General features: G+C 41.6%; 6 protein-coding genes across 6 annotated transcripts in view; 4 read left to right on the forward strand and 2 right to left on the reverse strand.

Annotated features, from left to right (window-relative positions):
- Positions 1 to 6,709, forward strand: part of LOC310941160 (N-acetylneuraminate-9-phosphate synthase-like) — a gene marked incomplete at its 5' end in the record, with an annotated part of 7,724 nt that extends 1,015 nt beyond the window's left edge. The window contains 3 exons of the mRNA XM_083906280.1: positions 1,130 to 1,284; positions 4,201 to 4,467; positions 5,922 to 6,709. Of these exons, the coding sequence (XP_083762406.1) occupies positions 1,130 to 1,284; positions 4,201 to 4,467; positions 5,922 to 6,107 (608 nt within the window). The 3' untranslated portion in view covers positions 6,108 to 6,709. The remainder of the gene's footprint in view (positions 1 to 1,129; positions 1,285 to 4,200; positions 4,468 to 5,921) is intronic.
- A 342-nt stretch (positions 6,710 to 7,051) lies between these two features.
- Positions 7,052 to 11,586, forward strand: LOC310940520 (N-acetylneuraminate-9-phosphate synthase-like). The gene is made up of 6 exons (XM_083905505.1): positions 7,052 to 7,274; positions 8,035 to 8,250; positions 8,818 to 8,917; positions 9,125 to 9,279; positions 9,431 to 9,697; positions 10,681 to 11,586. The coding sequence occupies exons 1-6, from the start codon at positions 7,143 to 7,145 to the stop codon at positions 10,888 to 10,890; spliced, it is 1,080 nt and encodes a 359-aa protein (XP_083761631.1). The 5' UTR covers positions 7,052 to 7,142; the 3' UTR covers positions 10,891 to 11,586.
- Positions 11,587 to 20,463: 8,877 nt separating this feature from the next.
- On the forward strand, positions 20,464 to 33,877 carry LOC310940800 (solute carrier family 24 member 2; the record flags this gene model as incomplete). The annotated part of the gene is made up of 9 exons (XM_083905810.1): positions 20,464 to 21,369; positions 28,338 to 28,373; positions 28,894 to 29,005; positions 29,186 to 29,299; positions 29,737 to 29,816; positions 29,973 to 30,110; positions 30,209 to 30,298; positions 32,006 to 32,172; positions 33,628 to 33,877. The coding sequence occupies 9 exons, from the start codon at positions 20,464 to 20,466 to the stop codon at positions 33,875 to 33,877; spliced, it is 1,893 nt and encodes a 630-aa protein (XP_083761936.1).
- Positions 33,878 to 37,313: 3,436 nt separating this feature from the next.
- xpa (xeroderma pigmentosum, complementation group A) lies at positions 37,314 to 40,532 on the forward strand (the record flags this gene model as incomplete). Its single annotated transcript, XM_083905680.1, has 5 exons — positions 37,314 to 37,590; positions 38,773 to 38,878; positions 39,003 to 39,168; positions 40,181 to 40,298; positions 40,378 to 40,532. 5 exons carry the CDS (start codon positions 37,314 to 37,316, stop codon positions 40,530 to 40,532), a joined length of 822 nt encoding a protein of 273 aa, XP_083761806.1.
- A 1,439-nt stretch (positions 40,533 to 41,971) lies between these two features.
- LOC310940693 (NAD(P)(+)--arginine ADP-ribosyltransferase 1-like) lies at positions 41,972 to 42,970 on the reverse strand (the record flags this gene model as incomplete). Its single annotated transcript, XM_083905682.1, has 2 exons — positions 41,972 to 42,790; positions 42,887 to 42,970. The coding sequence occupies 2 exons, from the start codon at positions 42,968 to 42,970 to the stop codon at positions 41,972 to 41,974; spliced, it is 903 nt and encodes a 300-aa protein (XP_083761808.1).
- A 1,191-nt stretch (positions 42,971 to 44,161) lies between these two features.
- kpna7 (karyopherin alpha 7 (importin alpha 8)) lies at positions 44,162 to 47,150 on the reverse strand (the record flags this gene model as incomplete). Its single annotated transcript, XM_083905740.1, has 12 exons — positions 44,162 to 44,248; positions 44,348 to 44,494; positions 44,576 to 44,758; positions 44,832 to 45,065; positions 45,141 to 45,317; positions 45,405 to 45,491; positions 45,947 to 46,029; positions 46,116 to 46,215; positions 46,286 to 46,454; positions 46,689 to 46,774; positions 46,866 to 47,009; positions 47,085 to 47,150. The coding sequence occupies 12 exons, from the start codon at positions 47,148 to 47,150 to the stop codon at positions 44,162 to 44,164; spliced, it is 1,563 nt and encodes a 520-aa protein (XP_083761866.1).
- Positions 47,151 to 72,089: the final 24,939 nt, after the last annotated feature.

Below are 72,089 nucleotides of genomic sequence, written 5' to 3' on the forward strand. Positions count from 1 at the left end.
TAATATAATAAATCTTTATACCAAGTAACACATAATATTTATATATAACCAAGTAATATTTCTGTTACCATATATTTACTGGGTAAATAGCTAGTAATTGGGGGCTGTAGCTACCTGCTTATTACCAGCTTATAAAACAATAATACACTAAAATTCACCATCTAGAAACCAGGTAAATACTCAGTATTTTTGTTTACGCTTGTTGTTCTGTATCCAGTAATGTCCAATAAACATTTAACAAGCTTAGTACCTCCTGGATTTAAAACTATCAACTGTAATTCACTGCGGGCTGCCAGAAATGTTTCTGCGGGCCGCCATTGGCCCCCGGGCCGCACTTTGAGAACCAATGCTTTAAGCGGAGCTTCGACGCTTGCTGTTTAATTTCGTTTATTTTTTTAAGGACCACACCTATTGAGATTGCTAGGCGTGGTCCGCAAAAACGGATAACAGGTGCCAACAAAAGCACAGTTTTTTCCACAGTGACGACTACTTTCTGCGGTGAACAACACCCTGCAGCGGACCATCGATATCCTAATCTAAAATGAGTCAATCTTGAAATGACTTGAAACTTTCTATAATAATAGTCGGCATCACCCTTAACAATGATCCATTGAAAATATTAGCAAACCTCTTAAGGCATAATTTTAATGAATTTTTTGTAAACTGAGGAAATTATCCATTTGCCCTGATGCACTTTCACAGTGAAGTGACTTTATTTTAAAAACAAAACAAAAACAACTATCTGGAAATGACTTGAAACTTTCTATAAAAATAGTCGGCATCACCCTAAACAAGGATCCATTGAAAATATTAGAAAACCTCTTAAGGTATAATTTTAATGAATTTTGAAAATTGAGGAAATTATCCATTTGTCCTGATGCACTTTCACAGTGAAGTGACTTTATTTAAAAACAAACAAACAAAAAAACAAGTATCTTGAAATGACTTGAAACGTTCTATAATAATAGTCGGCATCACCCTAAACAAGGATCCATTGAAAATATTAGCAATCCTCTTAAGGCATAATTTTAATGAATTTTTGAAATTGAGGAAATAATCCATTTGTCCTGAAAAAAACTGTATACTATGACACATCACATCGTCCCCTTTTACTTTGTCTCTGTCTCAGGGCGTCCCATGGTGGTGTCCACTGGGATGCAGTCCATAGAGACGATCCGGCGAGTCTACAGCACCATGAAGGAGCACAACGAGAACTTCACTCTGCTGCAGTGCACCAGCACCTACCCGCTGGATCCCAAAGACGTCAACCTCAGCGTGATCAAGGTAAGATGAGCAGAACAGGTGTCTCCTCCCATGTGAGCCATCGTGCAAACATTCAATCTTTAAATTGCTCTTTGTGTTAGAGTCGGCAACAACCTGTCGTTCCACTTGGTGCGTTAGAAGTGACACGGTGACTAAAAATCGGTTTGTTGAAATGTGTAAATTGCACTGTGCCATTTCGGGGATTTCTTCTTTTCCCTCCCGCTGCTCGGCGTCAGATGTTGTGTCATCAAACTTGACCGTATTGCAGTTAACTGTAATGTGTTTTTTTTAGAATCTTGTCTCAGAGACGCCTGACTAATCCCTGTTGTTCCTCACATTTGAAAATGATTTAAAACTCTAATGGATAACTTAGTGTTCCCACATGCAGTGACAGATAGAGTAAAGGTGAAACGCCTAGAAGAGGTTAATTTTACTGCTAAAACACCCAAATTTGGCAGATTGACGGCTTAACTGCACTCATAATGTACTGTATGTATACACACGCATGCTCCCTCAGCCAGGTCTGATAGTATTTCTTGACATTGTTTTTCAAACACAAAAATAACAAAACAAAGTTGCACAGTGCAGCTTTAATTTCATTAAGACTTGCGCTGAAAGCAAACCTAGTCCTAGACAAGGTTATAATAGTTTTTAATAATAGGATATATAATATTATAATAGGATTTTTTCATTAGTTTTATTTAGTTTTCACTTTTTTTGCAGGTTTTGCTAGGTTTTATTAGTTTTTATTTTTTGTAAATGCTTAGTTTTAGTTGACTTTTTATTAGCTTTAGTGTAGTTTTTTTGTAATATGGAGTATTTGCCGGGTGCAAGATTTAAAAACTGTTGAGGTTGGATATAGTTTGTGTGCAGTTCGGTAAAAAAAAATAGACTGAAGACGCACGCACAAGCGTAACAACATAAATAATGATAATATATAACCCTTATTAGACACATCACATTGTTTGAGACAAATACAACCTCCTCATATGAACGCAAAAGGATTACGCATATGAAATGATTCGGTTTCCGTGAGTTGTCGCGTTGAAGCTGAGATAACTTTCCACATACCGTGAAATGCATTCGTGCAGAATGTTAAACATCCGTTCCCTGACGTATATATATGTACGAGATTCAGACAACAGTGACCTGTCACATATAAAAAAAAAGCTCTGTAGTTTGATAAGGCTTATTTTGAGATGTACATGTCGTTTCCTTCCCTTCTATCTATTCTATCATCTCTTTCTCTTGAAAATAACAAACAATCGTTGACCTTTGAGTGGCATTAACATGTCAACCGAGTGTGACATTACATTTTTTATATGACTGGAGATTGTCGAGCAGGTTTCAGCTAATGTCTCGTCTTGTTTACATAATGTGTCCAAGTCTTACCCAACAACAACAACAAAGTTCAAGAATTTCTGACAGTACATTCCAGGGATTGAATGTGATGTGATACCACTACTGTCCAACAGATTCCCTATACCAGGACAGGTCGACAGGACAGTGCGGCATTTTAGGACATTTAATCATACTTTGGTATGATGATGAATGTTTATTTTATTCCACTTCAGTTTGGTGAATATCCATGAAGACCAGTTAGACTGGAAACTGCCAACATGCCTCCCTCCCTCCTTCATCAGACACTCAACAAACATTGGAGGAGGAAGAGCATATTTGTATGTTGGGAAATCAAACTATGTCTACTTTCCTTTGTGTGTGTGTGTCTGTGTATGTGTGTGTGTGCGCGCGCGTGTGTGTGTGTGTGTGTGTGTCAGGATTTTTTTTAGCCACTGAGACACCATGTGGGAGTGGTGATTTTATCTTTTGTCATGTTGTCTCTGAGAGGCCCGCAAGGTAAATTTCCCACCCTTCGTCCATGTATCATTCAAACTAATCACTATTAAAACAGCAACACTTACATGACTGATGATTCACATGCACATTTTTAAAGCTCCCATAGACCGAAAGTTCCAATTAACGCTGTTTCTTCGTTGTGCATCTGCGCCATTACCTTGTTTATGAAGCCTTAAAATTATAATTATTTATAATTAAAGGTGCATTATGTAATAAATCTAAAGCAACTGGCCATAAAATGTTCCTAATATGTCAAAGAGACTCAGGAATAATGTTCATATAACATACATGTGGCGCCACCTACGGCCGTCTACAAATCACTGCAGTCAGTAGAGTCTCAGCTGCCGAGCAACCCACGAGTTTCCAGTTACGTCTGAGCTACAATGGCAGAGAAAAACGAAACCTAAAACACCTCGGTATTTTGAATTTGAGTGTAGTACCCGTTTTTGGCCACATTCTTACATGTGGCGCCTTTAAAAATAGTAAATAGTAATGTATTCTCGGGCTCTGCAAGCGGTCCTAAAAAGCCAGGAATTGTGACGTAAGGATCCCGTCTCCTGAACAGCAGATCTTCCGCGCCAGGCAGTAGTCCGGCTACATCCGGTTTCGTACATTGAACCCGCAGAAGAAGAAGAATGTCCGTCGTGGAGGTGTTTCTCTTGCGACAGTGTCTTCTGACTCAAAAGTGCCGTAAAAGGGACTGCGGCGGGGAGTCGTGACGAAGCCATTTTTAAACATTGTTAAAACAATGTTTTGATAATGAGTCGCAGTGCATCCACCATTCCAGAGGGGGGCGCTGCGCTTTCTGAGAGCCGTGCTAATTACGTCACTTCCCGGTACCTGGCCAATCACAACACAGTTCTGTCTTCTGGGGGTGAGATTTCGGTCTAAAAACAGCGCGGCTGATGAGAGCTTCAGTGAGGAGAGATTTTTTGACCATTTGAGACCTCCATACCTCACATATATGTGCGATAGGACCACTCTATGGGAGCTTTAAAAGAAAAGAAGATAACAAACATTATACACGACACACAGTTCAAGTATTAGTGTCAAACTTGTGCCATTTCACTTCTCTTCAAGGAATACCAAAAGGAATTCCCAGATGTTCCTATTGGGTATTCTGGACATGAGCAGGGGATCTATATCTCAGTGGCTGCAGTGGCGATGGGAGCAAAGGTTGTGGAGCGCCATGTGACCCTGGATAAGACCTGGAAGGGGAATGACCACGCTGCATCTCTGGACCCGTCTGAGCTGGCGGAGATGGTCCGAGCCATCCGGCTGGTGGAGATGGCGATGGGAAAGCCTGTAAAGCAGATGATGCCCTGTGAGAAGACAGCCCATGATAAGGTTGGTATGGTTTGAATCAGTGTCAACATTTTCCCCCCAGAAGTTATGGAAGTAATGTCTCTTATGCTTAAAATTGGTATAGTGTTCTGCACTCTTAGAAATAAAAGTGCTAATTAGAACCATATAAGGTTCTTCAGCTTGTCCTCATAGGAGAAACTTTTTTGGCTCCAGGTAGAACCTTTTTGGAGGGTTCCACCAAGAACCCTTTTAAAACCCTTTATTCTGGAAAGGGATTTTAAAGGGTTCTCTGGATCAAAATGGTTCTTACTGGAACCATTAGTGTTACCAAGAACCCTTGAAAAAACCCTTTTTCCGGAAAAGGTTTTTCAGAAGCAAATGGTTCCAGGTAGAACCTCAGCCCTTGTAGAAGGACCCTTTTGGAACCCTTATTTCTAAGAGTATGGTTTGCTCATAGGAGAACCCGGTTCTACCTGGAACCCTTTTGGAGGGTTCCACCAAGAACCCGTTTAAAACCCTTTATTCGGGAAAGGGCTTTTAAAGGGTTCTCTGGATCAAAATGGTTCTTACTGGAACCATTAGTGTTACCAAGAACCCTTGAAAAAACCTTTCTTCGGGGAAAGGATTTTTCAGAAGCAAATGGTTCCAGGTGGAACCTCAGCCCTTGTAGAATGACCCTTTTGGAACCCTTATTTCTAAAAGTGTGGTTTGTTGGGCGAAGTCAATGGTCCTGTTTGGATGGAAATGGAATGTTAAGTATAGCATACACAGAATGATTGACAGCTGGTATCGTCCATAAGGTGCCTGGTTGCAGATGACATCCACATGGTGCTGGCGTTCAGATTGTAAGACTGGTTGTCACTTGATCGCAACGCATGATCATTTCCCGTTGTCAGCTTTGTGTTTTTGCCAAGCGGCAGTTGGTGGTGATGTTAGCTTTAAGAATCCTTAAGAACACCTGCTTCGAAGCCACAAGACTGGGGATTCGCCCAACGCCAATGTCGAAGTTTTACAACCAGAAACTGTCAATCACACTGGTGTCAAGTCAACTGTGCCTTGCTTTATCATCCGTTTTACTCTAACTGGGAACATCATTTCCAAAATTGACCAAAGTAGACCATGAAACTAGCAATTGAGACCATCGATTCATCAGGAAAATGTGCACTGAAGTAAATCAAGTGAGAAATAGACTTATTTTCCCATGAATTTCCATTCAAACATAAGTCTTTTTGCAACTAGCAGAGTCGCCCCCTATAGGCTATTCAAGAAACTATTACTTTTAGGTTGTCTTCATGAGGAAAGCCACAGGCAAAACCAGAAAACCTCCAATGGTTTTTACCTTTCATAGTTTGCTTCTATGCTAAACTCACAAATTCGTTAAGTAATTATCAACTTGCCATGTATCAACTTGCTCCACAAGTTACTGGTTTCGCTGTCTGTCAGTTGTATTAATCCGTCAGTGGTTTTGTTGATGACTTCTCCTCTTTTCTTTCCAGTTGGGCAAGTCGGTGGTGGCCAAAAAGGCCATCGGCAAAGGCGAGGTGCTGAGCCTCGACATGTTCGTGGTGAAGGTTGCCGAGCCCGTGGGAATCGCTCCTGAGAACATGCATCAGCTGGCGGGCAAAAAGCTTAAAGTGGACGTGGAGGGGGACGACAGCATTTTGGCCGACATGATAGAATAACAGATCCTCTAACCGTGATTCGGAGAGACGGGCAGACAGACGGGGGCGGGAAGTAGAAGGACGAAGAATGAGGGAGAAAGAGTGGCAGACAGGTAGAAGAGGAACAGGCAATCTGGCAGTGTTGTCAACAGTAAGAGACAACCGTCGAGAGAAAGCGCCTGTGTGTCTGCGTGACAGACAAAGGGTTTGATAAAGAGAAAGAGAGCAGTTTCAGTGCTGTTAAAGAAAGGCAAAAATGACGTCCATGATGCTGTTTACTATCAGAGGGTGTGTTGGTGGGAAACGATAGTTAAAAGCAGTTTAATTATGGGCTGTCATGTTAAAAGGTCTGTTTCCGACTCATTTTGTGAAAAGTGCGCAAACGCAATTACTCTAACAATGAAAGCCCATATAATCGACTTTTTTCTGTTTGTATCTTCTGCATTCAAAATAATAATCTTAAAGAACTAACTGTTGTAATACACGTTTGGGCAAAATAAAAAAGGTGGCTTGTGATGAGCATGTTTATCAACTGTGCCTCAATATGTACACTGTTTTTTGGGAAATGACTAATACTAATCACTTTTCTGTGTTACTAATTTTGAAAATAAAAAAGTATGACTTGTTCAACAACTCTCTGTTCTAGTTCTACATCATTGTTGCTGTCCTGTGTGAACACTATGCTCAAAAGTTTGCCACAGAATGATGTTGTCTTTAAGATATTAACTTGGTTTTCTTTATGTGCACAATTATGTGTATGTGTTATTAATATGTATGTATATAGCAAAATACGTAAACATAAAAAGCAACCAAAAAGAAATAAATATTGTTTATAATGTAAAATATCAACCAGGAAGACGTCACAATAACTACTTCCGCTTTTACATTGAACTACAGAGGCGGAAGTGTTATCCCACGCACAGCTGTGCAGCGCTCTAACGGTTCCGGTCGCTTTTTCCGCTCCTCAGACGTACAGCTGACTCCCTCTGTCCAGTCGTGTGCTAAATACTTACTTTCTCTGGTCGTTCCTCGTTCTTTATTCATTCCGTCAACAAAATGCCTTTAAAGTTTGAGCTGTGTCCCGGTCGAACGATCGGCGGCAACCATCCGTGCTTCATCATAGCGGAAATTGGGCAAAACCACCAGGGAGACATTGAGATAGCCAAGAAAATGATCAAAATGGCAAAGGTAATACAACCGCGCTGAAAGACGACGTTTAGATGTGCTTATTTGCCTCTTTCAGCTTGTATTTTGTGAACTTCACTTAAAAAAATAGTCACATTTATATTTGAATATGATATAATATGCAGCTACAGTGTCCTGGTGTAGCTTAAAGTTTGGATTTTTATTGTAATGTAATTGTAAATGTACTTTTTGTGTAAATGTATACATGCCACAGAGTAGCCCTACCAGATTGGCGTAATTGTAGTAAAGCTCCTGTATGTGACACGTTTTTGATCATTCCTCCCAACTATGTCTGATTCTTTTCATCTTACTATAACTATTCTTTAAATTAGGGGTGGAAATCACATAGCGAGTACTTCACGATACAATTATAAATGGTCCATTATACCAATAATATATCACAATACGGTACTGTGATAATCAATATATTGCAATACAATCATGTAGCGGTACGCCACGATATCTGATATACATCAACAATAGAAATGATATTACATTTGTAACATAATATCACATTTTAGACTGTTTTTGGTGCCATTCATGTGACATAATATGCTTTTTAAAAATTTAAACCAGCCATTTCCAATTTTATATATATATGTACATATACATATATATATATATATATATATGTATTTTTTTTTTTTAATAAATCACAACTTCATTTTATGCCTGTAAATGACTGCTCTGGACGACCCATTAATCGACCCATAAATTATTTCCAAGCTTCATCTCCACTTACTAAACAGTATATCCACCACAGGACTGCGGCGCCGACTGTGCCAAATTTCAGAAGAGTGAATTGGAGCACAAATTTAACAAGCGAGCCTTGGAGCGACCCTACACTTCCAAACACTCTTGGGGGAAAACGTATGGCGAGCACAAGCGCCACCTGGAGTTCAGCCATGAGCAGTACAGGGAGCTGCAGAAATATGCAGAGGAGGTGGGGATCTTCTTCACAGCCTCGGGGATGGACGAGGTAAGAAAGATGGAGGAGGCTTCATGACGTTTCAGTTTAAAGCTCCAGTGCAGAACCGCTACTTCCCCCTTGTGGACATCTGAATAATTACCAAAACTCACACACAAGACAATAGAGTTTATCCTACAGTACTTTAGTAAGTTATGCGTTGTTTATCTGTCTTTTACCTTAGTGTTACTTGTCCAGACACATGCAGACGTGTCGTCAGTTGACTGGGAGCACTGTTGGTGGAGCACGTATTTTCAATATCAGGAAATCGAAATTGTCTACGAGAAGCTAAAATCATGATTAAAAAAAATACGTTCTGAATGACCCAGTCTATTTTTAGCCGTAGAATCCACACCTGAAACCTTTTTTGTGGCTGCTTCTTAGTGTTTTCAGCCACAGTGCTCCTGTATGAAGCTTTACTCTTGCCGCGTGCTTCTTGTCTTGACATAAAATGCGTCACTGACATCAAAACAAAACAAAACAAAAACTGATTTGACAAAGGTTTGAATGTAGCAAGACATTCCTTTATGTTGAAAAGTTATGAACGACAGCTTTAACCGCAATCTTCTCTGACTTTAGATGGCGGTGGAGTTTCTCCATAAGCTCAATGTGCCTTTCTTCAAAGTGGGATCAGGAGACACCAACAACTTTCCTTACCTGGAGAAGACTGCCAAGAAGGGTGGGCATCCACTCGTCATTATTTTAAACACAGGATGTATTTTATCCATATACTGTATCAAGAAAGTGAGAAGTGAAGCAGTTAGCCATTAACAGGCAACTTTAAGAAAAGTCTGTAAATCTCACTAACAATATTAAACATTTTCCTAAGGGGTAAATGGTTTCAGCTCTTCTTCAGCGGTCAACTTGTTGCCCTTGTGTGTCTCAGGACGTCCCATGGTGGTGTCCAGTGGGATGCAGTCCATGGATACGATGCGCCGAGTCTACAAAACTGTGAAAGAACACAACCAGAACTTTGCGATCCTGCAGTGCACCAGCGCCTACCCACTGGAAGCTGAAGACGTCAACCTCCGAGTGATCACTGTAAACAGAATAGCCTTGGATTTCTCTCTTTTAGAAAAATGTTACAGATATATTTTTTTTCACTTAAAGCCACCCTACGTTATTAACACCACAACACTGACATACAAGCATTATGACACATAACATTTATCACTTTATTTACTCAAAACAGGAATACCAGAAGGAATTTCCTGATATTCCCATTGGTTATTCCGGCCACGAGTCCGGGATTAACATTTCTGTGGCCGCTGTCGCTCTTGGAGCGAAGGTCATCGAGCGCCACATAACCTTGGACAAGACGTGGAAGGGAAGTGACCATGAAGCCTCGCTGGTGCCGTCTGAGCTGACTGAGCTGGTCCGCTCTATCCGGCTCGTGGAGAGGGCGATGGGTAACAGCCTCAAGCAGATGCTACCCTGCGAAAAGCCATGTCACGATAAGGTGACGTATGCTCTTTCTTCAGAATAATTTGTTATTACTTAAATTACTTTAAAAAAAAATTCAAGTATGTAAAATGGCAGCTAGTCGTGTTCTAAATGGGTACTGCTATCCAAATGAGGGTTGCCAGATCATGTTCATGCATATCCAAAACTGTTGCAGCATCTGTTTTGTTTAATAAATAATAGTGCTGGGCACGTTAATGACATCAACATTAACGCATGCCGCGTTTCCATGACGACTGACTGGAAAAAGACGTGCGTGACTTCATGTTTATGTGACTCTCGATTGTTAAAACGAGTTTCTAAAGTAACGCTATGTAAATAGAGAGGCACACATACGCAGTACACAGGTACGCTTTAATTGTATTTAGTAAACAGACCGATCCAGTTCGACTGTAGATGCGCTAACGGCGTAAAGCTAGGTTTATGGTCGCCGCACTGTGCCGGGGCGTGACAAAAACGACGTTATATCCTGTGTCAGACCAGGCGCTTGAGCACCTTTTTTTTTTAATTTTGTAACTTCAGCACAAGTTGAATATTTTGGTTGTACGCCCCCTGCTGTTACAGCGAATACTGCAGCGAACGACGCACTGAGCATGAACGCCTCCATGCACGTAAACATGACCTTGCGAGCGTCTTTTTCTGGTCAGTCGTCACGGAAACGAGGCATGCGTTAATGTACGTTAACGTGCCCAGCACTAATAAATAAGTCTATTGATTAAATTTTCATGTCTGCAACAGGTGTAGCAACCAGCATACCTCTCCACTTTCATCATCTACATCTTGCATCTCCAATGCAGACCCTTATTTAGCCTATTTTGCTAACCCATGGCTAATTCTTCTGGCCGTGCTATGAGCTGAACTCTCTCAAGACATATCGTGGTTATTTTATGACGTTAAATCATACATTTTTACACGGTGCATCTTTAAGTTTGTGCTTTTAGATCAATAACAATGTCGTTTTACCTCTTTCCCCCCCACCAGTTGGGTAAATCAGTGGTAGCCAAAGTGAAGATCCCCAAGGGAACTGTCCTGTCTCTGGACATGTTGACGGTGAAAGTGGCCGAGCCCATGGGCGTCGCAGCTGAGGACATTTTCCAGCTGGTTGGTAAGACTGTGACGGAGGACGTGGGCGAGGACGATAGCGTTGTGCCGGCGGTGGTGGACAGTTACGGAAAAAGGGCTAAATGCTGAGGTCGTTTGAGATGGGTGGGACAAAAAAAAAAAAAATAGGCACTTAATTTGAGAGGCAACGGGGAAAAGTTTCCTCTGAGCATAATTCTAAAGGCTCTGATCATGGCATTCGTGGAACTTTGGTGGTGATTTTATTTTGTTGCCGACATTCCTGACTTTCAGATCATGGACGGACAGTCAGCTAAAGGTGATTTACTGTAATTGGACATTAATTGTATTTAAGTGCAGATATTGCTATGGCTCCTCAAAGTTGCCTCAAATAATACTTAAAACCGTTCGGCAAATACAACCCTGTCGTTATCTTGCAAGTAGCTTATCTTTCAGCTTGTAGATAAGAGCTACTGCTACTGGTCATTTTATCACACGGCTCTGATAACCAAAGTGCCTTTTTGTCCAGAGGTCGGTGTAATTTCCTTTGTATGTACAGAGCTCTTAAGATTGACAGTGACATTTCTGCTACTGAATAAGGCAGGTTTTGTATTCACGCATCTGTTCAAACCTTTTTGTTGTTGTAATTATTAACCCGAATGGTTCTGGTGCCAAAAAAATGTCCACTAACCCATGATTAATCCCCCAAATACCGTCCAATCACGTTTGCGACGTCAGCTTCTCGGTACCGTAATTCCTAAACGGTTGAGTAACTGCCAGATATTTGATTAAAAGTTGAAGTTATCTTGGAGGGGGAAAGGGGGTAGAAGTACTAACTCATTGATCTCATTGATGATCTGAAAAGTTGAAGCCTTCAAATAAAATGTCAGCATTGCCAAAATTTCTGTGCAACTTTGTAGTACACTCATTGTCATGACTGGCTTTTTAAAGTTGATAATTTCTCTCCGTCGGCGTTGTTTATTATACTGCAATTCATGGTCGGGGGTATGACATCAAACATTGCTCTTGGCACCTTAATATGCCTAATAACTGTCGAGTACTACTGGCTGTGCCCTTAATCCAAAATACAATAATCCTAATACAAGTTTGAGTTTGACTCTATCGAGGGAATAGCTGATTTTGATCACTAGATGGAGCTGTTTCTCACCTGTTCTGGGTGACCGGGTTAGGTTTAGGGTAAGGGCACTGAGGAAAAGACAGGTCGTAGAGATGATGTTGAGGTTCTCTTTGGGAGTGACACATTTTCTATTTTACACTTTAAATTTAAGTTACCGTATTTGAAATATAGACACATATTGTTAGTTAAGCAGTAATTCAATGTTTATTCATGCTTAACTAATGCTAATAGTGTGTACTTCACACTACCGACTTCATCACTGTCGCTCTAGTGTGACGGCACCTTTGACTTGAAACTAAACCGTGAGACTTAAACTGAGGCTTGAGAGCGTTCAATGATTATCATCTTTCCTCTGTTCAGGTGTCATACAGGGTGGACCTGTCGTGGACCACCCCCCCCCCCCATTTTATATACGCACAAATGTTACCATGCACACAATTCTGTAAACTTGTGTAACAACACGACTCTAGGCTACTGCAGTCTAAACACACTTCCATTGATCTCACTCATATATTTGTGTAAGTCACACTTTTGCAAATCTTTGACCACAAATTGCATTATTTCTTTCTAAAAGAGTCTATAAAAACAATATATATGTATATATGTGCATGTATATATATGTATATATATATGTGTGCATATATATGTGTATGTATGCATACATGTATACATATATTTGTATATACATATATTTGTGTATAATATGTATACATATATGTGCATATATATGTGTATATATATATATGCACATATAAATACACATATATATGCACATATATACACACATATGTATACATATTATACACAAATATATGTATATACAAATATATGTATATATTTATACATACATACATATATTTGTATATGTATATTTATGTGTATGTATGTATACATATATTTGTATATGTATATATATATATATATACATATACAAATATATGTATATATATGTATGTGTATATATATGTGTATATATATATATATATATATATAGTGTTTTCTTATTTTTATTGTACCGTATCACCACATAATATATAAAATATGTAATATTTGTTTTACCAAAAGGAACAAAGGGAAACGCCTTCATGCATTTGAATATGTAACATGGCAATTGGCACAAAAAAGGATTTGATATGTCAATTTTGGGAAAATTAAGGCCCTTAAAAAGTATTTTAAAAAAAACTCTTAATCATGATTCCATGAGGTATTAATGAGGTATTTTGTCCATAGTTTACTTCAAAAAGTATGCACGAATGTATTTATTTTCCTCCCCGCGTTTGATAAAAAACAACGATGCAAATCGGCTCAGGGACGCGAGCGTACACGTGACAGCGAACGCGCTCCTCCTGGCGCAAAATAATATCTGAAATTGCACGTAATTGTTACGTGTTGTTTATTTTAATGAACCTTGCCTTTAAATTAAGTTATTCTTTCAGTTTGTGTTCAAGGTTTTGAGACAATTGAGCCAAAATTTCCAGATTTGTGCAAAAACATTTGGAGAAAACTGTAAACTGGGTGTGGCTGATAGATGTAAATTGGGGGCGTGTCTTCATGAGTGTACCTGAAGAGGTTGTACTGCGACTCCCAATCGATCGGTTGCCTGGGCTCTCCCTGCTCATAGATGAAGGGTTTCTCTCTAAATCATGTATAACTTAGCAGCTATTTCAGGCAGGAGCTTTAAGTCCATAAGCTGCCGCTGATCTCAGCTTCACAGACCAACGTGAAGCTCTTTCACTTTTCATCGCCAGTAAAAAAAAAACCAAGACACTGAATCATTTAATGAGCTTTTTGAAGTAATTGTATTGTACATCCATGTAAAGTCACCTCTTACTCGAGCATACTGGTATTTATTCCTGTTGCGAGTGGATGATTCTTTGTCTCGATGGCGATCTGTCCAAGGTGTGACTCCGCCTATCGCCCTATGTCAGCTGAGATTGGTACGCTCCTATGTGCAAAATGAAGCGGTAGGAAATGGACGGACTGTAAAGTTAACCTGAAACGGCTACCAAAGGTCGAGTGAGGTTTTCCTCTGCATGCCAAGAGACTTATTTGTATTTCAGGTTCTGCAGGCGATGTTCCTCAGCCTGCCTGAAAGGAGGTTAACTTGGTTGATTGCGTAACAAGTTTAGCCTCGTCAGGACTTTACAGAGCCGTTAATCTAGCAGCGATGGCCTCAAAAGAATCTGTTCTGTGGTCAAACACCTCTGCTCCGAACCAGGCGTGACCTCAAGCTGTGGCCTTGACATGTAACCCTACCAGAGGCGATTCTAGAGTCTGTAGGGGCCCTAAGCAAAAATTCCCAGGGGGCTCTTCCAACCAGTGTTCATCACCGTTATGGTATAGATAATCTGACACCAACGAACAATGTATGAGTTCAAAATGTTTTGTTTTTTTTCGAAATGAATGAAATAACATGGAAAAACCTTGTAATTAAAAAGTATGTGAGAATATAAATGTAAAGAACAATAAAATACTGTGAATAGCTTTTTAAAAAAAAACATATATAAACTTAGTAAAAAAAAAAATATACATTACACTGTAAATAATCCTCTTCATTTTACAACTTTCAGAACGATAACTTCACACAGGTTAACGTGAGGTGGGGCCCCTTTAGGGAGGTTTCCTACTGAGATGTCATTGCAAATCGGCCATTGTTTTTTGACACTCGGAGCGCGGGGGCCCCCTATCGGCTCGGGGGCCCCGAGCAGTTGCCTGCCTTGCCTGTTCCCAAACTGCGCCTCTGAATCCTACTCTGTGACAATATTAAGTTGGGACTCCACAGTCAGGCCCACGGTTGGTGTAGTGGTTAGCGCTCTTGCCTTTGCAGACTTGGGTTCAAGCCCTGGTTGGGACAAGGGCCTTTCTGCAAGGAGTTTGCATGTTCTCCCCCGTGCGTGTCCGGGTTCTCCGGCTTCCTTCCACAGTCCAAAAACATGCAGATTTTTTTAGCGATTAGGTAAATTGGTCACTCTAAATCAGGGGTGCTCACACTTTTTCAGCATGCGAGCTACTTATAAAATGACCAAGTCAAAAATGATCTAGCGACTTCTTTGGTATTGCAATGGTAGACTGGCAAGTCCTCCTCCCATTCTGTATGAAAGTGATACATTTTTGTGTTTTTACTTGGTCCAGCTCCACCTCTCATTTTTCTACCCTTTCTTGAGTTTAAAGGGACACTGTGTAGTATTTTCGAGTTTATATGACCCAAAATTCACTTTTTTATACATATTGGGCCTGATTTACTAAAGCTTTGCGCGTGCAAAAACGTGTGCAAACTGGATTGCACACGCAGATTAGCGTTGATGCTGATCTACTAACAGGGCGCAACGAGGAGCGCATCCCTCAGACGGGCAAAATAGCACTCGCAACCCATTTAGCGTTCTTGCCTTAATGCATATGCAATATGGGGCGTTTACACGCTATTTTGCGTGTGATGGGAGGAGAAAATGTAAATATGTTATTTTAGCACGCGCAAAGTGATTTATCAAACCTAAAACTGATTGCGGTGGTTATTTTTGCGTCTATATTTAGCACGTTTGAAAGGCAGGTCTTAACTGGCACAGCGGTGCGCGCACATGGCTGCGGTTATTTACAGTTATATATATTTGTAAATCAGGAAATTACGCTTTTCCAGAGCATGTTCAACTACTCGTTTACAGATGACGCACATTCATTTCTTATTTGGTATATCTGAATAAATTAAACATAGATATCCAGAGGAGAAATGTGTGTTTGTACTGGTATGGGCTTACCTTGGTCTGCAGTTTGTGGTTCAAGGAGGGGTCGTACCTATGTTCCCCGGTTAAGACCGGAGGAACGGGGAACCCCGCTTTACCTTAACGGGTCCAGCTCTAACCTGGTCTACACGGCGAAGCGCAGGCGGCACAGTGCGCACACGTCACCAAAACCTCACAGGCAGGTTACCCTAACCCTAACCCTTCCAGTTCCAGGCACATTTAAATGCAATAAATAATCACAACAATCACTATTTAATGTAACTATCTGAATCAGCTATAGATATATCATCTATATTGATTGTCCCGTCGCCTCTGACGTCAGATCAAAGGCTGTTGGCACGCGTAATGGAAACTCAGCCTGACTGAATTAACACAGACGAAACCAGGGACAGACTGGGACTAAAAAGCCGTTGTGATGATCCGCTTTATTTATTTATTTACTTATTGACAAGAAAGACACTCATCCATTAGATCCATAAAAACAGCAGAACTCGCTCCCTGGCAGCTGTCAGTGAGCTGCAGGTGAGTCAGGAGGAGAGCGCAGCACCTTCTTTTTTTTTTTACGGCAACATCCATAGTCCATAGTTTTCTTTGTTTGATACGTCAGGTAATGATGGAGCTGTCCAAAATACCGACGCAGGATTATTATAATAATAATAATAATAATATAAAAAGGTCATATGGACCCGGGGAACAATATGTCATATATGCCTCGATCTCAGTTATCTGCTCATCGCAGAACGTCACTTACTGTTTAGTGGCTTCAAATTTAATTCAGCGCCTCCGTTGAGTCTGCTCTTTCTCCATGTTGACTCTTGACTCGCGCAAAATCCTCATTTAAATAGGGCGGTCTTAACCACTTCTGCGCCTGTAGTCAATTGCGGCCGCAATCTTAGTAGTTCACCCGCAAAACGTAATCCAGTAGCGGGCGCAGTCTTTCTGCTCGCGCAAGCAATTTAGCGCTCGCTATTTGGAATCTTAGTAAATCAGGCCCATAATGTGCTCCTGCATTGTCTAGTCGCCGTATAATAGTTTTTGTTTCATTTTCGTAGTGTTTCAAAAAGTCATGTAAAATAACATGGTCGCGGGCCGCGGTTGCATAGCCACTGTTAGCAGCGAGACGCCATGTTTCTACCGAAACCTGTAAGGACAAACGCGAGAGAACAAATCAAGCGTCTCTTTACTTGTAGCGGAAGTCCCGCCTCCACTCTCTCCGCTTCGTCTGCTACGGCCGCAGTAGCTCGTCCTCTCCCTCGCCTCACGAACCTCATCTGCTGACACGGAGAAAGACGACGAGGACGACATACCGTAGCGCTCAGGGAAGGGAGGGGGTGAGCAGAGGAGCAGTTCTTTGTTGTAAATTTCAGCCTCTCCTCTAGATGGCACTATAAACTACTTACTTCACCTTTAAGAGAAAAAAATCAAGGGCTAAAAATTGGAGGTAACTCGCTAACTAGCTTGGTAGTTTTGCCCTATGGTTTTTGCCGCTGCACTTGGCGCCGTTGTTTGCGCATGCGTCTTGACCTAAGTGTCAGAAAAGGTCAAATGTCATCTGACTGGCTGCCCTGTAAATCAATCACGTGACGGGATGGATGATAGGCTGACGTCTAATTTTTTTTACCCACGCTACCTTTGCGATCGACGTATTGTGCGCCCCTGCTCTAAATTGACTGTGTGAGTGAATGGTTGTTTGTCTCTATATGTGGCCCTGAGATGGACTGGCGAACTGTCCAGGGTGTGCCCCGCCTATCGCCCTATGTCAGCTGAGATAGGCACAGCACCTACCGCGACCCTCCGGTAGAGGATAAAGCGGTAGATGATGGATGGACGGATGGACTTTACAGTCCCGGAGGCCGACTTTAACATGCAGCCAGAGAAATCGTGAAACCTGACTTTTATTTGAGTAAGATTGTACTCCTTTGACATTGTCATGGTTTGGTGAGGAAAGAGACAGGCTGTAAACTGGGTTTTTTTTGCATGTGAGCGAAGGTTAGCAGTCCAGTCCATTAAGTATGCCACTGTTTAAATGGACAAGAAGAGTAGGAAGTGAGAAAACGATCTGGTTCCCAGCAGGGAATGTGACACCAGCTGCCAAAGTTTATACAAATACATTTTTGTCTCTGGTCTCTGGGCATTGGATTGCAAAAACCCCTTTAGATGTGTTTTTTGCCTTCTTTCGGTAGTCTCGGTGTCCTGTCTGTGCGAGGGTCCAGATTAGCAAGTGTCAGTAGGCTTTGCTGTTGTGCTATATGTGAAGGATGCAGGATTGTCCCTTAAGAGCAGGTGTTGTGCTCAAAGCCAATTACAGACATGTGGGGCCTTGTCTTGTATGAAGTACCTAAAAAGGGATGCTTGAGTAAAAGTATCTTACCAGAAAATGAGTCTGGTAGAAGTACTGTACTTAAGTATCCAAAGTCATTGTTTGATATAAAATATAAGGATTGTGCCATGGTAGCTCAGTGGTAGGATGAGTTGTCTGTGTAAAGCACTTCATCAAGACTAGAAAAGCTCTACTGTATTACAGCCCACTACCATCTCCTCTTCTTCTGGTTGACAAAGATATACGCGAAAGGTCGATACACATTGTTTTTCACAGAGCCATTAGGTTAGTTTGCAGGAGCTTCATTGCGCGGCTCTATGATCTGATCGCACAACAGGCTTCAGCCTCATCGAGCTCCGTAAGCTCATTTCGGAAGAGAACATTTTCCTGGATGCGGGGTTGGGAGGAAACCATACGCAACACTCATGGAGACGGAGGAGGTGGGGGAGTGTTATAGACGGCACTGATCTTCGTTCTTGGACAGACAGACAGACGGACGGAGGGAGGGAGGGAGGGGAGGATAAGGAAGGAGTCAAATGATGTACCGGAGCTCCACCTCTGCTCAGGGAGGAAAATCTCGCTGAGGATTTGCTGTTGGGACCTTCACACTTAACACAGAGCTCGTCCGTGACATTTTGTTTCCCTTGAGATTCGGTTCAGTGGAATATTCTGGACCTGCTGAAGTCGGGAAACATCCAAGAGAGAGGTATGACAACAATTAATGATGCTTGTGTGTTTTTTTTGTGTGTGTGTGTGTGTGTGTGTGTGTGTGTGTGTGTGTGTGCAGCTGTAGTTGTCTTCATGCTCATGTCTTCATAAGTATTTCTTGAGGAGCTGCTGCTGGAGCTCAGTGGGATAGACCGAATAGTGAAATAAAAGTTTTACAATGGCTGACGTTGGCGTTTGCCAGCATCTGTTCATTGTGAAAATACGGTTCAACATTGCAGTTGGAGCCTAATGATCTGAAAATGAACATCATGTTTTTCATTCAGTTGATTTTTTCTTTTTTTGGTATCATCTTTTTGACTTTGTGCAGTGGCAACAGTGTGCAGAAGCCAGGGCCAAACTAAGTATATCTTCTCAGGGATTAAATAGCTTCCTAATGAGCTTTTCACTAATGTCCAAGCTTCACCTATCTCACTGCAGCTTCTCAGCACAGTTTCAAGAAGGCCACAGTGCTATTAATACTGCTCCTATATAACAAGCTCTCAGCATCTAATACAACATGTTCTGTCCAGCATTTTTTTTTAACAACACTTTAATTAGTATCAGTCTTGTTATTCACATGAATCACAATAAATGTGATTCATGATTTTCTGAATATCCAATACCTTAAATGGAGTAAAACCAATACTAGAAGGTTAAATACTCAAATTCCTCCTTCCACCTTTACTCAAAAATAGAAAAGTAATTAAATAGTAGTACTAAAATAAAAGTTGTCTTGCAGAATTGTCACACTCATTGGCATATAATTATAATAAAACCCGATGCTATGATTTATATTCAGGTTGAGGATGAGCTCATTTATATGCACCATTAAGTGTGTGTGTATGTTAGAAAACCATATTTGTGATTTTTATATGAAAAACCTTCACATATTAGGCAGCTATGAAGAGGTATTAAATGTATTGATTGAAACAGTTGCATATTTTCCACTGACATGTAGCAGGAAAAGTGTCTCTAATGTTTACTTGTGCAAAGTACTCGAGTAAATGTACTCGAGTATCAGGAGTTGAAGAATTTAAAAAAGATGCACTGCACATTTATATCTCATGTAACAAATTTTCCAAATTTCTTCCTTTTCTCCTGACTTACACTACCATTCAAGTTTGGGCTCACTTAGAAATGTCCTTATTTTTGAAAGAAAAGCACTTTTTTTCAATGAATATAACATTAAATGAATCAGAAATACACTCTATACATTGTTAATGTGGTAAACGACTATTCTAGCTGCAAACATCTAGTTTTTAATGGAATATGTACATAGGTGTATAGAGGCCTATTTCCAGCAACCATCTCTCCAGTGTTCTAATGGTACATTGTGTTTGCTAATCGCATTAAAAGGCTATTGGATGATTTGAAAACCTTTGTGCACTGATGTTCTTTGACGAAAGGGCAAAATTATTATTTTGAATAAAAATCATTATTTCTAATCTTGTCAATGTCTTGACTATATTTTATATTCATTTTGCAACTCTTTTGATTAATTAAAATGTGAGTTTTAATGGAAAACACAAAAAAACCTTTGAACGGTAGTGTACATAATTTTTTTTTTTTTCTCCTCCAGTGATTAATATGAGGGAACCTTCGAATGGGCTGGATCCAGGAATCAGACTTCCGGGTCTCCATTGTGTTTAGACCAGGGAGCAGCATGCAAACAAATCGGTGAACGGCGGCGGCCTGTCAAACCCCCCCCCACCCACCCTTTCATCCACCAGCACCACCAACCCAGCTTTGGGGGTTGCGATTCCAGACATTTCCACTCTGCCTGACAACCTACACCAATGGCCATGGGTTTCATGCTACCCACAAGAAGGCAAGATACGGCGGCCTCCTCGAGCTCTGCTCTTCTGGGTCCTCACAGCGGCTGCGCCAGACGCCGCTACCAGCGCTTCAGGAGAAAGCTGCGGCCCGGACGGATTCTGGGCTTCGCCGTCAGCCTGGTGGTGGTCTGCACAGTCTGTTCATGGAGTGCCTTGTCACTGGCCACGGGGCTGGGATCGGGTGCTGAGGATTCAGCAGAGGCCGCAGTGCCCCATAGAACTCTCCTGCAGTACAAGAACCTCTCAGCTGCACCTGAGGACACACCTGTAGCCATGCCGTCCGCCGATGTCCACATGAATCACGGAGATTACCCGATGGACTACTTCACTGTGGAGGAGAGACGTGAGGGCTATGTGATGCTTCATATGTTTGGCATGCTGTACATGTTCATAGCCTTAGCCATCGTCTGCGATGAGTTCTTCGTCCCTGCGCTCACGGTCATCACAGAAAAGCTGGAGATTTCGGATGATGTGGCCGGGGCCACCTTCATGGCAGCTGGTGGCTCTGCCCCAGAGCTCTTCACCTCTGTTATCGGAGTCTTCATCTCTCACAGTAATGTGGGCATTGGTACCATTGTGGGCTCGGCAGTATTCAACATCCTGTTTGTGATTGGGATGTGTGCCCTGTTCTCCAAAGAGGTGTTGAACCTCACCTGGTGGCCTCTGTTTCGAGACGTCTCCTTCTACATCATTGGCTTGCTCATGCTCATCTACTTCTTTCTGGATAATCAAATCGTGATGGGGGAAAGTATCGGCCTGCTGTTGTGCTACACCGCTTATGTGACGTTCATGAAGTTCAATGCCAAAGTAGAACTTTTCATCAAGAGCAGGATAGGCAGCAACCAGGTGAAAGAGCTGGTGACTGCACCAAAGGTGAGCCTCATCCATCCATACATCAACTCGCTCCCTTTACCCAGTGCTGCCACTGTTCACCCATATTTCAACCTCTCTGAAAAAAGAAAATGGTGGCTTCAACTGGTAACCCCTTCATCTAACCTTCTAACGTTAGTTTAAATGAACTTTAATTACCTTTATTTGTTCATTTGCCAACATTTTCTTTTTTCAATGTGGGTCCATCCATCCATCCATCATCTATCCATGCACACGTACATGTAGGTCATTCACTGAAGGCGTCTTCAAGCATACCAAGTAATACTCAAAAAAATATGTCATTATTTTACTTTCATTGACTGAAAACAAAGGGGAACATGTCTCCAGATAATTGATATGTGGAAAAAAGTATTTGTTTTTCTCAATGAATGAGATCTTAGAGATCTGCATCCTATTCTAGAAACCTGACGGTACATGGAGGCAGAGAGGACAGAACTTTGTCAGGCAGCCAAACCATCCTCTGCAGGGATATAAAGATTTGTCTTATCCTGCCACCTGTGTGGCTCATGCAGTGTCAGATGCAGTCTTCATGCTGACTAAGTCGAGGCACGGGTTTCATGTTCGCTCACTACTTTTAGTCCAGACATAAGTGCAGCCAGGCTCTGGATTAAAGTACAAACATAGCTATTGCATTATTCTTCCTTAAATAGTAATTATTTATTTAATCTTTATGTTACAGTGATAATCCTAAAACCTTACAGTACTGTGCAAAAGACTCTTTACGTCTGCGATCACTGACAATTGGACCGGAGTGAAGGATCAAGCGGTCAATGAGTTGAACTTACACAACATGTTTATATAAAGCCCACGCACCTCCTTCACTGCAGATCAAAAGCGAGATAGTCGGACAAACGCAAACTTGCGCTTGGTCCACTCCAGTTTTAAGAGAAACAGGGTCGTACTATTGTTGTTCTGGTGATAAATGGTCGTTATAGCATTGCTGACAACAACAAATCAAACGGTTAGACGTTTGCACAGTACTGTAGGAACCAAAACATCAGCACACTCCATCTCCTTGAGCTCCCCTTGTCTTTGTCATGACATTGGCTGAAGTGGACAGGAGAGTCTCCTGACTCCAGTGTCACCCATTTCGCCTCATCAAACGCAGATCGCACGAGCCTCTGTGCCCGTGATGACATAAACACACGATTGGACGGTCTGGACGGTCCAAAGTGGAACATCGCTTGTTTGTTCTTCTGCGGCGCTCTTGCACAATGTGACTCCTGTTGCCCGGGGTTTACCTGATTGTGACTTACACTTAGAACCCTGCAATCACTTATCCAATCACTCCATGTCAGCTGTCAGGGAGGAGAGGACGGGAGGGTGTGGGGGGGGGCTTTAGAGGACTGACGATGTGAAGGTTGAACGTTTTTCACGTTTGTCTCTCCGTCTGCTGTATGTCCTGTCCGTGTGTGTGCAGTTGGAGTCAGATCTGTTGCTCTCAGATGTTGTAATCTCATACGGCTCTCAGGTGAACAAATGTTAAAACTGCCGTAGGCAGATCTTAGAGCAGTTTGCCCCGTAGCTTAGACCAGCATCACCCAACACCAGTTCTTCAGGGGGGGGGGGGGGGGGGTGTACCAGTGCAGTGCTGCTTTATTTTACCCTAGAGAGTATGAACATTCGTATCATTTTAGGCCTATGAAGAGAGGCCCGTTTCTCAACAAAATCATTCGTTGAGATTAAAGGTGCATTATGTAATAAATCTACAGCAACTCTAAATATGTCACAGAGACTCAGTAATAATGTTCATATAACAAACTGAACTCACCAACAACAACAGTACAGCCAAAATATTTGCATTAAAAAAAAAAAAATTTTGCAGACTGCAAATTATGTTTATGTTTTGAAATCATGTTTTGGCATGTGGCGCCACCTACCGCCATCTACCAATCATTGCAGTCAGTAGAGTCTCAGCTGCAGAGCCACCACGGGTTGCCAGTTACGTCAGAAAACGAAAACCTAAAAGACCTCGAGTATTTTGAATTTGAATGTAGTAACCGTTTTTTGGCCACATTCTTACATATGGCACCTTTAAATTCCTCTGTTTCTATGGAAGTGATTAAGACGACTGTTCAAATCCAAATCCTACATTAAAGCTTTAAACCTGTAACACCTGAGGTGATAATGAATAAACATAGTTTGCTTTTATTTAGAGGTTTAGTTATTTGATTTGCTGTGATTCATCGATTGTATCTTGCTATCACCGATATTTTAATGCAAAACCACAGAATCAATTTCGAATGAACACAAATGAATGTTAAATACAGGCCCTATTGTTGAAAAGGGCTGAATAATTAATGGTGTTTGTGCGTTGTGGGCCTGCTGCTTCACATTTGAAGAGAGAACTTGAGGAATGGTCAGCTTTCCAGGTATCGGACAATCGATTCTTCCAGCAATGCAAATATTCCGTTTAACGTTTACGTTTGAGGTCTCGCACAAGATCGTTCTCTCCGTTACCAACGATTTCGTCCAAGTTTACCCAACAGTGGGGGACACGGCGGACTATGTTGTCCTGTACTTGCTCAAATATCTTTGATCAGCTTCTTCATATGATTTGTATGTTGGTGACATAATAGTTCCTCTCAAGGGTGGAGTGTAGTTTGCATCCACCAATGATATTTGAATGATCACTCGGCCTCTCGCTTACATGTTTTAGTATTTGCCCAAGACTAACACACTCCTGTATCATAGACTGTTCAAGTTTTTAAGTGATATTTTACACCTAGTTCCACCTATGTTGGTCTTTTTTCTGGAGGATGTGGTACTATTCTTGGTCAAAGGTCAGCGTTTGGTATGGTTTTTGTTCCTTCTGATCGACTGGTAACAGCTAATTTAGTACATCCTTGTTTCTGCCACTATGTAGATAGATGCACTTAAAGGTGCATTATGTAATACATCTAAATCAACTGGCCATAAAATCCTCCTAATGTGTCACAGAGACTCAGGAATAATGTTCATATAACAAACTGAACTCACCAACAACAACAGTACAGACAAAATATTTGCATTAAAAACAAATATTTTGCAGACTGCAAATCATGTTTATGTTTTGAAGTCACGTGTTGGCATGTGGCGCCACCTACCGCCATCATTGCAGTCAGTAGAGTCTCAGCTGCCGAGCAATGTCGCGGTATTTAGAATTTGAATGTAGTAACCGTTTTTTGGCCACATTCTTACATATGGCACCTTTAAAGTTAGTTTCCAAAAATCTAGGTGTGTCATCTGAACTGTGTAGTGCTTGTAAATGTCATGTGCTTTCACATTTCCCAGTACATTAGTGTGCTGATCAGTATCAGTACTGTTACTGCAGCAGACGCTCTGGTTGACATTTGTGCCCTTCTGGGAATCAGCGGTTTATTAGCCAGCCTCCGCTGCAAAACCAAGAGCAGCTTTTCCCTCTCAGTCGTCCGGGCACTTGCTGTCCAACCGCCTCGCTCTCATGTGTCGGTCGCTGCTAAATAATCCCCCCAGTTTAATGCTCTCTAATCCCATTAGGGGCCGCTAATAATAGTCAGATGCTCCTTGGAGGAGCAGGAATCAGCAGATCACTAAGAGAAATGACTGACTTCTCCTCTCACAGTCTGCAGTTTTGCTTATAATCTGGTGTAGTTTTTGATGTTTATGCATTATTTAGGAGGTTATATAGATTTATATGTGCTGCATGCAGTCTAGGTAGCGGGGAGAGAGGGAGATGATGGTGGTTTGCTTGCTGATGGCACCAAAGATGCCAATCCTCTCTGATCCCCTTATGGACTGCTTACCTGCAGTGACGACAATAAACACACCGTCCAGCTCACTCTCGACCTCTGCAGACAAAATGTCCGTATTCTTCTTCCCCGATTTGCGATGCAAGCAGTTTATTTAGGTTATTTGGCTACCAAGTGGTAAAAGTGTTAATTTGCCACAATGTGGGACTATGTTCTCTGACTTATTTGACCAAAACCATCTTCCGTTCAACAACAGTGGCACTTTACGTGATACTTTTGATTCTGTCTTGGGCTCAGCATAAATGTTTTTATATTTTAAAATTCTTTAACGTCAGCTGTGATTTCCATGCTCGACCACCAGGATTGCCAATGCTTCTTGAGTTACAGTTTAAGAGTGTTTATACAGGCAAAAACTATCAACAATTGGAGCCCCAGATTGAGCTGGTTGCCCTGCAGACTAAGGCCCTCTGCACCGACCCGGGAGGGTGGAGCGTGGATGGGGTATTTTTTTCTGTGCGTCTACTGCCCCGTTCCCTAAATGTACGAAAAAAAGAAATCATCAATTAAAAGGGTCAGAGACGATAATGTTGAGATCATGTTTTCTTGACAGCACAGTGACCTGTGAAAGTGACTGCTGGACTTCACACGCGGGCTTGAAAATAACCTTCGGCTAAAAGTGGCCATCTTTGTCGATTAATCCTGGCTAAGTCCAACAGCTTGGACAGTCAGGTGGAAGCTAGAGAGACACACAGAGAGAGAGAGGAGGGTTCTGGTCTTTTCTGGTGCACTGTACTGAATGAATTAGGACATGTACAATTACTTCATCCATAATATGTTTGTTAAAGACAGCCAGAACCAGTAATTGTCCATATAAATAACAGTAGGGCTGGTGTTGATTAGTAGACACAGATTTGTTTCTTTACATTTCCTTATTTGTCATAGTCATTTCAAAACTAGTGAAACAGTGTCTTGACCTAATGGTTAATGTAGTTTTAGGGTTAGGGTTAACCATTTAGGGTTAGGGTTGGATTAGGGTTAACGGGTTAGGGTTGGGTTGGGTTAGGGTTAACCGGTTAGGGTTGGGTTGGGTTAGGGTTAACCGGTTAGGGTTGGGTTGGGGTTAGGGTTGGGTTAGGGTTAACCATTTAGGGTTAGGGTTAGGGTTAACCATTTAGGTTGCTGTGGAAACATAGCAATGCAAGTTTGGCCAGCTCTGTAAAGCAAGGTCCTTGACTAAAGTACATATAAAAAACATTCTCTCAGGCTAAGTTTATTTTAAAATTCTACTCTTACAGACTCTGCGAACCACAAGTTGCCTGCATTTGGGAAATAAAGTAATATATCGGGTTAGGTTAAGGTGCAATTAGCTCTTTTAGGTATAATAGGAACTGCCCATTAAGTGCTTAAGAGGAGGAGGATTTTTACAGCCATTTTGGAAGAATGTAATAGAATGTATTGGCTGTGTAACTGGAAGGGAAGTCCCTCTGTGACCCAACAGGAATGAGATGAACAGCCCAAACACGACTCAGCTAAAATGCTTTTTCTGATTTTTGTTTGTGTTTTTACAGTCGATGCATAGTGGAGCGTGCCATAAATAGGACTTACATGAAGTATTGTATTGGATTTTCCATTTGTATCTGTCTGTTATCCGCTAATCCATCCCTGTTTGGGAATATACACTGAAGGAACTGATCGCTTGTCTGGCTAAAAAGGATAGACTCACTTGTGGAGCCCATATATAGACTTTTTTGGGATCGTGATTAATGCAACATTTTCTGTCATTCATTCTGTGACCCTATTTAAACCCTGTTTCGTATATACTTTTGTTTCTTGTGTTGCCAGGTTGGAGGTACAATTGGGAACACACATTCACCATTAACTAGGTGCTTACTAACATATATAAGTAGCATACTAGCCCTTTATTAGTAATTATTAAGCATGTATTAACACCTTATTCCACATAACTTTGTTCTATCTCTATTACAACATGAATTAAGATTATTCCTACATAAGGTGTTAATGTGTGCTTAATATTTACTAATAAAGGGCTAGCATGCTTCTTATATGCACGTTGGTAAGCACCCAGTTAATGATGAATATGTGCTCCCTAATCTAGGAAAAAAAAATATTGTAAAGACTGCAAATCAAGTTTATGTTTTGAAATCATGTATTGGCATGTGGCGCCACCTACCACCGTCTACCAATCATTGCAGTCAGTAGAGTCTGAGCTGCCGAGCAACCACGGGTTGCCAGTAACGTCAAAAAACCAAACCTAAAAGACCTCTGTATTTTGAATTTGTATGTAGTAACCGTTTTTGGCCACATTCTTACATATGGCACCTTTAAAGTCGATGGAAAAAAATGTGTGATCATTTGTTGTCACAAATATGGCAAATTTTGTTTATACACGTCAGACTTTTTAAGTTTTAGCTAAAGTCACAGGTAATCAGTGTCTTGATTCTTTAGGGTAGGACACTATTACTATACCCCATCTATTTGTAAAAATAATTAAAATCTTGTGGTGGTTATGTACATCCACACAACACAACATCTCCGCACAAAACTGTGTAATCCCACCTGTTTGATCTCCAAATCCCTAATTTCCTTCCACATCTCTGTATTTTTTGTCAAACCCACACCTCAGTATTCAGTGTGTGTGTTTGTTTGTTTGTTTGTTTGTTTTTGTGTGTCTGTGCTGTATATGTCCTCTGAAGAAAGAAGATTTGTGTGAGTCCTCTTCTTTACTTTCAGGGACCATTTTTTTTTTATTATTGACAAATGACCAATGAACTGGGGACAACTTGTCAAATTGGGACTTTTTGGGGGGGGTTCAGTGGTAAAGACTTATTCAAGTCATGGTTATGTTTGGGAATAAGCATTTCATTATAATGGTGGTTTTTGAATGCATTATGGTGATTAGTGTCCCCACAATGAGGCGTATTTTTATGCGTTGAAAGTAAATTAACATATAAAAAAACATGTACCAAAAAAGTTATATGGGGAAAAAATGCTGCTTGGTTTTTGTGAGGGGCCTTTTTACATTTAAATGTCAAATATTATGTTTTGAACTGTAGTTAAATGTAGTTTTTTTTCACTTTCCCCCTTTCTCACACTAATAGAGAAGCTGACACTGGTGTTTAAAGAACATTACACATAATTGTTGGCCTAATATTTATATCTGACTGCTATTTTGTGTCACTGAGAGTTACACACTTTTTTTTGCGTGTGTTTTTCCCCAAGATAACTGCACCAGGAGATGATGAGAACAAGCTGATGGTAAGTTTTTCTGCACGTTTTAACCTAACAATGCAAATGATGTGTCTAGCTATATTATGATACTATAGATTGTACTGCATTTGATGAAGAACAAACTTTTTTCAGGATTTTAATTAAAGGTGCATTATGTAATAAATCTAAAGCAACTGGCCATAAAATCCTCCTAATATGTCACAGAGACTCAGGAATAATGTTCATATAACAAACTGAACTCACCAACAACCACAGTACAGACAAAATATTTGCATTAAAAATCTTTTGCAGACTGCAAATCATGTTTATGTTTTGAAATCATGTTTTGGCATGTGGCGCAACCTACCGCCATCTACCAATCATTGCAGTCAGTAGAGTCTCAGCTGCCGAGCAAACCACGGGTTGCCAGTTACGTTAGAAAACGAAACCTAAAAGACCTCGGTATTTTGAATTTGAATGTAGTAAACGTTTTTTTTGGCCACATTCTTACATATGGCACCTTTAACTAGAAAGATAGACCTTATACGAGAGAGTGTTTTTGTCGCAGGCAAAACCCAGACTGCAGCGAGAGGGCAGCTGTGCTTCTTTGCACAACTCTCTGATGAGAAACAGCATCTTCCAGCTCATGATTCACACACTGGACCCGCTCAGCGATGAAGGTAGGGGGCGTAAGAGGAGGAAAACCCATACGCTGAAATGACAATACACTGATCACTGCACCACACATAATTAGTTGTTTTAAAATAGTGTGTTTAAGGTTTGAAGCATGAAACATTGCCCACTGCTACAGATACATTCATTCATATTAATTCACACAAACTTATAAGTACTTGTTTCAGGACATTTCAAAGAAAAGGCCTCAATCCTTCACAAAATGGCCAAGCAGAAGTGTAAAGAAGACGCTGCCGCCGCTGCTGCTGCTGCTGCTGCTGCTGCCACTGCCAACGGTGTAGGTGGGTAACGGTGACAAACTGTTATATGTGGAAGACCAAAAACTGCTCACAGATGAATCCACAGTAGGTTAATCACAAGTGAAAGAATGGACCTTGAATTAGGAGAATAAGGAATGAATAAAGGTAAACTGTGTGTAGTTTTTGATTTGTACACATGAGACCCAGTGGCAGCTCACTGCGACTGGCTAAGAGTGGAAAGTCATTATATTTACTTATATCTACTCATCGTTATTATGAGTAATGTGTTTTTAATTTGTTTGTATTGTGTTTCCCCCCGACACAGGAGTCTCTCAGACGCAACTTTCAAGAAATGCAAACTGTACCAAGTTTCATCTTTTTTTTCTTACTATCAGCACATTCAACCACACTGCTTTTATGAGAGTTATTTAAAATCTTTCCATCCATCTCTCTCTCTCTCTCCTTTTCCTTTCTTCAAGCTGACAAAAACATCCCCAACAGTACAAACGTAGCAGTGGAAGTCACGCCACCCATGAACGGTGTCGTAGGAGGAGACGAGGTACGATCTTTGTCACCGGTGTTGTGTGAAGAAGGTGTCCACACACGCACCAGCTGCTGCTCCTAGAAAAAAAATGTCTTATTTCTATAGGAACTTCAAGTATTTGTACAAGTTTACATGTACAACGTACAGTAAAATATATGGACCTTTCCTCAGGGTGATGACGAAGAGGAGGATGAAGACCAGCCTCTGAGCCTGGCCTGGCCAGACACGAACAGGAAAAGACTCACCTACCTTGTCATCCTGCCCATTGTCTTACCGCTGTGGATCACGCTGCCCGACGTCAGGAGAGAGGTGACCACACACATGCATGTATAATATTGCATGTTCCCATACTTGGGATTTTCTCTCCTTTGACGTTTCATTTTTTGCGTTCATTTCCTCGATTTCAGAGCTCAGCGAGGTTCTTCCCCGTCACTTTTCTTGGCGCCATCTGTTGGATTGCTTTCTTCTCGTACCTGATGGTGTGGTGGGCTCACCAGGTACGTTTATTATTTCTGTTTCTACTGTACATCTGACGCCTCCTCTCACCAGAGTGCAGCAGTCAGGGTGTTGAATGTGTAACCTACGGCAGCTGATCCCGACTAATCTGCCTTGATCCACGGCCAGGTCGACGTGTAACGCTCTATTTTAACAGCGCAAATGCAAGCAGTGGGGTTATGTGTGCAAAGTCGCTGGAGATTTTGGTACGATCTAACTATTGTGTGCTACTGTCACATAAAAAAAAACGCAAAAAATTACCATTAAGGATTATAATCCTGCTTGTGCCAGCAGGGAAATGCTTTCTCATCACGGTTTTGGTTCTGATCACACTGGTGTTTACTTATTTCCCAGGGTGTCCTAAAAAGTATTAAAAGTTGATCAATCAATTTTGGGAAAATTAAGGCCCTTAAAAAGTGTTAAAAAAGTCTTAATCGCGATTTTATGGGGTATTAAATTTTGTCCATAGAGTTTGACTGCACAAGTGACGTTAAGCATATTGCGACAGCGTGAAATAATATCCGAAAATCGCACGAAATAAACTCCAAAATTGTCAGACGTGGGAAAATGTAAGTTTTCTATAGATCTAAAACTGTTTTGTTAGTTAAATATGTGTTGCTGATTCCAGTTTGAAGTGGCGATAAGAGAAGGTATTGAAATTTGGGGTCGGAATCGTTTACCGTCTCACGATTCGATTCAATTCCGATTTTAGATTCAAAACGATTTGATTCATAATGCTTCGATCTATAGGTGTGCAAAGGGTGATCTACTCCGAGATCTGCTTTGCAAGACAGAATGACAAATGGAGACATTAAAGTGTCTTTTTCCAGATTTATTAAGTTTTTAACATTTATCCATGCTTAGGTGGAATTGTTGTAACAGTTGCATAAAAGCAATATCACATATTGCATAAGTAAGAACAATAAAAGTGCCTCTTTATTAAAAAAAAAAAAATAGATTCTGGGACATTTTATATCAATTCTGAAATTAACTTTAGGATTCCTGCATAGCCAAAACATCAATTCCCATGATCCCTCACTGCTTCCTGACATCATTACTCGTTTACACCCCTGGTGTTAGAGACTGTGCTTTTAAGGTTGCAGAGTCATGCTAAAAATAATTTTGTCAAAACAAAATCGTTTTAAGCCTCACGAAGAAAACATTCAGAACTCTGTGAGCCTCATTTGTTGTCGATTATTACATTAATCGTCATCTATTTTGATAATCGGTTTGAAGCTTTTTGCATTATTAAAACAAGATTTCTGATTGTTTTAGCTTCTTAAATGTGAATATTTTCTGGTTTCTTTGCTCCACATAAACAAAGAAACCATTAAAACTGAATCATTTTGTGTGTGGACAAAACAAGACTCAAGAACATCGTCATTTCCAGGTTTGACCAACGTTTTTTTAACGTTTTACAGACCAAACGATTAATCGAGAAAATAATCGTTAGTTGCAGCTCTACTTGAATATAATGTGTGAAGACTCACATGATCACAGACTGACCAAGAACTTTGATATATAATAGCAAAGTTTAAAAAGATAATAGCCTATGTGATATCAATAATATCAAATATTATCTCATTTAATCCAACTTTTCCATGACAAACCAGTAACAAGACAGTATAAGTCTGTAGAAGATAATGGTTTTTCTGAATCTCAATGTGTTTCAAAACTGTGCTGCTGCAACATTCCTTTTTTCCCGCTAGGTGGGAGAAACGTTCTGGATCACAGAGGAAATCATGGGTCTGACCATATTAGCTGCCGGAACCTCGATCCCCGACCTCATCACCAGTGTGATTGTGGCACGAAAAGGCCTCGGCGACATGGCCGTGTCCAGCTCTGTGGGCTCCAACATCTTTGATATCACTGTGGGGTGAGTCCCACTTACGACAAGGAGAAGCTTTTTTCTTTAACTGTTAAAGTTAGATCATCGGGAAGATTGTTTTTTTTTTCCATCACCCCATGTCCTCCCATTCCCAATCATCATCATCATCATCATCATCATCATCATCATCCTTACACCAGACAAAAAATCCAAGGAGTATACACTACCGTTCAAAAGTTTGGGGTCACCTGGACAATTCTTTTGTGTTTTTCCATTAAACGTCACACTTTTATTCATCAAAAGAGTTGCAAAATGAGTAGAAAATCATAGTCAAGACATTGACAAGATTAGAAATAATGATTTTTATTCAAAATAATCATTTTGATCTTTCGTCCACGAACCAGCAAAACTGTCTTCAGCTGTGCTAACATCATTGCACAAGGGTTTTTAAGGGTTTTCTAATCATTCAATAGCCTTTTAACGCGATTAGCAAACACAATGTACCATTAGAACACTGGAGAGATGGTTGCTGGAAATGGGCCTCTATACACCTATGTACATATTCCATTAAAAACCAGACGTTTGCAGCTAGAATAGTCGTTTACCACATTGAGTGTATCTGATTCATTTAAAGCTCACATAGAGTGGTCCTGTTGCACATATATGTCAGTTATGGAGGTCTACTTGCATACATTAACTTGTTTTTATGGTCAAAAACCTCCTAGTTGCTGTAAACGAGCCGATAGTAATCCTCTTTTCTGACGCTGTTCCCCAGCCGCAATATTCGAGACTCAACTCTCTCACCCAGAAGACAGAGTCTTGTGATTGGCCAATATATTCAGCGCACCCGCTCTCATAAGCACAGCGCCCCCCTCTGGAACGGTGGATGCACTGCTCCTCATGATCAAAACATTGTTTTAACAGTGTTTAAAAACAGCTTCTTCACGACTCCCCGCCACAGTCACTTTTATGACTTTGACCCGGAGTCAGAAGACACTGACGCTCGTGAAACACCTCCACAACGGAAGTTATTCTTCTTCTGCGGTTCAATGTACGCAACCGGATGTGCCCGGATTAGTGCCCGGAGCAGGACGATCGGCTGTTCCGGAGAACCGGTGTTTACTTAACCGGACCGGGTTTTTTCAGAGATCTCGCTGAGCCCGAGATTACAATAAAACACAGCGTTCTCAGCAGTGGCTGAACTGTTTGTTTAGAACCTTCAGGGCTTCATAAACAAGGTAATGACGCAGATACACCACATAAAAAAACAGTGTTAATTTGAACCGGTCTAGGTCCGCTTTAATATTATATTCATTGAAAAAAAAACCGAATAAGGACATTTCTTAGTGACCCCAACCTTTTGAACGGTAGTGTATACATACAGGACAGATATGATAGAAAGAATCTTTATAAAAATATATATATACATTAATATTGTCTGTATTAAAAGAGCTCAGAGCAACAACCTATACGTTTTCTGCTTGCACTCTGTCCTCCTCCCAGTCTGCCATTCCCCTGGCTCGTCTACAACATCATCAACGACTTCAAACCGATAGAGGTGAGCAGCAACGGCCTCTTCTGCGCCATCGTCCTCCTCTTCATCATGCTGCTCTTCGTCATCATCTCCATCGCGAGCTGCGGGTGGAAGATGAGCAAGTCCCTGGGCCTACTCATGTTCCTGCTCTACTTCGTGTTCCTCGTCGTCAGCGTCATGCTCGAGGACAAGATCATCTCCTGTCCCATCACCGTCTGAGAGTGAGGGACGTGTGCGACGATCTATAACACTGACCCAAACACACAGATACTCACTGACCTTTAACCTGTAACCCGAAGCAAACTCGGTGCATCACAGCCTTGAAGAAGTTGGCGGACGAGCCAGTGCTTCATTCATGGACTTATGGCGCCCAGTCACAGAAACTCCTCTCACCTTAAACCACGTGATCCACTCCCTACTATTTGCTGAAAGTAATCGGAAAACACCAACCAGGATGGAAACTCCTATTTCTACGAGGCGGTGTAAGACTCGAGGGGTTAAAAAACGACTTTGTTGATCTGGTGAGATCATATTATATCAAAGCTGCTTCTCAGACCTGGAGATTTTAAGAAACGCGCTAGTGTTGTTTTCATGTTCAACATTTGTACTTTCCATGTTATAGATACTGTACGTACTGAAGAAAACATTAGCGACTAGTGTGCACAGATGATAGCATGGACCAAGACTGAAGTGGCTCATTATTTCTGCTTTTATCAATATATTCCAACTGTTTTATTTGAGGTTTTTTTTTCGTGTAAGTAAGTTTGGTTATTTTTTCCTCTTTGGTTCTTTTATCTGTCTGCCTTTACTTGCACCATTTTAGAACAAGAGATTAATTCATTTTACTTGACAAAAAAAACAAAAACTGGACCATTTTCTTGGTGCAGTGAAATGCTCCCAGTGAGGAAAAGAGGTTTCTGTGATGTAACGACTCATGCCAAGTACTGTATCATGCATATACATTGCTGTAGGCCTTTTCGTGTTTTCACATCATGTAGGCCTAATGTGTCCATCATTGTGATGTTCACACAATACTTTTTCATTTTACAACATTCAGTTTGAAATCTAGTTTGTTTTCAGATTTATATCAATATAAATATGGCTATGACCCTTCCCATATATTGTTCTCTATCAAAGTTAGACAATACGTCAGCCATAATTAAAGGTGCATTATGTAATAAATCTAAAGAAACTGGCCGTAAAATCCTCCTAATATGTCACAGAGACTCAGGAATAATGTTCATATAACAAACTGAACTCACCAACAACAACAGTACAGGCAAAATATTTGCATTAAAAAAAATATTTGCAGACTGCAAATCATGTTTATGTTTTGAAATCATGTGGCGCCACCTACCGCCGTCTACCAATCATTGCAGTCAGTAGAGTCTCAGCTGCCGAGCAAACCACGGGTTGCCAGTTACGTCAGAAAACGAAACCTAAAAGACCTCGGTATTTTGAATTGGAAAGGAGTAACCGTTTTTTGGCCACATTCTTACATATGGCGCCTTTAATAGGAAAAATATTAAATACATTTTGGATAAAGTCATAGAACATGTTTCTATGACTTTATCCAGTCCACATATTCCAAAAGATTTTCAAAAAAGGCTACAATAAAGAAGAATGTCCATTTTCTCTCTGTTTTTTTGGGGAATTGAGGATTAACCTTTTCAGGTGTCCCATTATTTTAATACTAATAGGGCTGAAACTATTTTGATAATCGATTGTTTTTTCGAAAGAGTAAAAACAGGTTTTCTGATTTCTCAGCTTCTTAAATGTAATTATTTGCTGAATCAAGATCTTTGAGAGCATCTTTATTTCCATTTTATGGACCAAACCATTACTTGATTAATCGAGAAAATCAATCGATTGTGAAACTACGTTTAATATTAGTTGCAGCCCTACTTACAGATCATGTCAGTGACATTATAGTTGCACTTTTCTTCAGTTATTATCCCAGCCATGTTTAACCTGCTTTCATCTGTCTTGAAAACAATCAATAAAGGTCCCGTAGACTCTGAATGGCATCCTCCTCTGCTTTTGTTGCTTACAGTGGTGCAGGAGGTGGTTAATGTTTCATTGTTAAATTTCCCTTTTCACTTTTCTAATTATCCATAAACATCAGGTATACTCTCACTTTTTTATTTTCACGTTTTTTCCATTTATCACTACATATTTTGTCCAAATGAATATATGTTTGGGTACCCCCCCCCCTTTCCCTCACAGTGATCAAATGTGTATTTTGTATATGTATAAAAGATTTGTAAATGTAACGCGAGGCATGTACATAAGAGCCTGTATGTAATGATAGTCAGAGCTTAGTTTAAAAACCTGAAGACGAAGTTTTTAATGCAAGTCTCCAGCTTCTAATGTTTGCCTGTAAATGCAGCATCATTTCCAAATCTCATCTGAATGTGTGTGTGTGTGTGTGTGTGTCTGTGTCTGTGTGCGTGCACCTGTCTTTCTATGCTTGTGTGGACCGCCCCTTGGGAAAACACCTTTGTCTTGGGGACATTTTTCCATGTGGGGACATAATGCACGGTCCTAACAAGGAAATGTGGTAAAGAAGTGTGTGTGTGCGTGTGTGTGTGTGCGCGCGCAATATCTTCTCATCTTCTCTACTATTTTGAATATCATGACCAGCGGTGAAATGCTTTCGCTTTGGAATCTACTGTGTGTACATTATGCAAGCATGGGATCATATTCGTGTACTATCTGAACTGTGTATTATACTGTATCACTCCACTGTGTGTTATGTGATCAAATAAATCAAAAGTCACATTTTCACAACTGGTGTTTTGAGTTAAAGGCCAGAAACGACGACGACTAACAACGACCGATTTGGCATGCTGCTTTTAACCAATGAAATTGGGTCACTTTGACAGTACACTTTTGTCAAGTTTGACAACCAAAGTTATATATTTATACATGTATATATATATATATATATATATATGTATATATATATGTATATTATATGTATATTATATGTATATATGTATATATATATATGTACACATGTATGACCAATAAATTCAGTGAAGTAGAACACAGCCTTTGGGCTTGTGGTGTTACAGCGCCCACTAGTGGCAACACATGATAAAAGCACAATAATTTCAGAATACAAAGAATACGGAATAAGACATTACAGTGATCATAATATCAATTATTATTACTGTAAACACTAAAAAAATCAATAAACAGTATGATAATCGTTGTTTTCTGAACAATTTTCCATAAAAAAAACAACCATATGTTACATTTCATTTCTGCTCATAATTCATCCTTAAATGTTATGGTAACATGTCATCAAAAATAATAATCATTTTACTTTAAAGAAATATTTTAGTGTTAAACTTTGAGATTTGGATGCTGTACTTTGCAAATCCGCCAGGGGCAGTAATGCACCTTAGTGTACAACACACAAAAAAGGAAGGAGAAGAAGAAGAAGAAACCGGAAACATGGATGTTATTGTTTGACATGTGAACATTAGCCATTCAAATAAGTCTGAAACGGCACCGGAAACATACATGTTTTAATTCGCTAACAACCGCAACTGTCTGCGCCTTCGGCGGAGCATGAGTCCGGCTGTTTACGAGAGAGTAGTTCGTTCGTTTCGTGCTCATGCGGTGAACATTGTATGAGGGAAACGACATGGACACGGAGGCGGTGGACGCTGCTGGACCCGCGGCAGAGCAGGGTCCGAACTCTTCCGAACTCTCTGCAGCCATGCGGGCCAAGATCGAGAGGAACCGGCAACGCGCGCTCATGCTCCGGGCGGCCCGGGTCGCCAGCCGCCCTTTGTCTGCTGTGGACGGAGCAACGTCCTCCAAAGTGTCCAGAACCATCGACTCCGGTGGAGGTTTCTTCATCGAGGAGGAGGAGGAGGGAGAGGAAGAGCACAGGAGCAGGAAGGTGGTGCACGAGCCAGGTGTGTGTTTATAGTATAATATCATATAATGTAATATAATATACACATTGACCCTGTCAGGACCAAAGTCTGATCTGAATTGTGGTTAGGTTAAGGTTAGGGTTAGGGATTAACTGGTTATGGTTAAGCTTTCACTGGTTATGGTTAACCTTAGGGATAAGATTTTGTTTAGGCCAGGGGTTTGCAACCTGCGGCTCGAGAGCCTCATGTGGCTCGTCAGCCCCTCTGCACTGGCTCCTTGTAGCTTCGAAGAAAAACAACATGATAACATGTTACAGGATTAAAGGCGCCATATGTAAGAATGTGGCCAAACACTGCCAAACTATAAATACATCACATCTTAATACACAAACCACGTTTATGAATTCCAAATGACTAATTTCTCGCCTCAAATGATCTTAAAACCGCGTTCTGGGACACAGAAATATATTAATTTCAGGTTTTTATTTGTTTTCTCTGATGCTATGTTCTGGCGAAATGCATTCTGGGATACATGACCAAAGCGATTCTCCTGGATCCTGTATCGGCACTCGATTGTTCTTCCTTCATCCTTGAACTACCCGGATGTCTGTCACAGTAGTGACAGACAGACATCGAGTGTTGAATTTGAAAAATTCAATTTCAAATCATACTATTCAGATTCAGTTTTTCAATGCAATAATTCAAATTCAAATTGTGTGATTCAAATTCAGTTTTTTAATGCAATTATTCAAGTTTAGCAATTCAAATTCAAATATAAATGATTCAAATTCAGTTTTTGCTGGCGCATATTTCAGCCCATACAGTTGCTTTAGATCTATTACATACTGCATCTTTAAGTACACATTTGGAGTCCTGTCTGTCCATCTCTTGATCCACATACTTATTCTAGGCAGGTTTTCTCAAGCATATAATCCAAATATTGTCTTATTTCATTTCAAAGTATTTATTTTTTTCTACAGTTTACAAGAGGTTGGTTATAAACTGCAATGAAACATCAACAGTTTTCTTTTTGTAGTTCTTTAAATATAGTATATATGTATATAAAAAAAACTTCAAATAGGTTTTTTGCATTCATTTATTTGGGCGGAGAAGGGACAACAATATAGTATAAATAAAGGTTGCAGACTACTGATTTAGGCTGTTCCAATTAAAGGAAATGATTGTGAATTCATATGTCTGTATGTGTTTTATAATTTCCAGCTCCGGTGATTAAGCCAGACTACTTGGTGTGTGATGACTGTGGAAAACCCTTCATGGACTCTTACCTCAGCAACAGCTTTGACCTGTCTGTGTGTGACAAGTGCAGGTACACACACACACACACACACACACACACACACACACACAGTTTTCCAGTGGAAGAGTCAATAGGCGAGATCTCTCGCTCAGTGTGTACATTTATTTGGCCGTTTAAACACCCTTCTCTTCAGGGACAATGACGAGAAGCACAAGCTGATCTCCAGAACCGAGGCCAAGCAGCAGTACCTGCTCAAGGACTGTGACCTGGACGAGCGAGAGCCTCCGCTCAGGTTTATACTAAAGAAAAACCCTCACAACTCACGCTGGGGGGATATGAAGCTCTACCTCAAAGTACAGGTGCTTTACTCTCTATCACACACACACACACACACATTTTGATCTTAACCCTTAGAACACACTTTAATATAACTTTTGAGTGAACAACACGTAAGCCTAAAGATCAACACCCACACCCACAGGGTGTCCAAGTTGTGTATTATTTAGTGCTGGGCACGTTAACGCGCTAAACTAGGTTTATGGTCGGTAGTATAAACAAGGCATTAACGGCGTCAACGTTGCTGCACTTTATCACTGTGTTCAGTCCTGGACATCATGACACTGATGACGGTGTGGACTGCGGAGCTGTGACCGTGTGATGCACTGAGACCTGCGGTCACTTCACCTTATCGTCACTATCGGTTCATAAAGTTAGTAAAGTAAACAGTGCCTGGACTTCGGTGCCACGGTGAGTAAACGTGACGTTACACGCATTTTTTCAGTCGCCGTGGCAGCGTGTCATGCGTTAACATTGAATCCGTTAAAACCTTGTTTATACTACCGACCTAGCTTAAAGCGTTAACGTGCCCAGCACTAAATAATACACAACTCGGACATTCTGGGGGTGTGTGTGTTAAATCTTTAGGCTTACGTGTTGTTGACTCAAAAGTTATATTAAAGAAAAAAAAAACGGGAGTAACCACCGTAAACATGCCCACCACTAGTATTATTCCTACGGCAATTTACAGTGAGTTAAATATTCATCCATCCATCCATATATGGATTCCATATATAAATTAAAGCTGCTCTAAACAAGTACATATTAACTTCTATTGTATATACAATAATTAGAAGTATTGAGTAAATCAACACTTTTATGAGCAGCCATTTTGACAAATCCCAGTTTCAGGGTGCATACTGTTTCACTGTCACACAGTCCTGATGTACATGCACTGAACATGAATATGATGGTGGTCCGGGTTCAGTGAACTCTACCTCTCTGAACACTTTAAGGTCAGCCGCTTAAGTGTTTGACAGCCATTGAAAGTTGGTGCTTCATGTATTTATTTATGTGTGTGGTTGGTCGACCCAGGTGGTGAAGAGATGTATGGAGGTGTGGGGCTCAGAGGAGGCTCTGGAGGAGGCCAAGGAAACGAGGGAAGAAAACAAAGAGGTGCAGAAACAAAAACGCTTCAACAAGAAAGTCAAAGGTCAGTTTTCTTTTCGAGGCAAAAAGTCAGGTGTTTTTTTTTTGTGTTTTTTTTTAATAAGTGTGTGTTTTTGTGTCAGAGCTGCGCAGGGCGGTGAGGAGCAGCGTGTGGACCAAAACAACCGCTGTTCACCAGCATCAGTATGGACCAGAGGAGGTGGTGGACCCAGAGGACGACCAGTACAAGAAAACCTGCACAACCTGCGGACACGAACTCACCTACGAGAAGATGTAAACACACACACACACACACAACACAACCTTTCTCCTCCACAAGGAGACAAGATCACTCTTACATCATTACATTAGTCACACCAGTTCTATCGGTGACACAAGAGTTTCTGTTGCTATTTTTAGCACGAAACTTTAGCAGATTGCGTCTCGTTGCTGTTTGCTATACTTCCTGTTGGGAATCTCCTTTTACAAATCAAGGGAGGAACAACAATTCAGTTTCTTGGTCCTCATCTTAATGACTGAAATATCATGAAGATGAACCACCTTCAAATGTGAATTTTTGAGGCGGTGCTTTGTTTTTAGACTGAATCCAGGCGTCAAATGAACTGTGATCTGAACGTCACAACCAGGTCTAAAAGGTGCTTATTAACTTATTAGCCTTTTTTTTTTTAATAACATCAGTTTAGTAATTACAATGTAGACATTTGGCTGTTGTCCATTGCTAGGCCAAGATGTAGTTCGAAATGATTCTGGTGTGGTGTCGCCGTCCGACGGTTCACATGCTGATGCCGAGACGGTGCTGTGGTTTTACTCAGGGGTTGCGATTACAGCTGCAACGAACGAACGATTATTTTCTCAATTAATCGCTTGGTCCAAAAAAAAGGTTAAACGATCAGTGATCAGTGTTTGTCAAACCTGGAAATGACGATGTTCTCGAATGTCCAAAAGGATTCAGTTTGAAAGGTTTCTTTCTTATATGGAGCAAAGAAACAAAGAAAATCTTGTTTTAAACATGAAAAAAAGCTTCAAACCTAATATTTAAAATAGTTGACGATTAATTTAATAATCAATTATTAGTCCAGCTTTAGTTGCGAGCATTTGAGATCAGGACTATGATTAAAGACCGGACATCTTTGCTATAGTTCAATTTACCTCAAATAAAAGCTGTGGCAAACAAACCTGTAGTTTATTAAAGAAAAGATAGAATTGTCATATGATCTGTGGTTCTTTTTGTTATTTTTTTATTATTATTATTATTTTTTACAGTTATGTACTATAAATAATAAGGTCGTCTAATATTGTACCGGCCATTTGTACCATTTTGTTCAAGTTGCACATTTTCTTTTTTTAATAAATCACTGTCAATGCATTCATTATTCATGGAGTGGACCTGTTGAACTGAACCTGAAATGAACTGTAAAAGATCAACAGACTGTTGATCTGAAGTTGAGTTTATTTGGCCTTTTGTTTCTCATTGAACTAAAAAAACATCTGATGCAGTACGCGTTATGTGATATGTGCGATATGTGCCTGCATTTGTACAGATATCTCTTGGGTTTCTTATCCAAACAACAAAAGTTGACGTTCCTTGCAATTATATCGTAATCATGCAATCTCAGTTATTGCTTCTTGTAAACTGTAATACCCGTGTGCTTTGATAAATTCAATACAGTGTGTCGCGGTGACCGATCTTTTAATAAATAAAAGAGCTAGTACATGTCAAAGGTCCAGAGCCTGGCAGTTGAGGCTGCTGTAAATTCCTGCCGTCTCGAGCTTGAAGGATACGTCGCAGCGCAGGACGCTCTCTCCCGTCGTGTCCACGGAGACGATACTAAACATCTCGTATGGCGGGATCAGTACCTCGTCTTCGTCCGAGTCGAACTGTGAATATGATTTGAGGTAGGCGCCGAAACATGTTTTGATCTCAAAGCAGCTCCTTCGTCCGAACTGGCGCAGGTCCTTGTTGAGGGAGCTGGAGGCGAACGAGCCAAAGCGCACGGTTTGTCCGACTTCGCCGCCGAACAGCAGTCGGCTCCTCCTGTACGTGGTGTAGCAGCTCCTTTGGTTGAGCTTCAGGAGCCGGATGGCGTCGGACAGCAGGAAGTGGAGCGCGTGGAAACCGAACAAGTCCTTGTAGGAAGGCTTCCCTTTGCGGACCGCTTGGTTCAAGTCATCGTAGGCCCCCGCTGTGTAGGCGCACAGAGCTCTGAAGTGATTCCCGGACAGATGGTCGTAGCCGTCCTTGGTTTTCATGGCTTTGAGGGCGCAGAGTTTTGTGTAGGTCGTGTGCAGGCCTTCCCTGGTTCTCCTTGGCAGGTAGCGTCGTTTCACCTCGATCAGCATCTTGTTGGTGCAGCCGTAGTACATGTCATCGACCGAGTCCAGGGACAAGCTGAGGGGGATTCTGATGAGCGAGGACAGGCCTGAGGAGACCTGCACCGAGGCCTTTGGCGAGTTATTCGGCACGGTGTCAACGGAGAAATTGTCACTCTTAACAAGACCGTCAGTGGCCTGTGGAGATGAGCTCTCGATATTTAACTGTCGGGAAAAACAAAACATAGTTTAGGTGTAATTTAATGACCCATTGGTTCATATTCTCTTTTGATCCATTAAATTTCCACAACGTGATCTTACCGTCTTTGCATTTCGAGGTCTAATGTTCATGCAGAGGCAGCAGAGAAAAAATACGGCGCGATCTTTCAACATGACTGACGGCATCTAGAAGAAATGTAGAGCAAATTGAAAAAAAATCGGTACATGAACCTTCTTGTTATCGATTCCGCAAAAATACTAATCGTTCATTCAATCTTACCAGGTAGCGATGCAGCAGCTGCTGTAAATGTCAGAGGCGGTGATGGCTTTGGTAAAAAACTGGACAGTGGGTGTGAAGCAAAACCTCCGACCCGTCAATCAAGACCTCCTCTTGTAAAGCGCATCAAGGATTTCCCCCGGCTTTGCCCACCATTTCTTCAGCGCTAAGAGATGGGAGTTGCAAGGTGAAGAGGTCACTTCCCCCTCCAAAAATCCAAATATACACCAACTGGGCAGATGTTCGTTCCTACTTGCTTGAAGGTGCATATTGACTTTTAGTCTTTTTAGTTTTCTCAATTCGTTGAAGTGAAAAAGGAAAAACATATCGCATGTTCAGATGGACTGCCAAGGTGGGGTCAGTTGAGCTTGTATAATAAATGATACATCACTTAGGAGCAAAACCCATCTGACATTTTATAATTGATAGTTTAAAACTTTAATCCGTGTTCCTCTTTTCACAGGCAAACAGTTCCTGTGTACATTCAATTTTAGACTTACTGATTCAGATTACCGTTTTGTGAAATTACTTCTCTAACCACATACATTTCCATAACAGGAACTGTAAACAAATGAAAACGAAAGTTTCGACTAGATTCACCACCATGATGAAATACGCGTCTTATTCCGTTAGGAAATCCCTTTTTCAGTTTGGCATTGATGCAACCGCGGTCAATTTTTACAGGGAAGGTTAAACACATCTGTGGAAATCATTACCTCTGAAGGAAAGTTACATTTGGTGTAAAGTGACTGCTTTTAGTCTTGATAGAGGAAGTGACTATAAACCATGTGATCGATGCAGTTCAGTGTTTGGGGTGAAACTGTAAAGTCCAGGTTTTTGTCCCAGACTTACACATTCTTTCAATTTTGTATGATACCATGCTAGCAAACTTTGGGGTTGCCATGTTTTAATGCTGCCAAACAAATCTTACAGGAACTGGCTTCTCCGAATATGGCATTAAAGCTGAATGATTTTCAATAAATCTACCAATTGTGATTTTGACAGGAATTGCAATACCTGTACTCAACTATAACAACTGAAGACGCACAAGTTTACTGCAAGATTTATTTTCACTTTCAACACGACTAAATACACAACATTTAAAACTCAAATGTTTTCTGAACATCAGCGCACTGAAACACAAACGCGTCGTCTGTAGTTTCAACCTTAACGCCTTCATTTTCATCCTGGAAGAAACAAAAAAAATAAAAATGCACTTGAAGCTCGAGTTTAAAAGCAAAAACGCACTTGAACAACCTCAAATTGCCAGATTTGCCTTGACTTACGTCACCAAAGTACTTCTCTATGAGGCTGTGCGCAGCCTGGTACACCACGTCGTTGTCGTGATTCTGCAGCATCTCGATGCGGTCCAGGCCTCCCAGCTCCTCAATCAACAGGCTCAGTTTCCCCAGCTCACCGAGCTTCTCCGCTGCCTGAAGAATCACATAAGACCGTTTCATATCCATCCTGGTCTCAAGTAGTGTGAAAGTTTATCAGCGTCTCCTCCTCCTCACCATGAACATGTTATTGATGGCATCCAAGATGACCAGAATGACTTTGGCATCTTTGACCTGCAGCAGGCCGATGATCGCCTCCAGGGCTCCGCTCTGCACCAGGTAGACCACCTGCTCCACAGTGCCCCCGCTGGTGAAGTTAGTCACTGCCCACACTGCCTCTCTTTGAGTCTTGAAGTCTCCCTGAAAAACAAAAACTCATCACAGCTATCAGAAAGAAACATGCGTCAACATACGGCGTTCATGGGTCACTCACGTTTTTAAGCTGTTCTACCAGAGGAGGGATCAGTCCGCAGGTGATGAGCTGTTGGATTTGCTTACAGGGACCTGCAGCGATGTTGGACAGTGCCCACGCTGCCTCCTTCTGCACACTGGCCTTTGGGTGCCTCATCAGTTGAGGCAGGACATTTAAAACTCCAGCGTCAATCGCCAACTGGGTCTGGACATCAGAGCCGCTCACGATGTTCCCAATGGAGCGGAGAGCCGGGGTCTAAGAGATTAGGGGGGGGAAACTGGTTAGAAATACCAAGCTTTACCCCACAGGCAAAAATATTTAACATATTACCAGGACACTGAGCTGCTCGTGGCTCATGAGCTCCACCAGTCGGGGAACGATGCCGGTTTTTACCGCCACGTCAATACGGTCATTGTCCCCATCTGTGAGGTAGGAGATGGCCCAGCATGCGTCAGACAGGACGTCCTTATCACTGAGATGGAGCAACTGAATCAGAGAGGGAAGAACCTGAAGGATAATTCCAACAAAATTAGTTAAATCTCGCTGGTTATTGTGGATCGAGGACGCGTGAGAAGAAACGCTGCAGTCGCTCACCTGCATGACTGCAGACAAGGGTGGGAATGGGTTCTTGTTTCGGCACAAGTTGGACAACGTCCACGTTAGGTTACGAAGGTAGCCGACCTGGAGTGATAGCACATGGGTAACGGCAGCAAAAAAAAAAAAAAGTCAAGACAGCCACATATTGATTGGGTGAATTTTGCCTTCATTTGCCCTTAGATGACATTGGTCTTGATTTGATTTGCGTTTCTTTTTGCGAGATACATTTTGATCAGTTTGTCAAATCTGGGATGTTCTAGTTTTAAAGAGAGTTTTTGTCGTAAGTTCATGTGGAGGTTGATAGCTCAAGCCTACCTTAGCCACATTACCTCGAGGTGAGCGGTTACAAATTAAGGATGCATTTTGTGTTTTAGAGCTAGCGTGAATGTCAAGTACGTTATCCACATTCATGTCATCCCACGTCAAATATAGTTCCAGACTTCAGCAGCGTTTCAAGCGGCAAATCGGACATCTTCGTGAATCATAATTGTATGTGTTGTGTTCATGGTTGGACCTGGTCTTGTATGGTTTCGACTCACTGGTGTATCTGGGGAAATGCGGGCCAGCAAAGCAGGTACGACGTTGCACTCGATCAGGATGTCTCGATACGCTGCGCCGTCGCCTGTCCGATACGCGTTGCGATATTAGCACACAGAGACGCACGTAATAATAGATCCCAGTCTGTATACATTTTTTAAAATGTTTTACCTGCAATGTTTCCGAGTGCCCAAACGGCCTGTTCGCTAATGTGCAGCAGTGGAGAAGCCAGCAAGGCGATGAACGCTGGTACAGCCCCATGTTCCACCACCTGAGGACACGAATACAGTTAAAGACGGAGACTATCGACAACTAACACGAGCCACAGACGCGCTTCACACCTGCTGCGTGTGCCACGACGTTCCAGAGGCGATGTTCGTCAGAGCCCAGGCTGCCTCGAACTGCAGAGTCGGCTCATCGTCCATGGACAGGAACGAGACGAAGCGGGACAACAGACCAGCATCGATTATCTCCTTTAGGGGAGGGTTGCGCTCCTGAGAAAGCAGCTTCCTGTAGGGAACGGAGTGCGTTTAGCTCAAAGTGTAAATTTCACTGCGGTTTTCTCCCATGTTGTTGTACTTTTAAAGTAGAAATATTATACTCCCATTTCCCATTTCATGAAGAACTTTGCCTACTCATAGGGTCTCCAGAGTCCCAAATATACAGCAAGTATTAAAAAAAAAAAAATCTTAATATGGCTCCTTTAACTAGAGCAAACTTTTGGTATCATCCATGATGCCTCACCTGGCTGCTTGACAGCCTCTAGTTTGAGAGTCTTTGCAGTTGGATGTCACATCTTTAACGATCTCCTCGATGGATGAAAATGTGTCCTACAAGGCAGAGGACACGTTATAGACCCAGTCCTGTTAAAAAAAAAAAAAAAAAAAAAAAAAAAAAGGGAGCAGTGTGGCGTGAACTGACCCCGTCATTGGAGATGTAGTCTGGAGAAAGAGCCTCCTCGTCCGGTAAAGAGGACAGCGTTATGTTGCGTCTTTTCAGGAAACTCTCGTCCTTGTGCGCTTTGCGCAGCTCCACGCACTCTGTGATCCTCTTCTCGCGGAGTTTCTGTTAGTGGGACAAAACGTTTTCCGTGAACGACACGTTCAAACACAGAGTGGCACAGACACAAAACCAACTTACTGCAGGGTCTTTGCCCTTGTTCTTGAATTTGGTGATGCGCTCGTCTATGATGTTCTTGGTGGGCATGGTGCACGTTTACGCACGGTGTCTCTCACTGGTGAAATCTGCCTAGTGAAACGTCTAACGGAGGTTTTATGAAGCGGAACCATCGCGGGTGAATCTCATCAGCCGTGATTGAGGTAACGCACCTGTTGGTTCATTCCCAAGCACCTGCGCAAGATTCAAGGCAACGTTTTTGTGTGGATTCACTTTGATTTGTGTGTTTTTCTGGTTACAGAAAAGTCACTATCAAAATTCATAGTTATAAATAATATTATTATTATTATTATTATGGTGTTTTTTTAAGAGGAAATGTCTTGAAATTAATTGTTTCTCACTCCAAATTACATGTAATTGCGTGTTTTCGACACTAGATGGCAGCAAAACACAACTGACGTCCACGTTAATGTGCGTAACTGTACATCAGGTGATAATGATGCTGTGTCACTCAGTCGAGGGGAAGTTTTAAGTATTTAAATAATAACAATAATAATAATACATTTTTAAAAAGAAAAATAGTATTTTATATGCGTCTCAAAAGAGGTAATTAACATTTTTTTGGCAAAATCCAGGTTATTCTTATATAATTCACTTGCAGGTGGATGAGGTCAAAGGTGAAAATGAATAGATTTATATTTACATTTAAGCATTAAGCAGACAAAAGAGAAAAACAATCTAAATAGGAATAAGCGACATAGAAGATGTCTGGGAAAGAAATCCACTTGATGGAACAGTGGACTGACAGATGGTGAGAGTGCAGAAGTGGATCCAAGTGCAGGGGATGGGATGGGGGGGGGGGGGGGTAAGGTGGGTGCTCGGACAGAAGATGGTCTTGGAAGAACTTCTTGAAGCGATCACATACGCGAAAGAGAAGACGGATTGTTATTGAGAAATTGTGCGACAGTGATGGAGTCTTCTTTTCCTTCTGGAACAACCCAGGAAGGGCTGAACAATGGGGCGCTGAAGTGGCTTTGCGACCACGTTATAATTACTTCCCTTTGATAACACGTGTGCACAAACAGTCTCACACACTACACAAGCTCATGTGATCGTATGAGTGTAAAGAATCACACTCTGGGTTACCCTGCAGCCTTCTGCAACCTGAGGGAACAGTTCATGGTTTCCTAAAAAAATAACTTTTAAGAGCTTGAAGCTCATAATAATACACTTTATTAATGATGATGAGTATGTTTTGATCAAGGTTGATATCAATAGGTACTCAAGTTCATGCAAAAAAATAGATAATCATCCCTAAGGTGATTATTTTCTGCCCCCTAGTGGTCAAAAGATGTGTTAAGGCTGCTTTAAGAAGCTTCTGTTGTTCAAAAGCCAAGAGAACAGATGCTCATCTAACTTTATTATCATCATTATTAATATGATTATTATTATTATTGTTGTTGTTGTTGTTGTTGTTGTTTCGAACAATTCTGGCATAGACACTGACCTTGTCTGGACCAGTGGTCCTCATGGCGAAGAAAACCTGGTCCTAATGAGGTGGAACGTCATTTCTATTGGAATGGTTAACTTAAGGCTTTAATATTTGGACTGTGGCTAGTTTAAGGTCAGCGCTCTGCACTGGTTGTGGTTAAGGTTATAGGGATAATGGTTATAGCGAGTCCTTAAAAGGATAGCTGCACAAACTTGTGTGTATGTGTGTGAGAGAGCGAGAGAGAGAGAGAGAGAGAGAGAGAGAGACCATGTCTTTGCCTGTGTGAGATCATCCTGCTGGCCTTTTGACCTGGAAGTGCTTATGGTTCCTCAGAGACTCGCCGAAGGGTGTGGAGTGTTTCTGTCCCGCCCGTCGTCTTCGACTCGTTAGTCCGAACAATGTGAGGTGATGGGAGGAAATTCCACTGTGCAGGTTCAAGACTATACACAAACACACACACAGTCCAAGTGCAGATTATTATTATTATTATTATTATTATAATAATACTTTTTTTGTATTATCTTGTACAATATGTACATTTAAGGCCTTTATATATTATACATTCACAAACACAGATGTCTTCTTAAACTTTGCTGATTTTATTATATGACCTACAGACCTTTATACCTGCAGACTTCATCATGTATTAAAACAAACATAAAAAAACAAGAAGGACTTGCTATGTATTACACTTAATAGTTAAGTTTCACCCAGTTAGGGCGAGAAAAAATTTACCGAAATCGCAATACAGCCTACTGCAGGTTAAATATTGTCCTGACCTATACACATCATATTCTACAACACAGATCTAGATAAGATAAGTTAGTCCTTTATAAGTCCCGGAGTGAGAACATTTGCATTGCCACAGCAGCAAAGACAGTAATAAATAGCATTACTGTCTTTGCTATATTGTACCTTTTTTCCCAAAAAAAGGTTCAATATATAAAGTTTTTAGCACTAAGACTATAAAAAGTTCAAACTAGTGCAGTCAAACGATTAATATACGATTAAACACACATTTTTATCTTCTATTGTAATTAGCCCATCAGGAAGTATGTGTGCTGTGTGTTTCCGTTTTGCGAGCCGCAGGTGAATATTTCTGTCACCCTTCATATTTTGAGTTATTCCTCTTATTGTGAGAGTCGCACAATAATAAGAGAGGCTGTGTATCACCCTGCGGCGCTGTGAGTAATGTGGCGCTCTTCAACGCTGACAATGTCCCGTGGTTTAATGTGTTGTTTCCGTAATGAGCTAATCCGAGCTAAAGGAGATAGCGGTCTTCGAAAGGCTAGGTTTATAGTCGCCGTAGTGACAAATATGACGTCATATCCTGTAGGGGCTACGGGTTCACAAATCCTTGTTACAGGTACACAAATCCTATCCTTTTCATCACAACATCCAACAGTCATGCACTAGACACTTTTGCTCCAATCGATGCGGTGCATTTGGTGCGAAACACATTTTGCACATCCGTGTTTCATAATCGGAGAACATGCACAACATTCGTGCATTTGTAAACCCAAATGTGAACTAATGCATCAGAAGTTGTGCATCTGCGAAATATTTTCTCATTAATAAAATTCTATAGATCGCTATGATCATTGAGCATTTTCTTGCACGACTACAAGTCAAGTGATACAAGTGCTCGATTCCGTAGCCCCTATTTTGTGTTAACAAGGTATAAAAAAATATATAAAACTTCAAATTTACGGTGACACATTTGTGACTTTAGTGCGAAATCTGCAGTTAAATGTGCTTGTGACTTTTGCACCAAATATACCTTCATACGTTTGTCCCAATACGTGAAACCCCCGAGAGACGGACAGTAACTTTGAGACCCATGTTAGCGATATGCGAAAAGTTGTTATTTATTACTGTTGCTAGGCAGCGGACGTTTATCCGGCAGCACAAGTTGAATATTTTGGTTGCGCGCCCCCCTGCTGTTGCGGCGAATACTGCAACGAACAACGCGCTGAGCATAAACTCCGTCCATACAGGCGTCGCGCACTAGCATAAACAAGGCTTTAGATACGGAGAGCCCGCTTGGAGACGGAGAAACGCCCAGCGCTCGCCATCCACTCAAAACGTAACGTTAGCCTACTACTCTTTTGCCGGCTCGCAAGCCTAAACAACTGAGCGCGAGCGTGTCTGTTGTTTTGTTTCCGGTCTAGCAATATCAGGTGCGGTGTCGTAGTTGTTGTAACGTTACGGAGTTGTTGCGAGAAAAAAAACGACAAAGTTTGCTCGGCCAAAAAGAACGTTAATCTTGCGATAATTTTTTTTTTTTACACCGTTAAAAAGGATTTGCGTTAACACCGTTAACAACGCACAAATAAGGGTTCCAAAAGGGTCCTTCTACAAGGGCTGAGGTTCTTCCTGGTTTTTTCAAGGGTTCTTGGTAACACTAATGGTTCCATTAAGAACCATTTTGATCCATAGAACCCTTTAAAACCCCTTTCCTGAATAAAGGGTTTTAAAAGGGTTCTTGGTGGAACCCTCCAAAAGGATCCCAGGTGGAACCTCTCATATCACGAAGCATATCGCAATGACTTACTTAGGACAATGCACATTACTGTATTTATCCCTCCTGAGCCTCCTTTCTTCCATCAATTATTTTTTTTCTCTTTTGACTTTTCTCTCTCCTGATCCTGTTTTCCCAGATCAACTTGAGGTGTCTATGGGAAATCATTAGTATAGATTGTGCTGCAGTGCTGCGTCAATACACACACACACACACACACACATACGGACACACACTGTGTATTAATGGGGACACATTCTTGGCAAGATATCACCGGGTATGTGTGTGGCGTTGTTATAATTGCAATAGGAAGACGCTGAACATGCATGGAAAACACAGATTGCAAAAAAAAAAAAAAAGAACGCAAACACTCGCGCTCAGCGTGGCTAAGACAAAGCCACGCTTTGTCTGTCCACATAAGTCAGCGGCTCTCGGATATCAAAGTGGAGGAGAGAACAGCGACCACAAAAGGATGTGGGTTAGAGTGACAGAAACGGAGAGAGATGTGTGTGTTTGTGAAATGTGTCAAGGATGGAGGGAATTTCCATTGAGGAAAGAAAGAAAAACAACAATGCTGATGTGATATCAGACATATTTGTCATTCTCAGACCTGCATATGTGAATGCTCTGCTTTTCAACGCACTCACCACGTCTTTGTGCTGTAAAGCCTTAGCATTTTTTGTATTTCAAACATCTCCCTCTTTGCCCTTCACTTTCCTCCCCTCATTCTTTGTCAGATCGGCATTTAGCTCCACTCGATTAATATTTCATGCTGCCACTTCAATACCGGCCTATCAATAATCCAGACAAGACACACCTCAGGCCCAATCCATCATACTCGCCACTGACCGGGCTGCAAAATTGTGTGTGTGTGTGTGTGTGTGTGTTGATAGATCATTTGTTTCTGCTGACAAAGCCCCTGTTGGCTTCTATAAACGGGCTGAGGACTCAACAGCTGAGCGATCGAAATAAGCCATTTATCATTTCCTGTAGAGACACAAACACACACCTACACACACACACACAGACGCAGAGGTTTGGACAGCTGTTCTCATTAGGTCACTGTATGGACCGCCGTTCATTTAGACAGCTGAACCGAAACCTTATGCGTAACCCTAACCATATCCTAACCAAAATTCACATCTTAGCTCTAGCGCCTCAGAAATGAGGTTCTGCCTCCTTAGGACCAGGTTTGGTCCCACAAGGAGTTCTGGTCCTGACGAGGTCAGTGTTTATACCCGAAAATGTCTTAAAGAGGTCACAAAAAACATGTATTTGTCTGTAGATACTGTACATTTAACCCCAAGTGTTATGATGCACGGAGAAAAAAAAAGTGTTTTCTGCAAAGACATAAACTGCACTTTATAAAATAACATTGAGCAGCAAACAGCAAAAAGACTCCCCCTTCAGTCCAAAACATGTAGAGCAGAGGTGTCAAAAAGGCGGGCCCGTGGGCCACATGCGCCCCCCCCAATCGGTTAAATGTAGCCCACCACTTAATATCCTCCTCGTCCTTTAAACACAGCGTATGTAGCAGAGGTATGGGCAATTATAATAAGTGCTGGGCACTAGGTTAACGCACGGCGTGTAACTGGAAAAAGACGCGTGTTAGCTCCGTTAGCTGCATTAGCTCCGTTAGCGCCCCTACAGTCGAACTGGAGCGGTCTGTTTATTAAACGAAAAGAGCAGCGCTACAAATAACCAGCGTACCTGTGTAACTGCGTATGTGTGTGCCTCTGTTTTTAAAGTTTAGCATTACTTTAAAGACTCATTTTAACAATCCGGAGTCACGTAAACATGACGTCACATGCGTCTTTTTCCTGTCAGTTGTCATGTTGACACCGTTATAACTGCCGTTATCGCGTGCCCAGCAGTAATTATATTGCTAAATAATGTATTTGCTAGCAATATTTTTTATATTAGTAGTAATTAGTGCTGGGTGCGTTAACTTACATTAACGCGTGACGCGCTTCCATGACGACTGACTGAAGAATGACGCGAGTGACGTCATGTTTACGTGACTCCCGATTGTTAAAATGAGTCTCTAAAGTAACGCTAAACTTTAACAACAGAGGCACACATATGCAGTAAACAGGTACGCTAGTTATTTGTAGCGCTGCTCTTTTTGTTGAATAAGCAGACCGCTCCAGATCGACTGTAGGCATGCTAGCGGCGCTAAAGGAGCAAACGGAGCTAACTGGTAAACGGTGCGTAATGCGTTAACGTTGATGCCGTTATCGTTGACGCCATTAGCGTTGCCCAGCACTAGTAATAATGAGACCTTCTATTATAATTATTCCATCTTTAAATGCATTCAACATTAAGTGACATAATATGAGCTTTTAATTACAGTTGCCCATGTAATTATTCACTTCAATTTAGATGTAGTTATTGATGTATTTCTCTTTTATTTTGGGCTGAGCTATCATCATGAATGTCTTGAACTGCAATATCACGATGGAATATTGTGATATTGTACATTTTAAGCTCATATTGCCCACCCAGAACTGAACAGTTGTTTCTTCACCACTTTTTCTCTCTAAACTGGACCCCTCTGTGCGCTCATTGGTCACTTGAGTTTGACACTCCTGGTGTAGAGATTAAATTGACCATAGGTGTTAACGGTTGTGAAGTGTTGTCTCTGCGTGTTTACCCCTGTGATGGACTGTCCAGCCCCCTGCGACCCTCATGTTGAGGATGAAGGGGTAGACAATGAATGAAAAGTAACATTGATAGGAAACCATTACACTTTCCATAGCACTCGGATTGGGTTTATAGGATAAAGTGGTTTTCTTGTGACCAGTCTTGGGTTAAAAAGTTCTATTCTTGGCTCCACAGTGCAGCACAGAGTCCTACACAAACTTCCAGCCTCAGAGGATTTATCTGTCCAGTGGATACATGTTACAATTGACGGCAATGTGCCTGCAAATGATCACTTCTCCAAATGTTAACTGCTGTTAGCTCCCAGTAGCCTCTGTGGCTGATGTCATTTCCTGTCCCTTAAGTTTCGTTATACTATTTTGTTGTTGTTGTTGTTGTTTTAAAGGGACACTGTGTAGTATTTATGGGTTTATATGACCCAAATTCCACTTTTGTATACATATTATGTGCTCCTGCATTGTCTAGTCGCTGTATAATATTCTTTGTTTCGTAGTGTCTCAAAAAGTCATGTAAAATAACATGGTCGCGGGCCGCTACTGCATTGCCACGACGCCATGTTTCTACCGGAGCCTGTAAGGACAAACGCGAGAGAACAAATCAAGCGTCTCTTTACTTGTAGCGGAAGTCCCGCCTCCTCTCTCTCCGCTTCGTCTGCTACGGCCGCGGTAGCTCGCCCTCTCCCTCGCCTCACGAACCTCATCTGCTGACACGGAGAAAGACGACGAGGATGACATTTGACCGGCTGAGGATACCGTAGCGCTCAGGGAAGGGAGGGGGTGAGCAGAGGAGCAGTTCTTTGTTGTAAATTTCAGCCTCTCCTCTAGATTTCACTATAAACTACTTACTTCACCTTTAAGGTGGACCTAAAGAGATACTACTAAACAGAGCGTTCTGAACAGGACTGTGCAGTGCCCGTAGGAATACATACTTCCTAGGGGCACTGCACTATTGACCCAAACTGAAAATATACTTCTGAAAGTGGTTCGGTGAATGGGCGTGGACAATTTGTAGTGGGAGGGGCTAAAAACAGACCCCCAAATAACTTTTATTGGGTCATCTGGTGCCAAGTTTAACGCACATGAACGAAACTTGGTATTCGTTTTGAGTGTCAAACCTTTGCTAAATAATGTTTCCAAAACAATTTGACATCTGGCCGTTTTTAGAGCTGAAACAATTAATCGATTATTAAATTAATCGTCAACTATTTTCATAATGGATGAATCGGTGCTTGAAGCTTTTTTCATGATTAAAACGAGCTTTATGATCGTTTCAGCTTCTTAAATGTGAATATTTTCTTCGTTTCTTTGCTCCACACGATGAGAAAATAATCAACAGATTAATCGAATACGGCACACGTGTCAAACTCAAGGCCCGGGGGCCAGATGTGGCCCGCCACGTGATTTTATGTGGGCCGCGAGTGATTAATTGGTCTTAAAAAAATATGTGTTAAAAATAGGTCTATGCTGCTTTAAGGCGTACGTTGTCCATAAACTACATTTCCCACAAAGCAAGGCGATTGCGTTGCACATAAAGTGACGGCACCGCCACTAGATCGGAGCGTATGACTGTATATGCATCATGCGACGAGTGAAATTTTATTAAAGTAATAAATACAGAAAGTTATTTAACAAAGTGTTACGGAGTAGTTACCTTTATTTTACGTTATATTTGGTTACATTTATTCTGTATGACAGTTACATCTGGCCCTTTGAGGGTAACCATTATATGCTGATGTGGCCCTGGGTGAAAATGAGTTTGACACCCCTGGAATACGGCAATAATTGGTAGCAGCTCTAGTCCGTTTTATATTTTATATGAATTTAACTGTGTTTGGACATGCTGAAATCCCACATGAAACAACAATTATTCGCTAAGGATTGAAGTTGAATGACCTTAAAACTTGCTTAAAAGAGGGTCAAGACGAGAAGAGAGAATTAAACACCCCTGTGAGGGTTATTGCTGTTTGTGGAGGCTGTAAAAAAAAGCAATGAAACGGTTTCATCGACTGCTCCTAAGACCGCCCCGGAAGCTACCGTCGGTATGCAAATATGTGGCTCGTTTTAATCCACCGGTGTGCCTTCAAAGTCACAATGTCATTCCAGCACATTGGTGACATGCAGTAAAAAAGAAATACACAGTTTGTAGAGGAAGCAATGAACCAACGCAAACAAGGGGCAGTTTTTTGTTTTTTTTGTTTTGTTTTTTTTTAAACCCGTTTTATTTATCTTGTGCACTCATCCCACACATTAGGCCTTAAGCTATTTATATTACACATTGGTTACACAGAGAATTCCTCTAAATGTATAAATAAACAAATGAAACATGGCACAGATCAAACACAAGATTAAGTACCTATATTTGCTCTGCACCTGAGCCATGTACGCTGGATTTGTGTGTGTCTGTGTATGTGTGTGTGTGTGTGTGTTAGACGCAAAGAGGCTGACTGGTATTATCTGTGGATCAGCCAACTCTAAGCAACAAGAAAGGGAATCAAAGCAGCGGAGGAGAGTCCGGGGAGGGGGGGGTTGTTGCAGGGACGCATAGTAGACGACTTCAAAGGTGAACACAGAGTTCACACAGATATGAGGCTCAGACAACACAGCAGAGCCCTCACAGACTCGACAAAAAAAAAAAGAGCGAGAACGTACACATAACATGCACACACTTGGGTGGTGGTGGAGGTGGTGGTGGTGGTGGTGGAGGGGGGGGGAGCCAAGCTGCCAATACTGTCAACAATAACATCCTTCATTGCCGTTGTACGTCTGTGAGTAAAAAAAAAAAGCCAGCTGGCAGGCAGACAAGAGGAGGAGGAATTGCGGGCTTTGGGGTTCTAGTGGGGACTTAAAGAGCGATGGAGTGGCGGGTGAGTGTTACTTGGGGGGGGGGGGGGGGGTATGAGCCAGATATCAGGTGTATCTAGGCTGAGAGGCCCCTCACATGGGCATCCTATTCACCTGCTGCCCAGACCAGGACAAAGGCTGGGGCTCTGGGGTGCTGGGGGCCACGCTGGGCCACAGACAGGCCCCGGGTAACACTAGATGGACTTAATGGCTCCAAGATGAAGGGAAGATGGTTAGAAGAAGATTACAACATGGGAAAATGCCGGCGATCTGAGGTTTCGCCGTCAACGCGGTCACATTTTTTCCCATGCAGCGCGACTGAATGGCAAACAAGGCAGCGTTTCACAGATTTGATTGATTCAGCCACTATTACGCAGTGTGAAACACCCGACTTCAGATGTACTCGTTTAGGGTCACTCAGAAATGGAAAAGCACTTTTTTCAATGAATATAACATTAAATTAATCAGAAATACACTCTATACATTGTTAAAGGTGCATTATGTAATAAATCTAAAGCACCTAATATGTCACAGAGACTCAGGAATAATGTTCATAAAACAAACTGAACTCACCAACAACAACAGTACAGCCAAAATATTTGCATTAAAAAAAATGTTTTGCAGACTGCAAATCATGTTTTGGCATGTGGCGCCACCTACCGCCGTCTACCAATCATTGCAGTCAATTAATTAATTAATAATGGGTAATTCTGTAATTTGGGTGTCTCGAAAAGCGCTCTAAAAATGTAATGAATAATAATAATAGCTATTTTGCGGCTAACTTGGCAAATCTGTTTCCAAAGGTAAGCTACGAGGCTACGATTAGCTTTAGCTTAGGGCTAACATAATGCAAACACTTTGCAACCTCATTAGGCACAGAGCAATTTCTTACATTTTTTAACTGCCGCGGCTGGCTAGCTACGCTAATGCTAATCGAAAATGAAAACAATTGCCTAATGAGGTTGCACAGTGTTTGTATTATGTTAGCTTTTACGTTCCTTATCATGCTTTACCATAACTGAAAAATCTTCTTCAGCTCCCACTATAGGAATACATACTTCCTACGGGCACTGCGCTAGTTTTCACAATCGAGTAATGGTTTGGTCCATAAAATGTCCAAAAATCTTGACCCGAACCTGGAAATGATGATGTTCTCAAATGGCTTGTTTTGTCCAGAAACCAAAAATGATTCAGTTTTAATGATTCCTTTGTTGTATGGAGCAAAGAAACTAGAAATATAATTCCATTTAAGAAACTGAAAAATCTGAAAACCTGTTTTAATTTTCAAATTGTCAAAATAGTGGACATTTTGTTTAGTAATCAATTAATAATTCTTACATAGATTTCATAGAAAGGGCTAAATATGAACAATAATTACCATACCTGGCGGTGAGACATGAGATGAGGATAATGATTTGCAGACATTGATGACGTCATTTCACTCTGAGAATGTCTGGAGGGGCTGAATGTAAGAAACGTCAATGTCCGCCCAAGTCGCTCTGGACACGTTGCAGAACTTCTCCTCGACTCCGAAATAACATCCCAGTGAGCTCATATGGGAACGCTTCTGGAGAAGCTCTAGATAATTTACGGCGAGCCAATGTGTGAATGTTCCGTGTCTCCGATTCAGAAAAAAACCAAAAAAAACCCAGCTTTTAGGTTGAGATTAATGTTAAGTTAAGGTTATGTTAGGAAACAGACAGGTAGGGAAAAAGTATAGACATCAAAGGGCAGTGGAAGAGAGAAACAGCTGGTGTGTGTGTCTATGTGTGTGTGCGTGCACGAACCTTCAAAGGAGACCTTTAGTTTAGATTTGACAATCCACCTGACTTCAGGCATCAGTGTTGTAACACACGCACTCTCGTGTACACACTTTCAAACTCATAAGCACACGCACGTGTACTCTGAAGTAAACACACACTGACAGGAAGTAAAGCTGCTTTACATGCACATGAACACTGTCACCGTGCATGCATATGTTCACGTGTGTGTGGTTAAGGTTAAGGTTAAGGTTAATGCTTTGTTTAGGGCTGACCTAATGAATGAAAGTCAGTGTAGCACCCTAATAAGAAGAGCAACGTGAACCTGTGTGTGTGTGTGTGTGTTGTCAGTGACTAAATACAGGGAAGTTGCTTGTCCTGACATGTCCAGGCTCAGTTCACCAGAGCTGGGCAGGACAGGCCTGGATCCAGCCTTTCTTCAACAACTTCAACAACTGCAAGGTTGGATAGAGCAGCAATCTAGTTGGAGTGTTCGCCGTTATATATGTGCTTGTGTGTTGTCGCACAGAATGTCATGGAACACATACTTGGTCAGTACTAAAAGTACTAGTCTGTGGGATAAGAGAAGCTTAGATTTGGTCACTTCATCCTTGTGGATGAGGCCTAAACAAGGTTTTCCGTAAGCCTGTGTCTTCATACACAGGAATGGTTTCCAAACCAACTTGAAACACTGCAGTATATATGCCAGGCCTGTATGTGGTGCTGTAGCGCTGCCACATGGTGGCACATGCACATGGTGACAGCCAATGCAAGAGCAAGAATTCTGGTGCTATGACATCAAGTCTGATTTTAGTCGGACTAAGACAATCATTTCGGTTTTCTGTGTCATGTAAAGATGTCTTAGTCAGACTAACGTACCTGGATGATGTGATTCAAAGTCCGATTACTGCTGCGTGTATACACTTAGACTGGAGTCGAACTTGGCGTTCAAAAGTTTAGGGTCACTTAGAAATGTCCTTATTTATAAGGAGAATCACTTTTGTTCAATGTATATAACATTAAATTAATCAGAAATAAACTCTATACATTGTGAATGTGGTAAACGACTATTCTAGCTGCAGACGTCTGGTTTTTAATGGAATATGTACATAGGTGTATCGAGGCCCATTTCCAGCAACCATCTCTCCAGTGTTCTAATGGTACATTGTGTTTGCTAATCACGTTAGAAGGCTATTGGATGATTAGAAAACCCTTGAAAACCCTTGTGCAATGATGTTAGCACAGCTGAAAACAGTTTTGCGGGTTCTTTGACGAAAGGGCAAAATGTTTATTTTGAAGAAAAATCATTATTTCTAATTTTGCCAATGTCTTGACTGTATTTTCTATTCATTTTGCAACTCTTTTGATGAATAAAAGTGTGAGTTTTAATGGAAAAGTTGGAAAAATTGTATAGGTGACCCCAAACTTTACGGTAGTGTATTAACTGCCGGAAAACATATGGTGGTGCCGTCTTTCTTTAGACAACGCAGCGACCCCAAGAGCCACGCTCCGTCTAATTTGTATCAGGAAACTGATTCTTCATGCATTAGCTTATAGAGAGATACAGCGCCACCTACAGAGGCGGAGTCAGACCAATAAATCGTCTGCATGTATACTCAGACTCTGCAAGTTGTTCAATTGCTTGTCTTAGTCGGACTACGGCTTTAGCTCTATTAAACTGTACTAAACGGACGCCACTTCTTCAAAAAAATAGCATTTGGGGGTTCCCAAATGCCAATTCCGTGTGGATAAATTTAGCAAATTTAGCAAATTCTCCACAACTTGTTCTCATGTGTACAGGCTCTTGACATCTGGCTCATTGACGAGTTATCAGCAGCATCAAAAGTCTGTTTAGCTGCTTTTAGACGTGCACTGTCTGGACTTTTCTTCCCCTGAAATTGCCTGGAGGGCCTGTACGTGAGAATGTCATTTAATGTCTACAAAATTAGCTCCGTACACTTTTCCGGAAGCTGTTCCTTCCAGCCCCGTGAGTGAATTGGTGAATGTCTCGTGTCCTGCATGTTTGACCCAGAATTTTGAATTTCTCTTGATGTTGCTGTTGCTTAAAGGTGCATTATGTAATAAATCTAAAGCTGGCCATAACATCCTCCTAATATGTCACAGAGACTCAGGAATAATGTTCATATAACAAACTGAACTCACCAACAACAACAGTACAGCCAGAATATTTGCATTAAAAACAAATATTTTGCAGACTGCAAATCATGTTTATGTTTTGAAATCATCTTTTGGCATGTGGCGCCACCTACCGCCGTCTACCAGTCATTGCAGTCAGTAGAGTCTCAGCTGCCGAGCAACCACGGGTTGCCAGTTACGTCAGAATACAAAACCTAAAAGACCTCGAGTATTTTTAAATGTGAATGTAGTAACCGTTTTTGGCCACATTCTTACATAGGGCACCTTTAAGTGAAGGGCAAAAATGTCCAAATTATGCGTTATTATTCCCCAGAATTTCTTGCGGGTGCAGCAGTGGGAGCACGGCACACAGGTCAACATGAGACGTAGAGATTACCAGAGATTAGTCAGCACTGTGTTTAGCTGTGTGCCGGGTGCACATTAAATGCAGCAGGCAGGGGAGGGACACTGTTAGCACAAGGTTTAGGCGGCTTTACCCTCCTCCTCCACTGATGTTTGCCTTCGTAAAATCTTCGCCGTAGTGTTTGACTTGGATCATTTACAGTGTCTTTTACAGCTTTTGCGTTGTGACATGACAAGTGATGGAATTACTGAATGAGGCTCTTAATGAGAGAACAGTGCTCTCTTTCACTTCCAAGGCTTTGTCAGTGGAGAGCGGAAATATGATATACTCATAGAGAGAGAGAGTGTGTGTGTGTGTAATTGTGGTATATCAACCTCAATGTTGTTTACCTCCTGGCAGGTCCAAGCTGTTAGGAAGAACACACTAGCACGCAGCCACCTTAATTTAATAGAGCTGTAGCAGTCAGGAAAGGAAACTCCCTGGCGTAGAAAGGCAGTGATCACTTATATACTGATTTTCTGATAAGAGCACACATGCAGTATGTGTGTGTGCACGTGCATGTCTCTGTTTATGTGCACGTGCATGTGTGTGCTTGCCGTCTGCTTTCCTGTGCCATAGTTTACTGTCTGTATTCCGTCACGATTGCACTGACTCCAGTATATTGAAGGCGAGCATTACGTAGCTCCGCTGCCATGTTGTCTGTCACCCTCCACATGCCGTAACTCCTCAGGTATGGATACTGTCATCACAGCATCTCCATCTCTTTGTGTCGGTCTCTCCCCATTTAAAGAGGAATCATCGGTGAGACAACCGCACACTTAAGACACGATCAAATACCCGTTGAACGCGTGTGCGTGCGAGTGGTCGTTCGGACGGCAGCTGCGACCAACGACAACAACTACGAGTGATTTTTTAGTTTTTTTCTTGAATTTTCACATGCACCTTTTAATTTCACAAAATGTGAGCTTGAGGATTTTTTGCAATGTTTGATAGTTAAAGGCGCCATATGTAAGGATGTGGCCAACAACGGTTACTACACTCAAATTCCAAAATACGGAGGTCTTTTAGGTTTCGTTTTCTCCCGCCATTGTCGCTCAGACGTAACTGGCAACCCGCGGTTGCTCGGCAGCTGAGACTCTACTGATTGCAATGACTGGTAGACGGCGGTAGGTGGCGCCACATACCAAAACATGATTTGCAGTCTGCAAAATAATGCAAATTTACATTTTCATTTTTTAATGCAAATATTTTGTCTCTACTGTTGTTGTTGTTGGTGAGTTCAGTTTGTTATATGAGCATTATCCCTTTGTCTCTGTGACATATTAGGAGGATTTTACGGCCAGTTGCTTTAGATTTATTACATAATGCACCTTTAATTCACAATGTTTTCCCATTTTCCGCCAATAAATACCAGTGAACAAAACACCAGCAGCAGAGGTAACTTTTGGTACATTTTGTTCCCATTTTGATGCCTTTAAAATCACAGTTTGACTAATTGTATACGTGTAAGGTGAAGTCAGTGCACAGGTCAGTCATTTCAAATGCCAAGTTCAGTCTTTTGATAGAAGTCTAGACTATGAATCTGCATGTCTAAACAAATCGTGGCCAGCCACAATGTCAGTTTACACATTTCCGTTTACTTTATTTTGGCACCCTTTTATTCCTCATTCTCCACGTCACTTAGTTCTTGTGAATAAAACCGTGAAAAGCCCAGAGTCCTTTGTGTTTGCACTGACAGCATGTTTCATTAAGAAGAGCAGCGACGGATGAAAGCACAGAAGAAGGTTTTGTTTCTGTGAACTCGTGTTTTGTTCTTAAAAGAAAAAAAAATCTGGCAACCCTTCAGCCTGACTGCTGTCTACACCTCTCGCAGGTGAGAACACAACAACACACACATATACACACACATTCTTGTATTTCTGTCCATTTTAAGACTTCCATTCATTTGGACAGCCGACGAAACCACAATTCAAATATTAGCCTTAAACTCAACCAGTTCTTCAGAAATGAGGTTTTGCCTCTTAGACCGGGTTTTGTAGGCCCTGATAAAATCGTGTTAATGCTCAATTATGTCCTAAATAGGTAACACATACAAGAACAAACACACACACACACACACGCTTACTTGGAGGGAAAGGTGTAATAAAACTTCCTTATCAGTCTTTCATGTGTGAGGCTTAAGAGCTGTCACCCTGACGGGAGGAAACCACCATGCTTTGATAGGCCTCCGACACAACAGCATGCATGGACGTGTGTGTGTGTGTGTCTCTCTGTGTGTGTGCGTGCAAAATATTATCCGGTTCCATTGCTCAATAAAACCATTTTCTACCCAAATAGAATATTGATGAATGTGTTTGGCTGGAAAACATTGAATTCCCTCTTACATCAAATGGCATGGTGCCAAATGCCATTTAAAGTTTCTGCAGTGGCTCTTACAAATACACTACCGTTCAAAAGATTTGGGTCATCTATACATTTTTTTTGTGTTTTCCATTAAAAGTCACACTTTTATTCATCAAAAGAGTTGCGAAATGGATCGAAAATATAGTCAATTTTGCCCTTCAAGCTTTGCTTTCGTCAAAGAACCAGCAAAACTGTTTTCAGCTGTCCTAACATCATTGCACAAGGGTTTTCAAGGGTTTTCTGATCATCCAATAGCCTTCTAACGCGATTAGCAAACACAATGTTTACCATTAAAACACTGGAAATGGGCCTCTATACACCTATGTACATATTCCATTAAAAAACAGACGTTTGCAATTAGAATAGTCGTTTACCACATTAACAATGTATAGAGTGTATTTATGATTAGTTTAATGTTACCTATCTATAAAGCAAGTTGTGTCTGTGTGCATATCTCGCTCCCACTAAAGGAATACATACTTCACTTTTCCACTACACAGTACCTACTTCGCCTCGCCTCACCTCGCTCGAGACAGATTGGTTGGTTTTCCATTACCATAGTACCTCCTCAATGTGGGCGGAGTCATCACATGAAACTGCCGTGACTTTGTTTTATACGGGACACATACAATCAGACGAGTGACTTGTAAAGCAGTTGTTTTTGATATGCTGTCGCTAAATACACCAGACTCCTCTGTTAAATTATGAGATTTTACACATTTCCTCGCTTAATGTTGGTGATTAAAGCATATTTTCAGGGTTTTAAAATCCTTTTAACTGATCTTTAGTTCAGAATTGTCCGGTTTGATTCTTGCGTCGGACGTCATGCTCTTCCAGGGACGGCAATCTGACCAATCAGCGGACGGCAGTCTGACGATGTCGCGTGTAGTATCTGCTCATCTTGCCTGAGCAGGTACTAAAAAAGTAACCGTGCAGATGATATGCGCGCTGTCCTCCTTTTGTAAACTGGAGTGGGATGCAGTTGTTGGTTTAAATGATTAATGCAGGATTACTTTTTACAGTGTCATTTGTGAACAGTTAAAGTAGTTAATTGTTGGCCTTAAGCCTCTCATTAAATATTCCTGAAGGAAAGGAACGTGGCTTTGTGGACCCTTGATGTTATAATGATTTGATAAACGGTCCCATGAACACTTTGATTTCTTTGACGGCTATGATATTAGAGGGATAGGGAGGTATGTACTGGAAATAACTATTGTAGGTTGACGTCCGTTAGAAGATGTACCTACGAGTCAAGCCCACAGGAACCTGTGTCTACAGCTAACGATTTTCGGTGGCTTTGGAATTGTTTCCCACTACAACAAGTCAAAAAAATCTCACATCGATTTGGATCTGGGTGTGGACACGATCACCCAAGAATCAGACGGAGTCCAGAAGGACTATATTGCCAAGGGGGACGAAGATCTAGGAGCAAGACAAGGCTTAGAGCGGTCAGCTGCATAAGCCTGAGTTGTTTTTCTATTACTGAAACTTTGTACCCAGCAATGGCAGATCTGCTAAGCGGCAATGAGGAAGGCTCGTCAGCCAATGAGAAGTGCATGAGCGCGCACACGCCTACAGGAAAAGGCCCAGAAGAAAACTTGCATCAATTTTTCACCGCGAGAAGATCCAAGTTTAGATTGTTAACTACAAAATCAAACCAAATAGAAGGCCTCATGGAAGACGACAACAACGTCGTTCATGTTGACCAAATTGAAATGAAGAGTTATAAAAAACTCTATGAAGAATTCATTGAGCTGAATCAGTCTGTGAGGCTCTATTTGAGGGAAGATGAGATCGAGGCAGACCAGACATCCTGGTTCGAGCCTAAAGCATCCTGCTGCCGAGACTTCGTGGAAAGAGTAGAGGCTTGGGTTGAGGACGTACAACTCTGCGAAGACTTGATGATGACAAGCGCGAAGGACGTAACTCCTATGGACAGTGTGTCAAATGCGTCTTCTAAACGAAAATCTGGCAGTTTTTCCAGTCGCAGCAGCCAAGCAAGTTCTCCCATATCTTCCGTTACTTCAGTACGTAGGAGAGAGGAGGCCAATAGAGCAGCTCTTATTGCAAGAGCAGAAGCACTAAAGGAAAAACGGGCACTTGCACTGAAGGAAGCCCAGTTAAAGGCGGACCAAGAACTGCAAGAAGCCCAGATCAGGGCAGAAAAGCAAATGCAAGAAGCCCAGATAAAGGCGGATAAAGAACAATTGGAGATTGATACCGAGCTGGCAGCTTTGGCTGCACGACTCAAAATATACGCAGATTATGACGCACTGCAGCAACAGTCTGGTGTCATCGTGATGTCACTGCCATGTCAGCAGGACGGCGTTGAAGGCCAGGTCAGGTATGAAGCATCAGCGCCCAGCCTAAAACGCCAAGAAAGGCCAGTGCTCTCAACGAACGAACCAGCGGTCAGACCTAAAGCACGTGCTGACCAGACACCTGTAGCCGAGCCATTGCAGCAGGACAATGATACAGGTGAATTCCAGTCTTCACGCTTGCAACAAAGAGACATCCCTTTGTTCCATGGTGATCCACTCGAGTTCCGACCCTTTTTGAAGGCTATCAATCAGACTACCAAGTCTGGAACTGACGATGATGTGGACAAATGGTACTTTCTGGAACAATATACAAGGGGCAAGCCACAAGATCTGGTAAGGAGCTGCCATCACAAGTCTGCAAGTCATCGATATGACTATGCACTGAAACTCCTTAACGAACACTATGGAAATGAGATGTCGATTGCCTCCACTTTAGTAAAAAAGGCATATACGTGGCCTAAAATCCAGTCGGAAGATAAACAAGCTCTCAGTGACTTCTCATTGTTTCTCGTGAGCTGTTGCACCACCGTGGAGGACGGTGAATTCATGGACGAGCTGGACAACCCCACCAACATGAGGGCGATGGCGTCAAAGCTGCCATGCGAACTCATGGAAAAGTGGCGTTGGCGTGCATACGAGATACAAGACCAACGAGGGAGCAGACCCAAGTTCGTGGATCTCGTCAAATTCGTGGACATCGAAGCTAAAGCCGGCGTGGATCCGATGGTCGGTAACTTGCTGGAGTTTACAGCAGCCGAAAGGGAGGATAAAGACAAACCTGTAGAAAAAAGGGCAATTAGCTTTGTCACGAATGCTACCCCAGTCAAAACGGAGATGCCAAAGGTTAACACGACACGTCCCACCGGTGCTTTCAGCAAACCGTGCCTGTTCTGTGAGAGAAATCACACTTTGGAAGAGTGTCAAAAAACGATGAAAAGGCCACACAAGGGGAGATTTGAGTTCCTGAAGAAATCAGGGCTATGCTTCGGATGCTTCGCCGAAGGATGCGCTCGCAGAGGCTGTAAGAAAAGGATGACTTGCAGTGTCTGTTGATTGGCTTTGCGGATCTTCGATGTTGTCGCGGACTTGATATCTTTGACAGCTATGATAGATGGAGGGATTGGGAGATATGTACTGGAAAATATCTAGCAGTTTTGTTAGGTTGATCTGTCCGTAAGAAGCTTGACTGGGTTTGTTGTTAAAAAAAAAGGTTTTTTTGACCGTTGACCAATGTTACTTGGATGGAAATGTAACTTCAATGTATGACGTGGAAATAAATGTGCAAACTCAGCTTCACGTTAATCTTTCTTGCCTCTGTGATTGATGAATTAAAATGGTACCAATGAGTCAAGCCCATAGGAACCTGCCTATAGCTAGCGGCTAATTTAAAGGTCACATAGAGTGGTCCTGTTGCACATGTATGTTAGTTATGGAGGTCTACTTACATACATTAACTTGTTTTTTTATGGTCAAAAACCTCCTAGTTGCTGTAAACGAGCCGATAGAAATTCTCTTTTCTGACAGTGTTTCCCAGCCGCGAGATTTGAGACTCAAATCTCTCAATCCGGAAGTGACATATCAGCACATCCGCTCTCAGAAGCTGTTCTGGAGAACTGCTGTTTACGTAACTATAACGGGATTTTCAGAGATCTCGCTGAGCCCCGAGATTACAATAAAACACAGCGTTCTCAGCAGTGGCTGAACTGTTTGCTTCGAAACTTCAGGGCTTCTTAAACAAGGTAATGACGCAGATACACGCTAAAAAACAGCGTTAATTGGAACTTCCGGTCTAGGTCCGCGAAATTGCAGTAAAAAAAATTGGGGAAACACTTCAACACACACACACTCATAGATAGAGGTGGATACAGAAAGGTAGAGTGTGACACAGTGACTCATCAGAAGATGCAAACCCACTTAGGATTGATCGCAAATAGGAGATAATCAATTCAACTCCAATTGAATTCACATCAAGTAGAGGTGGGACGGCATTTTTACGCAACCGCCAAGGTATTCTTGTCCTCTGTGCCACTGATGTTGGGTTGTCACAGGCATTTGTCATGTCAAGACCTTGTGCAGAAAACCTACTGATTATTCAATAAAAAATCCATAGCGTCTTTCTCCCCCATTGCATATTTTTCCTTTTTTTCCTCTTCCCAGCAGGGCTTTGTCCTTACACATAGCCCACAGATGAACACACAAATGCTGTTCCATTGATTCACTAATCTAGTGGGGCGGGGCGGTGCGGGACTCTCATTTACTTAAAATCATTATCCTTCCCAGTAGATAGATGGAGATAAAGGGATCATGAGAGGAAAGGGGAAAAAAAACGGGAGGTTGGAGGTAGAGCGAAGGCAGATAAAACGGTGTGAACGAGGGATGGAAAGGTAGAGGAAAAGAGGGCAGAGCGAACTGTGTGACGGGTCATGTTAAAGTCACCTCTTTTGAGATGATCTGCAGCTGCACAAGGAAAGTCTGAAGCTGTCTCGTATCTAAATTCTTCTGCTGTCTCTCACTGTTTCTTTCTCTTGTGCACCAGCTCACGTCTCACACACACACGCACACACATGCACACACACTGCAGAGCGGAGTGTTTTTGCAGAGGGAAGTCTTTGCAGCAATCGATAGCGCTTGGTGAATGATCTATCGACAGAGCGGGAGTGTGTGTGAGAAGAGTTCAATATACTTCAATTTACCTCCACTTGCTTTAATTACTTCCAGCCTGTGTGTGTACATGTGTGTGTGTGTGTGTGTGTGCACTCCCAGAGGAGTGAGTGGTGTTAGACTACCCATGAAGGCTGATAATAAAAAAAAAAATACAGCAGCACATTATTGAATTCATGGTCTACTGAGAGACCAACATTGTCATTTATTAGTAGAATATAAAACATTTTGAATCGTTATGTCATCATTTCTTGTTGTATTGTTACTCATTTACGTCTCAGGTTCAGACCAGCTGCTCTTCATGTCGCTGCACTTGCACTCTCAAGGAATTTATGAGACCCGAGTAACGTGCGGTGTTATGACCAGGTGGTAAAGGTGTCGCAATCGTGATGCAACTGACATATTTGTGGTATAAAACACGTGTGCGTTAAAGGCGCCATATGTAAGAATGTGGCCAAAAACGGTTACTACATTACAGAGGTCTTTTTGGTTTCGTTTTCTGACATAACTGGCAACCCGTGGTTGCTCGGCAGCTGAGACTCTACTGACTGCAATGATTGGGAGATGGCAGTAGGTGGCGCCACATGCCAAAACATGATTTCAAAACATAAACACGATTTGCAGTCTGCAAAAGTTTTTTTAAATGCAAATATTTTGGCTGTACTGTTGTTGTTGGTGAGTTCAGTTTGTTATATAAACATTATTCCTGAGTCTCTGTGACATATTAGGAGGATTTTATGGCCAGTTGCTTTAGATTTATAAGATTCTAATAATAATAATATTTGTCATATTATTTCACACAATGCTGATTAAGCCAATCAGCGCCAATGTTGAAACATGTTCATCTGTTTTTACCAAACCTGTAAATGATGATGTTCTCAAATGTCACACTAAAAAAACAGAAAATATTCAAACGTACGGAAGCGGAAAAATCAGAAATCAAAATAGTTGACGATTTTATTTTTGACGATTCGTTTCAATCAGCTCTCTGTCGTGGGTCTTGCTCCGCCCATACTGTACCATACCATTATTCTGATACCACATGGGAAGGTTACCGGAAAATGGAAAAGATGGGAGTGATTGTTTTTGTACTATTACTAAAAAAAAAAAGCGCCGTACCATACCAAACAGCATGTGGAAACATGCTGTATTCTATCATCTGTTTCAATCAAACCGAGAACATAATTTACAAAATCAACATTGTGAAGCAGACCCAGTGCTGTTGATTGACACCAGTAACGTCTCAGGAAAATGTTTACTAATTTTCCCATTAGAAAAATAATGATTTTTATCCCATTCTCCCATCGGTCTCCATTCTGTTATTTCTTTCAACCAGGGTCGCCTCCTGCAGGCCATGCAATATATTGTTACTTCTGGGTTGGCTTCAGGGAAGAAATTGGAAGATGACACTATATATCGTTCAAAAGTATGGGCTCACCTATACAGTTTTTGTTGTGTTTTCCGTTAAAAGTCACACTTTTATTCATCAAAAGAGTTGCAAAATTGATAGAAAATATAGTCAAGACACTGACAAGATTAATTAATCATTTGCTGTCCTGTCGTCAAAGAACCAGCAAAACTGTTTTCAGCTGTGCTAACATCATTGTACAAGGGTTTTCAAGGGTTTTCTAATCATCCAATAGCCTTCTAGCGCGATCAGCAAGCACAATGTACCATTAGAACACTGGAGAGATGGTTGCTGGAAATGGGCCTGGGTTCCAGGTTAGAACCTTTTTTTATAAAGGTTCCACCTGGAACCCTTTTGGAGGGTTCCACCAAGAACCCTTTTTAAACCATTTATTCAGGAAAGGGGTTTTAAAGGGTTCTCTGGATCAAAATGGTTCTTACTGGACCCATTAGTGTTACCAAGAACCCTTGAAAAACCCTTTCTTCGGGAAAGGGTTTTTCAGAAGCAAATGGTTCCAGGTAGAACCTCAGCCCTTGTAGAAGAACCCTTTTGGAACCCTTATTTCTAAGAGTATACGCATATTTACATATTCCATTAAAAACCAGACGTTTGCAGCTAGAATAGTCGTTTACCACATTAACAATGTATAGAGTGTATTTCTGATTCATTTAATGTTATATTCATTGAACAAAAAGTGCTTTTCCTTGAAAAATAAGGACATTTCTAAGTGACACCTGCATGTTCAACTAAGTTTTGCAGTTTTTTTTCCTCCATCCGTGTCAAGTAGATAAATTATTGGGCTTTCTTTACCATAATTGAGTCGTGTAGAAACTTGACCTACATTACTTGAAAGGGAATTTTCTTTTGTAAGTGTTGGCACAGTTTTTTGGACTCGGGGAGGGGGGGGGGGCAACATCTACTGCAAACGAATGAAAGTGCATTGTAATTGTCCCGATTGTCTAAATATTCAAATCTAACAGCGCTGTTTATCTTTATCTGCCCACTCTCATGTCCTTGCCCATGTCGTGTGTAATTTGTGGTTTTCAGGTTTTGTGGATATGAGCTGAAGACAGTGTTTAGGTGGGTATTTGACATGGAATCTGCCTTTCTGCTCAGCAACATGTTCAACAACTTCTTCTTTTTTTTTTTTTTCTTTTCGAACCCTCTATGATGACAGGGCTGAAATTATGTGCGCCGCTGTGAATCTGTCATCTGCAATATGTCAGGAAAACAGGCTGAGAGAAAATACCAGGAAGCAGGTTCTGGAGTGTAGGTTCTAATTAGCTGTATATGTCATCTTCATTCATGAGCACACAACGGAGGAGCTTTTGGAGGCTTTGTAAAAACACCGTTTCTAATATTCTAATAACCCCGATACTGCATTTGGCAGCTTCAAAAATGGTGGTGACATTTGAACACGCGTTTAAATGGTATGCGTTTGACCTGCGGTTCGGTGCATGACGTCGGCTTTTAGAAGCGCAGCCGCTGATAAGTGCGTCTGAACTGAAGTCATTTGTTAGTCATTCGTTGGATGAGTTCATAGTTGTCTAGTAGGTCTGAGAATTTTGGGAAGGACACATAGTTTGTTTTTTCCTTGTTTTTCTTTTATGTGTGTGTGTGTGTGTGTGTGTGTCTGAATTCATCGCAGCTGAGTCACTCGCACAGCGCCATTAATCTCATGCACAGTAAAGTGATGACAGATGCTGAATGTAAGTGTGTGTGTGTCTTTAGAACTGCAGGAAGAACACCTGTGTGGACGTAGATACGTACCAGCAGAGATCACTGACTTCTACACCTGTCTTTTGAGAAAAACAAAACACACACACACACGATGTCATTGAGATTTGTTGTCACCGTACATTTAACGTTTCACGAGGCATTTCAAATAATCATTTCAGCATCACTTTTTTCCCCCGTTCGTGTTGTTTTGCTCGGGGTTATTTCTGCACGGACCGTTTACCGATACCTGCTGGATCCGACAGCGGAGATCTAACATTCGACGGAAAACCCCACAGAGGACAGAAGACAGAGAGTGAAGAGAAAGGGTGGGGCCAGATCTCGCTCTCTCTCCCTCACACACACACACACACACACACACACACACACACACGGGCCTTCACACATCAGTCAGACAGCCCTCAAGTCAGGAGAACCCCTGGCTCACCTTCACACAGATTCACAAATCACACAAACACACACGCACACAGACGTTGTACTGACATGAATCTATGCAGTCACTTTGACTCACATAAACATACCCCCCCCCCCCCCACCCTCCTTGCAAACACACACACACACACACACACACACACACACACTCACTTCAAAGGAGGATTGCAACCTGACAGGCCAGTAACACTAAGAACCCTCATACTGTCTTTTTTTCTAATTCTCCTTCACAGAACCCATCTGTTTCTGACAAACTTTCAAGTCACACCCCCCCCCCCCCCCCACCACCCTTC

Source organism: Microchirus variegatus, assembly GCF_963457635.1.
Source record: "Microchirus variegatus genome assembly, chromosome: 19".
NCBI lineage: Eukaryota > Metazoa > Chordata > Actinopteri > Pleuronectiformes > Soleidae > Microchirus > Microchirus variegatus.

Excerpts from the sequence above, each read along its gene's own strand:
- LOC310940520 (XM_083905505.1), top strand. The coding sequence starts at position 7,143 with ATGCCTTTAAAGTTTGAGCTGTGTCCCGGTCGAACGATCGGCGGCAAC. Across the intron at positions 7,275-8,034 it reads AAATGATCAAAATGGCAAAG|GACTGCGGCGCCGACTGTGC; the intron begins GTAATACAACCG and ends TATCCACCACAG. Across the intron at positions 8,918-9,124 it reads GGAGAAGACTGCCAAGAAGG|GACGTCCCATGGTGGTGTCC; the intron begins GTGGGCATCCAC and ends TGTGTGTCTCAG.